Source organism: Mesoplodon densirostris, chromosome 13 (assembly GCF_025265405.1).
Source record: "Mesoplodon densirostris isolate mMesDen1 chromosome 13, mMesDen1 primary haplotype, whole genome shotgun sequence".
NCBI lineage: Eukaryota > Metazoa > Chordata > Mammalia > Artiodactyla > Ziphiidae > Mesoplodon > Mesoplodon densirostris.
This window is the reverse complement of record NC_082673.1, coordinates 60351746-60423414: the sequence shown is the minus strand read 5'-3', so window position 1 is coordinate 60423414 and position 71669 is coordinate 60351746. Positions and strand designations below refer to the sequence as shown.

Here is a 71669-nt window from a genome sequence, read left to right as displayed (position 1 = left end):
CCTTGGACATAAGTGGTTTTAATTTATCTGTTTTCTTTTTCTGTGAGTGCTGGGAGCCACAAAAAACAAAACAAAGCCAGGAGGTTTGTTGTTATTACTATGGAGAATTTTTTTTTTTTTTTTTTTACAGTTAAACAAAGGCGGAGAAGAACCTCTCTAAACTTTTTGCTCAGAGGACTAAACTTGAACTTCCATCCTTGAAGGATTCTTGGAATACTGTTCAGGTAAGCGCAGAATCCCCACTCACCCCACAGGGTTTTTAAACTTTGCTGCCCAGCCCCTCCACGCATGCCAAATAGATACTGTGTCCCAATCCAAGAAGCTGAAAGGCTCATGAAGTTTAATCAAAAAATTATCTGAGGGCTTCCCTGGTGGCACAGTGGTTGAGAGTCCACCTGCTGATGCAGGGGACACGGGTTCGTACCCTGGTCCGGGAAGATCCCACATGCCGCAGAGCGGCTAGGCCCGTGAGTCATGGCTGCTGAGCCTGCACGTCCGGAGCCTGTGCTCCGCAACAGGAGAGGCCACAACAGTAAGAGGCCCGCGTACCGCAAAAAAAAAAAAATTATCTGAGAAGAAATAGAAAGAGTAGCAAGGCCTCAGAGGGCTATGATAAATCACACCAACAGCAGCTCACACTGTTTTGCATGCAGGCACTGTGCCCATGCTGCTACCCGGGTTATCCCACTTGACTATCATCACACACTAGGAAGGAAGCATTCTGTTTAGCCCATTTTACAATTCTGGAGAATCAGAGGCAGGGTAAGAAAGCGGCCCAACGCTCTGTTCCTAGAGTCACACAGCCAGGTTCAAATCCTGACTCCATTAGTACCTGGCAGTATGACCTTGGGCAAACTACCTAAATATCCCTTGCCTCAGTCTCCTCATCTGCAGAAGGGGGATAATAATAGTACCCAGAGTTGTTTCGAAGAGTAAGTGAGGGGGGCTTCCCTGGTGGCACAGTGGTTAAGAATCTGCCTGCCAATGCAAGGGACACAGGTTCAAGCCCTGGTCTGGGAAGATTCCCACATGCTGCAGAGCAACTAAGCCTGTGCACCACAACTAGTGAGCCTGCACACCACAACTACTGAGCCCGTGTGCCACAACTACTGAGCCTGCACTCTAGAGCCTGCGAGCCACAACTACTGAAGCCTGAGTACCTAGAGCCCGTGCTCCACAACAAGAGAAGCCCCTGCAATGAGAAGTCCACACACCACAACAAAGAGTAGCCCCCGCTCACCGCAACTAGAGAAAACCCGCGTGCAGCAACAAAGAACCAAAGCAGCCAAAACTAAATAAATAAATTTTATTTAAAAAAAAAAAAGAAGAGTAAGTGAGGTAAGAGACACAAAGTGCTTAGGGCAGTGTTTGCACACAGTAAATAATGTTTTACCATTGCGACCTTGTTCGTTCAGCTGGCAGGCCAGAATTAGACCCAAGTTATGGCCACCAAGGCCTCTCGCTCCTGATTGTGCAGGTAGATTCTAGGAAGCAAGAAGCCAGGGCCCGCTGACAAAGCCCCAGGCCATAGCCTGACTTGTCCAGCTTCAGGCACCTCCTGCTCAGGCAGGTCCAGGTGTCCCCTTTCATGCGAAGGCGGAGCCGCAGCTCAGACACATCTGATGTCAGCAGTGAACCTCAACACACAGGCAAAACCTGCGAGTGCCCATCTTTCCCCTCAGTGGCCAGCTTGTGACGCAAAACCCTGCTCCACGAACTGATTTTGGGAGGCCTTCGCTGTACCTTTCACCCTGGTGTCCTGCCAAGCCCTGTGCTTGAGGCGGCCTCATTCTCCAGCTCTGGCCTCTCAGGCACCACTCTTTTCCATGAACAATTCAATGAGTTCTTTCTTCAGCCCAGCCATGCGTCAGCGAGGCCCGACATGGGCTTGGCTCACCACCTCCAATCAGTGGGATTGCTGGACTCCAATCACCAGTAAGGGTGGCCCCCTCCCTGCTGGGGCTGCTCTTTCCCGGGTGTTCCCTTGGCTGGTACCCTCACCCTGGTAACTATTCTTGAGGGATTTCTGTGATTGTTATTAAAGCAATCGTTCCTCCCCCTCCTCCATCCCCACACCCCACTGTCAGGTTGGGCTTCCCTGATCTCAGGGAAATAGACCTAGAATTCAAGCTCATGTTGCTGCTTTATGGAGAGGCTCAAGGGACACCAAGGAAAACCCAGCCTTTCATGGTGGTTGTGAGGCCTGGAGGTATTTATGCCAACTGTTTAGCACATGCCCAGCAAATTATAGACTTTCATTAAATAACCTAGATGCTATTGTTATTATTTGCTGTGCAATCAACCTAAAAGCAGTCCCACTAAAACGGAACAGGAAGACTGCAACTGCACCTCCCAGAGTGTTGCCCTCTTACTGTGATGGACTTCTCCTTCTCTAGGCTGCCTCTGACGTTCAATGCCAGTTGGGTTCCCCTACAGGAACTTCTTGTCATGGGAGGGGAAACACACAGGTGATTTGTTCCACAACTTGCTTAGGGTCATCCTTTCTTAGAAAATAAGGCAAATAAATTGAATGGGTGAGAGGAAGCACTACGTGTTTGGGAAGCGTCTATAGCATTGTTGGCTGCAGAAAGTAGGGGTGAGGTAGGGAGGGAGCAAAGCAAATATGAAAAATGGGAAGGGTGTTCCAAGGGCACCTTCATCTGCTTTGCAGCACTGTGTAGGACCAAGATGACAGCTCCATTCCCTCTTTCATCCTCGGAAAGTCCTGTGAGGTGGGATATTATTACCCCATTTTCACTTGAGAACACTGAGGGGAGTGGTCAGATAACTTACCTGAGGTTCAACAGCTGTTGAGAAGCAGCATTGAGCACTGAGATTCACCCCAGGTCAGCCTGAGCCAGAGCTTACGTGCATCCTTCCCAGATTGCTGTCTTCTGCATAGTGGTCCTGGGGTAGGGAAAGCAAGAAAGATCTGGAGTGAAGTAGCCTGATTTCCATTTCCTGACCCAAGCTACAAGAGGTGGGACAGCATTGCACTCACCCCCAGCACAGGGCCTGGCTACAGTAGGCTCCCAGCAAACACTGAGCGGGGCAAACAGTGAGAACCGAGTTCAGGTGAACTCTTGCCAGGCCATGGAAGAAGGGCAGACAAACACCCACACTAGGAGTGCCATGTGCATCTTCTCTAAATGCTCTTTATTTGCTTCTCCCACAAGGATCTTGAATCAGGAGCCCGGAGAAAAATGCAATTATATAGTTTGTTTGGGAACCATTACTTTTCACTTATTTATTTTAAATAGACAAAATAACAGTGCCCATGAGATGCCTATAAAAACAGCATTGACCTAAATAATGTAGATGTAATTTACAATGATTTCTCTTTCATTCTAAGGTTCTTAGAATTAATACTTAAATTTGGGGGCTGGAAAGGATCTTGGCATTTTTCTGATCAAAAAACCCCATTTCTCAGATGGGAAAGTTGACACAATATCATGCAGCTTGTCTAAGGCCAGGCTCCATGGAGCAACAGAGCTGGTTAGAAGGCCAGGGCGCTTCCTACAGGTCACAAGTTTTTAAATTGTGGAAAAGAATCCGCCAGCAGGTAGTAAAATTAATTTTATAAATTACAACCAACTTTTATTTTTATTTTTTAAGATACTTTTTAATAGCTTTCATTTTTTAGAGCAGTTTTAGGTTAACACAAAAATTGCACAGAAGGGACATTTTTAATTGATCAACTGATATTGATACACGATTATTAACTAAAGTCCATTGTCTATGTTAGGGTTCACTGTTCGTGATATTCTATGGGTTTTGACAGATGCATAATGTCATGTGTCCATCATTACCATATCATACAGAACAGTCTTGCTGCCCTAGAAATGTCCTGTGCTCCGCCTATTCATCTCTCCCCCACTCCTCCTGGACCTGTAATTCAACTTTTTATACACAAGATAGAATAGAATAAAAAGATCATAGTGCATACCTCATGGTATGGATATTAGTTCATGAAACTTTTAGATATTTGTAAATACATGTGTATTTGGGTTAAAATGTAAAATATATTTCTTACTATGGATTGAAGAGAAAAAATGTTTGAGAAACACTGCTCTAAGCTATCTTTTACTTAAAATTCTAGGGAATAAATCCAGAAAATGAATACACAGATGGAACATTTCTTATATGAAACCAAAGCAAGAAAAACACATAACCAAGAGACATTACCAAAATAAACAAGCATAAAAAATGCTCTGAAGAGTGAGTACAAAGAGGTCAGAAAATTACTGTTTTTCCCCAAATCAGTTTTGATTTTAGTTTTCACTGGGACTGCAAATCTTTCAGATGTGAAGACTTTAACGTTCTCAGGATATAAGCTACAGTTAAGTGTGTAGGGGGGATGGGGTAGGAGCAAGGGTTGCCTCCTTGCAAACGGATTCTGTTCAAGGTTTCCAAAACCGTGAGGTCCGGATGGTCATCGACAAAGAAACATCTCTTTCCCGGAGGGTTTTTGAGGTTTGTTTGCCTCTACAGCTTCACATGTCTTCCTTTTCCATCAGAAACATCACAGAACAAGGATGCCGTGGTATGTAACTTCATGTCATATCAGATGTCTGAAGATTTCTAAAAAATTTGAATTTATGCTTGAGTTAGATTCCTCTATTTTTAAAAATCTCCTTTCCATGTATATCGATGCTTCATCTGTCCAGGAGACATGTGGAATCTAGATATACCAAGGTGTCTAAGAGAAAATCCTGATTTCAAACTCAGAATCGCATTGGCTCACTATGTGGCCGGCAGGTAGACTAGGGTTTGAGTCCCAGGTTCTACTAGTGATCCCTGCGGGAGCTTGAAAAGGACTTCTCTCTTAGGGTTCTTTTTTTTTTAATTTTTATTTATTTATTTATTTATTTATTTGGCTGCGCCGGGTCTTAGTTGTGGCATGCAGGATTTTTTTAGTTGTGGCATGAGGGATCTAGTTCCCTGACCAGGGATTGAACCCAGGCCCCCTGCCTTGGGAGCACAGAGTCTTAACCACTGGACCACCAGGGAAATCCCAGGATTCTTTTTTAAGAGTGACATATAAAAATTCCATGTTAAATGATGCTAAGATTATATTAAGAGTTTCTCCTTGTATGAGTAATGTGCTGGGCTAAGTCCTTTGCATGTGCTTCTAATCCGATCAAGAATCCTATGACACAGAAATTATTGTACTCATTTAACAGTTGAATAAATTTTTTTTTTTAATTTTTTTATTGCGGTATGCGGGCCTCTCACTGTTGCGGCCTCTCCTATTGCGGAGCACAGGCTCCGGACGTGCAGGCTCAGCGGCCATGGCTCACGGGCCCAGCCGCTCCGCGGCAGGTGGGATCTTCCCGGACCGGGGCACGAACCCGTGTCCCCTGCATCGGCAGGCGGACTCTCAACCACTGTGCCACCAGGGAAGCCCAACAGTTGAATAAGTTTAATCTCAGAAAGCTTAAGGACATGCCCAACACCACCCAGAAAGATAGTGGTTAAGGTAGATTGGAACCCATGCCTGAAAGAGCCCAGGCCTACTCTTCTGTGTGCCCCCAGGGCCTAACACAGTGCTCTGTCCGTAGAACATGCTCAGTAGATGTTTCTTGAAGGGAAGGCCGATGGATAAGCAAAAGCTCAGCAAAGACTTGGGGGTGGGATAAATAAGACACTACTACTAGTACTGCAATAATAATATATTATGCAATATAATAACATAATATACTACCACTACTTGTATATCTGTCATTCATTGAACACTTATTTGTGACAGGCACTATGTTAAAGGCTTTACATGCATTCTATTGTGTACAGAGTGTACATACAGGAATTAACATAGCATATGATGTCAATGTTACATTATTACATATGACTATAATGGGAGCTATCAGCATTATAGCAAAAGAGCTGAAAGTTAGGATCTCTTCCAACACACACACTTGGTGCTTCTCTTGGAGCTGTATTGAACAGGTCCAACTGAGGGTCAGCTCTTTCAGCAGTGAACCAACCCCAAACCTGGTTTCTCCTTCCGTCTCTTTTTCAGGTGGGTGCAATTATAACACGCTGTGTTGGTTAATCCCTACATCATATAAGGACGTGCTTTTTGGTGTGAGGGAGGAAGGGGGTTGCGTTTTTGTGCTCGCGCCTAGTTTGCATAAGGTACTCTTTCGGGCTGAAATGAGAAAGAAGCCATGTGGTCTGATGGCGGCAGCTGGGAGGAGAAGGTGGTGACTCAGCAGGACTCTGTGTGAAACAGTGCAGGGCAGCTCGGGGGAGCAGCACGATCAGCCTCCCCCTAAGCCATGTGTGGGCTGCGAGCTCTGAGCAGAATCAGCCTGTCAGGCAGCCCTGGCAGGTAGGAAGGAGAGGAAGAAAGTTGCCTGTGGTGGGATCTGGTCAGGTTGTGTCAGTGGCCTTGGGGACACCATGAGCAAGTTCTGGGGAACAGGACTGTGTGGCATCATGCTAGTACTGAAAGTTCTTTGTGACCCAAGATAGCATATTTTTAAAGTGGGAAAGTACCAGGTATTGCTCACAGGTCTAGGTAAGGTCTTGAGCCTGTAGCCTTGAAATTAAACTTCCAGGTGGTAATTGGAATCCTTCATGAAGCACATGCCACAGGCAGGAATATTATGCATATTTTTAGAAATATAGCACTTTATCATAACCAGAGGTCTTCAATCTAGTGGTCCTACTATTGAACTCAGTATCAATATATTTTGAAACAGGACTTATATAAATAGAATATGAAGTCACTGTTACCTCTAACGACTTGAAAGTTTTTCAACAAAAATTCTCATGCAAGAGATCTTAGAGTGTATTCATTCATTCATTCATTCAAGCTACAATTTATTATCCTTTTTAAAAAATATTTATATTCTCTGAGGTAGGCTGATGGTGACCTGAGTATATATAGATCTTGGGAAGTCTGTAAAATATGAATTAAAATTCTTTGCCGTATTCTAAGAACTTTTTTCTTTTTTCTTTTTTTTCCTGGTACACGGGCCTCTCACTGCTGTGGCCTCTCCCGTTGCGGAGCACAGGCTCCGGACGCGCAGGCTCAGCGGCCATGGCTCACGGGCCCAGCCGCTCTGCGGCATGTGGGATCCTCCCGGACTGGGGCACGAACCCGCGTCCCCTGCATCGGCAGGCGGACCCCCAACCACTGCGCCACCAGGGAAGCCCTCTAAGAACTTTAAAAAAAATTAATGTGACATAATGTATGGAAAGTAATTGGTAAGCGGTAAAACATGATATGAAATTATTGCGTTTTACCTATTAAAGAAATGAGACATGGAGTGAGCAAAAATTTTGCCGAAAGTCATCCTTAGCTAGTAAAGGAGGGACAAAGATGAGATATTAATTCAGGTGACTGGACACATTACATGCTGGAGTTGATTGAGCAAAATAGTTTCCTTTTTGTAGCCCGGATGTGCGTGACTGTAAGAAACATCAGTCCAACTGAGGTAAAACGGGGTACTTACTGAGAGTACACAGAGATCTCACAGGATCCAAGGACAGAAAACGAAGTGTTGCTGGGCTCCATTCAAATTGGCCAGAGAACTGGGGAGCCCTCAGGAGCAGGGTGACTCTTCCCTGTGTCTGTCACTGCTTCTGTGCCAGCTTCCGCCTTTCCTCCATTTTGCCTTCCTTTCTCTGCTCCTTCACTCTGCCAGAGGCACAGCCTGGCTGTTCCTCCTGGACTTACACCATGGCCGGTAAGCTCCAGGGCCCACCAACTGACAACACACACTGAAGTCCTTCAGAGAGGAAGGAACTAGCGCTTCTGAGAAAACCTGGGCCACACAAGTCGTTTCTGAGCAAATGATTGGTTCTTGCTGGGTCAGGTGTGTGCTCACCCCTGGTCCAATCAGCTGTGCGTTTCCCCACCCCCATCACCTCCACCGCCCATCCCTAGAAGTCACATTATCTTACACTGTCTTGTGTAGCTATATCTTCCAGAGAGCTGTGGGTGGCAAGGGTGCTAAATTGCCAGGCTGGATGTTATCACATAAAGAGAGAAGCTATTTATAGGGAGACTGTACTTGGAAAGCCTTTATGATGTATTTCATTTATGAAATCTAAGCCCCAAATTTCCTGGTCAAAAAAATTCAATTCAAGGGAACTCCCTGGCAGTCCAGTGGTTAGGACTCCATGCTTTCACTGCTGAGGGCCCAGGGTTCAATCCTTGGTCAGGGAACTAAGATCCCACAAGCCTTGAAGCACGGCAAAAAAAAACAATTCAATTTAATAAATATTGTGTTGGGTTCTGAAGATAAGACATATATGCCCATAAGATATGCCCACAAATAATTATAATACAAGACAATTCTATGAAAGTTTCTTAGAAAACTTTTAAGAAACTGGGGCTTCCCTGGTGGCGCAGTGGTTAAGAATCTGCCTGCCAATGCAGGGGACACGGCTTCGAGCCCTGGTCCAGGAAGATCCCACATGCCGCGGAGCAACTAAGCCCATGCACCACAGCTACTGAGCCTGAGCTCTAGAGCCCACGAGCCACAACTACTGAGACCACGCTCCACAACTACTGAAGCCTGCATGCCTAGAGCCCGTGCTCGGCAACAAGAAAAGCCACTGCAACGAGAAGCCTGTGCACCGCAACAAAGAGTAGCCCTTGCTCGCTGCAACTAGAGAAAGCCTGCGCTCAGCAACGCAGACCCAATGCAGCCAAAAATAAATAAATAAATAAATAAATAAATGAATAAATTTTAAAAAAAGAAAACTTTTAAGAAACATAAAATTACATGAAAGCTTTAAAAAGGATTGTAAGGGTTAAGAACAGGCCTCCATAAGGTGTGTAATTTGGCATGTGGATTATTTTGTGCTAAAGGCAATGGAGACCCTGTAGGCTCAAGAGAAACTACTGCCCCTCCCTTAACTACCTGGAAGAATTAAAATTGGGGATTTTTCCCAGAAAATGTTATTACCAGAAATAAATTTTATCTAAGCAGCGCCATCTATATGGCAGAGTAAACATCTAATTCCCAGCCATCTGCTCTTCTTCTTATCATCCTGAAATTGCCTTCCTGTCCTTGGAAATTCCAGGCCCTGATCCCATTCCTTAGCTCAGGACGGCATATATGCCTCATTTTATCTTTCTGTCTCTGAACCTCTCATGTATGTAGGGTTTCCATATGCACAGATTAAAATTTGATTTTCTCCTGTTCATCAGTCTTACATCAATTTCATTCTTAGACCAGCCAGAAGAACCTAGACGGGTAGAGGTAAGCTTTTCTTCCTCCCAGACAGCTTTTTTTTTAATACATGTATTTATTTTATTTATTTATTTATTGGCTGCGTTGGGTCTTCGTTGATGTGCACGGGCTTTCTCTATTTGCGGCGAGCAGGGGCCACTCTTCATTGAGGTGCGCCGGCTTCTCATTGCCGTGGCTTCTCTTGTTGCAGAGCATGGGCTCTAGGCACGCGGGCTTCAGTAGTTGTGGCACACAGGCTCAGTAGTTGGGGCGCACAGGCTTAGTTGCTCCGCGGCATGTGAGATCCTCCCGGACCAGGGCTCGAACCATATCCCCTGCATTGGCAGGCAGACTCTTAACCACTGTGCCACCAGGGAAGCCCCCAGACAATTTTAAATCTCCTGGGGGGAGTCAGAAAACTTTCACTGAGTAAATACACTTTGAGACATGTCTTGAAGTGTTCATTAAATTTTTATAGAGTGACCAGGAGGACATATGTGAAGCAGTGGGAAAAGGATAAGCAAAAACTTGGAGGAGTGAAACTATGTGTGTGCTCTGAGACAGCAAAAACTGCAATGTGGCTGAAGAGCAGGGTGCAGGAGGGAGAAAAAGAAACCAGCACGAATTGACTGGTCTCAAATATATGCTGTACATTTTCAGATGTCACCTCATTTAATCATTTCAGCAATCCTTGAGGTGGTGTCTATTGCCCCTATTTTACCAAGTGCACAAAGGCCAAAGCCATTCCCTCCATTGTACCATAGTGAGGATGAGGTGGAGAGGATGGCAGAGGGCAGAGGGAGGGAGGTTGCCTGCCAGGTAACGAGCCCACACTCAACTCCGGAGGCACTGGGAGGGAAGTCATGCAAGAATTCTGAGCCAAAAATGGCCTGATTGCCTCTGAATTTTAGAAAAATAATGCTGGTGGTAATGGAAGAATTAAACAGAGTATTCTTTCTCTCTCCTTCATTCATTTAATTAAAAATATATATTGAAAACTTCCTGTGGGACAAGACTATGGTGTACTAGACCTGTGGGAAAAAATGTCTGGGATGAGATACAGCTCCAAATCTCAAGAAGTTTATAGTTTCTGTGTGTGTGCATATAATACATAGCTCATATATACTATTTTATTTTATTTGGCTGTGCCGCGTGGCTTGCAGGATCTTAGTTCCCTGACCAGGGGTTGAACCCAGGACCCCACAGTGAGAGCGCTGTGTCCTAACCACTGGACCTCTGGGGAATTCCCATTTGAGCTAATTTTTGTTTGTTTGGGTTTATTTTTGGCCCAAGAATTTTTATTACTTTTATGTACAGAAAACTCAATAGTGTACACTCATCTGGCCAGTTTGGTAGGCAGCTCTTTGGCCTTTGCCTTTTCCACCTTGGCAATGTGAGCCCCTGATTTTGGACCAAGGGTGTTGCTTCCCCAGTGACGGCAGATGTTGTCATATCATCATCGTAATCAGTCCTGATGGCTTCCACTAGCTTAGCCAGAGCCCCTTTGTCTTCCGAGTTGACTTGTGTGAAGGCAATGGTGGTGCAGGTCTTCCTGTGGACCACATGTCCCAGCCTGGCCATCCCCTTGATGATGCAGTAGGGATCCCCCATCTCACAGTACAGGGCAGGCAGGAAGACCACCAGCTCAATGGGATCCACGTCATGTACAATTACCACCAGCTGAGCCTTCTTTTTCTCCACCAAGGTGGGGACAGTATTAACCCCTGCTTGAAGGACAGGTGGTCTCTTGGTGGGGACATCCCCTTTGCCCTCAGCTATCTTCTCAGCTCAGGCCAGCAACCTCTGCTTCTTCTCTTGCTTCATCTCTGGTCTGTACTTGTGGGCCAGCTTAAGCAGGTGAGTAGCTGTTTGGCAGTCCAAGGCCTGGGTGAATTGGTTAAAAGCAGGAGGCACTTTCAGCTGCTTATAGAGGATTTGCCACTGCAGCCGGATATAGCGGGGCCGTTTGATGAAGTGGGTGAGGTCCCTTTTGGGCTGGATGTCCTGTCCAATGCCAAAATTCTTGGGCCTTTTTTCAAACAGGGGATTGACCACCTTCTTGGTCTGCTGCTTCGTCACGGCAGCAGGGGCCGGGGCCACCTTCTTCCCCTGGGCCTTCTTTCCCTTTGGCATCTTGAACAGCTGGCAGAGAGAGCTTGAGCTGATTTTTGTATATGATGTAAAGTAAGGTCCAACTTCATTCTTTTGCATGTGGATATACAGTTTTCCCAGCACTGTTTGTTAAAAAGACTGTCTTTTCCTCATTGAACGGTCTTAGCACCTTTGTTAAAAAGCGTTTGACCGTATATTCAGGGTTTATTTCTAGGCTCTCTATTAGCTTCCATTGGTCTATATGTCTGTCCTATGACAGTACCATATTGTTTTGATTACTACACCTTTGTAGTAAGTTTTGAAATTAAGAAGTGTGAGTCTTCCAATTTTGTTCTTTTTCAAGGTTGCTTTGGCTATTCTCTTGAGATTCCATTTGAATTTTAGGATGGGTTTTTCTATTTCTGCAAAAAAAGCCATGGAGATTTTGATAGCAATCATGTTTGAATCTACAGATTGGGTAGTATTTACACAGCATTTTGAATGCACTAAATGTCACAGAATTTATACTGTAAAATGGTTAATTATACATTTTGTGAATTTCAGCTTGATTTAAAAAAAAAATTGGGCAATTATACCTGAAGAGCAGGTATGGGGATGGCATGAGGCTGCTGGAAGGTAAAGGAGGTTGCGATCAGAGGGAGGAATGTTGGGATTAAAGACCCCAATACTGAATAGTTTAGGGCAGGTGAGGGCCCCTGGAGTTGAGCAGTAAAAATGGCTAAGGTGACCCAAAGCTTATCTCTAAAGACACTGACTTCACAAGGAGATTCAAGACTGCAACTTCAGAAGGATACATGTCCAGTTAGGGATGGTGGCCATCACTGGAGTGGGGTGGGGATAGCTGAGATTATAGGCGAATTTTATTACTATAGTATCTTTTTAAGGAGAAAGAATAATGAAAGTTGTTTTAAAGCTATAATACAGGAACTTTAACTTAGGAAAGGAGGACAATGACCTAAGTGCCTTTTTTTTAATCGTCGTGGGAGTGGCAGCAAGGTGTCAGATGATACAGGCATGGATAGGGCGTGGGCAGGCCAGCTGACTTAATCTCCTATTTATTTTCAGAGTAATGGTCTGGCAGTAATATTGTGGAGCTGGGAAATGGCCAATCCTGCCTTCCAACCCTGAAGCATGTGAGGCTTGTTAGAGTAAACACCCCTCAATTAAAGACGATAGCCAGGTTTCAGTTACGGCAAGGAATGGGAGACAGACTGGGGATGTGGAAGGATTTGTTCACCACGGAATGGGGGTTCCAGAGAAAACAGAAAAGTGTGAGAAGGAAAGGAGCAGCTGGGGAATGCGTGTGGGAAGGCACAAGGCAGTTTGGGGACCAGTGTACAGGATAAGATGGATGACCAGAGGCACTCACATTTTGGCACTTATATGGAATGGGAATAGGGTAGTTCAGTGAGTCATAGTGGCCTTAAAGGCCCAGAAAGACCTGTGATGTCAAGTTTAGTAACAGTGGGACAGGCCTCCTGGGATTCAAACAGGATATTGGACTTCAGCTGGGACTTCGGACAGTAGAATTTGGGTGGACAATAAAACAATAGTACAAAGTCCCTGAGGCAGACACGATCACCAGATAACTCGAGGGCCCACGAGCAAACCAGACAAACCGAAGCTGAAGGTTTGTATGGGGGTTTAGAAGGCTGGCTCCCAAGGGTGGGGCTGGGGTCTGAAGAGCCTTATAAGCCAGCAGAGGAGTCAAGACATGATTTGTGGACGGACTCTGGGAGGCTTCACGCCAAGGAGTACTTCCCAGAACTTCTGCTGCCAGTGTCCTTGTCCCCACGGTGAGCCAGAGCCACCTCCCGCCTCTGCAGGAGACCCTCCAACACCAGCAGCCGTGTGGCTGACAGGGTCTTGGTGCTCTGACCGGGTGTCACGCCTGAGCCTCTGAGGTGGGAGAGCCGAGTGCAGGACATTGTCCACCAGAGAGCTCCCAGCTCCACATAATATCAAATGGCGAAAACTCTCCCATAGATCTCCATCTCAGCGCTAAGACCCAGCTCCACTCAATGACCAGCAAGCTACAGTGCTGGACACACTATGTCAAACAACTAGCAAGACAGGAACACAACCCCACCCATTAGCAGAGAGGCTGCCTAAAATCATAATAAGGCCTCAGACACCCCAAAACACACCACCGGACGCAGTACTGCCCACCAGAAAGACAAGATCCAGCCTCATCCACCAGAACACAGGCACCAGTCCCCTCCACCAGGAAGCCTACACAACCCACTGAATCAGCTTTAGCTACTGGGGGCAGACACCAAAAACAACGGGAACTACGAACCTGCAGCCTGCGAAAAGGAGACCCCAAACACAGTAAGTTAAGGAAAATGAGAAGACAGAGAAACACACAGCAGATGAAGGAGGAAGGTAAAAACCCACCAGACCAAACAAATGAAGAGAAAATAGGCAGTCTACTTTTGACCACCTAGAGGGGTGGGGTAGGGAGGGTGGGAGGGAGACACAAGAGGGAGGGGATATGGGGATATATATATACACGTATAGCTGATTCACTTTGTTATAAAGCAGAAACTAACACACCATTGTAAAGCAATTATACTCCAATAAAGATGTTAAAAAAGATATGATTTGTAAGAAACAAAGCTTCATTATAGGTTTTTACCAGTGGAAGGATATGAAAACAGCATTTAAGGAAGATTAGTATGAGAAATATCCATGCTAAGTGGATCGGGGCAGGAAAAACTGGGCTTGCCACAGATTTTGCAACTATCCAAACATGATGTGGTATAGGATTGGACTAGGGAGGAGAAAAAATGATAATTGCAAAATAAAAACAAATGGAACTTGGTTTATATGTGGGAGATATAAAGAAAAGAAGGGGTTAAAATTTTTCAAAAATTTGAACCTGGCTGAGAGTTATATCAAGCATGGGCAGGGGAGACCTGAAAGAGGAGGATCAGTTTAGGGGGAAGGAGTGGACAGTGATGAATTTAGTTTGGGACCTAGATTCATTTGAATCTGATAGCTAAGTGAGACTTTGCATCTAACCGTGGAACAACTAAGTATCATGTTATATAGATAAAGAAATCTTGAATTTGAGATAACACATGACATCCTAGAAGAGATGTCCTAGAGGCAGTTGGCCATTCAGAGCTCTACTTTAACGACAGATCAAAACTAGTGATATCCATTTTGGAGTCATAGGAATCGTCTTGTCAAATAACTGTAGGAATGGATGAATTATCCAAGGGAGAGGAAACAGTGAGAAGAGGAAAAAGCCATAGGAGGAGACAGCAGAGAATTGAATCAAGAGGCAGAAAAGAGACAGGAATTTTGGCTTTGCTATTTGTTAGCTATAGGAACTTGACAACTTATTGACCTTCTCTGGGTCTCAGACTGCAGCCATATCAAGGCGTGCCAGGGTCGGGGTGGGGTGTGGTTGGGGAATCTGCTTCCAAGCTTTGAGTGAGCTTGGAAGCAGCCTCCGCTCCCTGGCTGTTGGCTGGAGACATTGGTATCTTACCATGTAAGCTTCTCCATAAGGGCACTTAGAACATGGCAGCTGTCTTCTCTCTGAAAGTGAGTGAATGAGAGAGGGCCCCGGTCTCATACAACTGAATCTCAGAGGTAACATCTCATCACTTTTGCCAAATTCTATTCATTAGAAGCAAGTCAAGGGGAAAGGGTTACATAAGGGTGTGAATACTAGGGGGCAGGATTATTGGAGGCCATTTTAGCAACTGCCTGCCATAATATCTAACAGTTATATTCTTAGACACTCATACTCATTACTTTTGTAGCTAGTTCACTTAAATTGGCAACTTAATAAATATTGAATCCACTGAGGTGGGCGCAGGCACAGGTGGGGCACAAAGAAGGCAATTTTACCTAGAGGGAAAAGTCGTAGAAATTTCAAGAGAGGAAATTATGCTTGCACTGTGTTGGTCTTAGTTGCCTTACATGGGATCTTTCCTTTCGGTGCATGGGCTCCAGAGCGGGTGGGCTCTGTAGTTGCGGTGCGTGGGCTCAGTAGCCCTGTGGCACATGGGATCTTAGTTCCCTGACCAGGGATGGAACCCGAGTCCCCTGGAAGGCAGATTCTTAACCACTGGACCACCAGGGAAGTCCGGCTTGCACTGATTCTTAACGGATAAACAGGAGTTTATCAGGAGACAAGATGGCCAAGTTAAAAGTTTATCCAACGATTATAATTTGGACTGTGGAGTTCTTAGGTACTGATTTTAAAGTTGAGTGGAAATATGGAAGGCATGAAGAAAATATTTCCTAATTTGAAAAGTCTCCAATCTTATCAAAATGTGAAACATTGAGCGATTCACAGGATTTTATCATTTGATTTCAAATATATCTTTAGAAATCCTAATAGTTTAACACAGTCTACAAGATCTTGAAACCCATTTTACTAAATTAGCACTCCTAAGTTTCATCTGTTTTCTAAAAATATTTTATGAGCACACTGATCAACTAAAAACTTGCATGAAGTAATTCAGAAATTTAAGATTACAATTTAGAATGTACTTAGGAAAAACACAAAGGCTATTCTCTCATTTTCAGTGCTATTACTCTAGTACGATAAAGCTGAAATTCTAGTTTTATTTTTCATTGTTGATTTTACTAATTCTGTGAGTTTTGTAGGCCCCCATAGCTGACACACATTCTAGTACCTTCTTGTTTTCCTCACCCATACATTCAGTATTCTGGATGCGTAGGATTATGAGTATGGCTGAACTTCAAGTAAGCTGGTTTGGCAGTTTCCCAAAGTGTCAAAAATGACAGAATATTAAGGAGCTTCTCTAAGGGCTTCTCTCCTCATGACTAGGGCTCTCACTGTAGAATGGGTCGTCCCATTTCTTCCCTGTAAGTCTGAGTTACTCTTTGGGGCTGTCTGATCACTCAGGCTTTGGCCCAGTCTAATCGAACTCCCCCAGATCTAAGCAACCACAAGGCAGAACAAGAAGTGACAGGAGGCCCTGAGTAATGCCAGCTCATCATATTTGGAAGAATATTGATTTTGATTTTCTGACCATTGTTCTCTAACAACTAAAAGGTTTGGTTCTTCATTTTACTGTGGTATTAGCAACCAAAAGTTGGATCCCAGGGCTTGATAGTCATGTAACTGCTGCCAGTGGGTACGGTGCCTGGGAAGTAAGAGGCATGCCACAACACAGACCCTCTGTGTTAAATCATCTCCCACTCAAGGGCTGCTGCTGGCAGCTGGAACTTTGACTCAGGAATCAAATATGTTGTTAAGCACCATTGTTTTTGTGTACAAAGAACAATGACTGAGACTTCTTTCTTTTAAAGCATTCTTAATGTTATTCTATTATAGCGTCCCTCATTTTCTATTTCTTCACTTTCTTTGAAAAGCACACACTCTTTTCTTGGTAATTAGGCACACAAGTAAACATAAAACACCCCAGTTTTTCTTGGATAGCTTATCTCCATTTTTATGACTACCATTTAAAATTAAAACAAACAAACAAACAAGCACTATTCAGTTCTCTCAAATTAGAGGCATTTTCTTTTCTTTCTTTTTCATTTTTTTTTTTTTCCTACTGTAGGCTATTGATTTCCTTGGGGAGGAGGAGGAAGCAATAATGGCTAATCACAGATAAAATGCATCCTAATTTTAGTATGAGTAAATAATGCATTATAAAGAAATAGAACTTCACATGTTAATATGTAATCATCACATTTAAAGTTAAAATAATGCTAAATTTTCCTGGTTTAAAAAAAAATATTTAATGAATAGTCATGAATATGTTTCACCTTCACTTTGTGATTAAGTAAGGAAAGTGTCTAAGAGGTCCCTCTTCTCCAACATCCTCCCAGGGCAGAAATCCCCTCTGTATCTCTGAGTGAGTCCAGTGACAAGATATTGATAGCTTTCTGCTCCACAAGACATCCTAGGGCACTGTCAGTTACTATGCTGTTAGGAAGTAATCAGAGGTCTATGTGCAAGGCACTGTGCTGAGTGTTCCATCAGATTAAAAAAATAAGAATAAAATCCTTGCCATAAAGAAGCTTTGTGAACTTTTCACAAAGTTCAGACAATAATTACGATAACATAAGACAAGAAATTAAAGGGGCTATAGAAAGGCACAAACCAAACCTTGTGGAAACTCAAGGGGAGGAATGAGATAGCACATCTAGCCAAGGAAACCCACTGGTCCCAGCTCTGCTGTCTGGACTGACACTGTAGTTTCTCTTGTCCAATTGTAGAGCTTGACATAGTCTATAGGTGAGTCCAAAGAGGCAATATAGTTGAGGGGCTTGAAGCTGGGTCTTGGGCATTAGACATCTTTGGACATGAATCTGGACCTTTTCTTTTTTTTTTTTTTTTTTTTTTTTTTTTTTTTTTTGCTGTACGCGGGCCTCTCACTGCTGTGGCCTCTCCCGTTGCGGAGCACAGGCTCCGGACACACAGGCTCCGCGGCCATGGCTCGCGGGCCCAGCCGCTCCGCGGCATGTGGGATCCTCCGGGATAGGGGCACGAACCCGTGTCCCCTGCATCGGCAGGCGGACTCTCAACCACTGCGCCACCAGGGAAGCCCTGGACCTTTTCTTTTTTAGCTGGGTGACCTTGAGCAAGTTACATAACCTCACTGTACTTCTGTTTTTTCATTTGTAAAATGGACATAGTAAGACTTACCTGACAAGCTTACTGAAGAATTAAATAATAATATAAGGGGCTTTAGCATTAGTGCCTGGCACTTGGTATATAAAAAATCGTAGCTTTTGCTTTTACCTTTTTTTCATTTTCCCTGTGTTTTTTTCTCCCCAATTTATCTCTAATATTTTTATCACTCCTAATAATATGTTGTTTCTAGACCTCCTCACCTTTATGGCTATCGTCCTCCAAACTATCTCGTTTTCATTCTCCTGTACAATGTACTACCTAGAACTTTACAACAATAAAAATTTCCCCCCAAAAAATTACTTTTTCTGTTGGTTGGTTTCTGACCAAAACAGTAAACCAAACCACTACTTCCCTTCTAACCTGTACTTCTGTTAATGCATTAATTTATTGAATGTTCAAAATCATTGCATTCAAGTTTTTTTTTTTGTTTTGGTTTTGGTTTTTAGCAATTCCACACATGCTTTATCAGTTCATGGCAAGCCTGTGGCCAACTACCTTCTCTAGGTACTATTCAGACAATTAATGAACAATAGGTCTCTCCTGACTTGTACTTGTGCTATTGATTTTTTTTTTTTTGGCTGGTCAGACGGTTTGTGGGATCTTAGTTCCCCTACCAGGGATTGAACCAGGGCCACGGCAGTGAAAGCAGTAACCACTAGACCACCCGGGAATTCCCGTGCAATTGATTTTTTTAACCTAAATGAAGGTCTTTTCCTTTCACTCTCTTGTGTAGGCTTTGATTCTTAGTAGCAAGTAACAGAAAGCTAGTTGGAACTAAAAACTTAAGTAAGAAAAATGAATTTTTCTGTTGGCATAACTGAAGAGCAAGAAAAATGGGACAACTAGAATGCTGACTATCCCTTCTTCATGATGAGCAGTGGCTTCATTTTCTCACACAGCTTTCTACTGGGACTCTTATGGCAGCAGCTCCTGGCTCATACTGTCATGACTTGAGCCATAGAAAAAATGATTCCCTCGTCCATTCCTCCTCCCTCCAACCAAGGTCTGAATCAAATATGTGCCAATCCTTATTGAGCTGCCTCTGCCCCCAAGAGAGGGTGAGAAGTTGTCAACCTTTAAACTGGTTACTTTGTCCCAGCGAGGCAGAAGGTTGAGAAAGTAGCAGTTCCCAGCAGAACTCAGGGTATGGGAGGGGAGATGTTCTCCCAAAGGAATGAGGAATACATTTTCTAAAAGCAATGGAGGGGAATTCCCTGGCTATCTACTGGTTAGGACTCTGAGCTTCCACTGCGGGGGTCACGGGTTCGATCCCTGGTCAGGGAACTAGTATCCTGCATACTGCACGGCCAAAAAAATTAAACAAACAAACAAACAAACAAATAAAAGCAATGGAGGTGGCTTAGAAATAAGTGATTTAGACAAGTAGGACCTAGATGAAATGAAGATTCTCAAACTACTGTTGTTACAGACGGTTGAATGATACAAAAATATTACTTTTGTGAAATCAAGTCATTTATGTTTCTTCTCCCTATTTAAGTAAAGAAGGAACTAGGGCTTCCCTGGTGGCGCAGTGGTTGGGAATCTGCCTGCCAATGCAGGGGACACAGGTTCGATCCCTGGCCCGGGAGGATCCCACATGCCGCGGAGCAGGTGGGCCCGTGCGCCACGACCACTGAGCCTGAGCTCTAGAGCCCGCAAGCCACAACTACTGAGCCCACATGCCACAACTGCTGAAGCCTGCATGCTTAGAGCCCATGCTCTGCAACAGGAGAAGCCACGACAATGAGAAGCCTCCACTCGCCACAACTAGAGAAGGCCCACACCCAGCAATGAAGACCCAACACAGCCATAAATAAATAAATAAATAAATAAATTTATTTTTTAAAAAAAGAAGGAACTAATCTTTTATTGTCTTTACTGCATGGCCTTTTCTCCTTTTAGTTAGTATTAGGTAAAGCAAATTTAGATTGATATAAATGTTTATCCGAGAACTTGCAAAACTTCAAGTTAAATGACAAAGTAACAAAAAATTCTCAGTAAATAAAATGTAGCCCGCAGTTACTTATTAATAATCATTTAGGTGCTCAGGTGACAGCACCTAGGCTAGGTTATTTATTTTAAAAAATATAGTAAATCATAATTCGAACTGGACAAGAATAGATTTCAGAGCTCCTTTTTTTTTTTTTTTTTTTTTTTTTGCTGTACACGGGCCTCTCACTGCTGTGGCCTCTCCAATTGCGGAGCACAGGCTCCGGACGTGCAGGCTCAGCGGCCATGGCTCACGGGCCCAGACGCTCCGCGGCATGTGGGATCTTCCCAGACCGGGGCACAAACCCTTGTCCCCTGCATCGGCAGGGGGACACTCAACCACTGCGCCACCAGGGAAACCCAAGAGCTCCTGTCTTCTATATGCCCTTAACCAAAAAGTTTAGGATGTCTGCCAGGAAGTTGTTTTGAGACAGAGAGATACAAGCTTATCTTGCTATGTATTACCCAACAAACAAAACACTTATCAGATAATGCCTGACAGCAAAGTGAAAATGAGATTAATTTTCCAAGGATTTCCTAACTTCCAAGGATTAGAGAAAGATATGAGGGAGTAAACTCATGGGTCACGTCCATTGATTATTCTAGTCATGTATGTTACATTTCTTTTTTAAATTTTTATTTATTTATTTATTTATTGGCCAAGCTGTGTGGCATGTGGGATCTTAGTTCCCTGACCAGGGATCGAACTCGTGACCCCTGCAGTGGAAGCTTGAAGTCCTAATCACTGGAGCAACCAGGGAATACTTGCATGTTACATTTAATTTGTAAAACTGGATTATTGCTTTGCCCTTTTACATAGGTTTCAAAAACAGTCCTCTTAAATTAACAGTGAGTAATTTGTTATTTCTTGAAGTAATAAAAGACGTCAGTGTATTGCTTATGACGTGCTTATCTTAGAAACCATCCAAATCACTTGAGAGATATGCTGACCCATATCTAATGACATACACAACCACTGCAATGAAAATAGAAAAAATTATTTTCCCTCAAACTGGGTTTGTATCTGGGCTCTCTCACCCTTTGCTTGCCAGGCATACCATTCTATAGTTCAAATTGTCCTGTGGACAAAGATATGGGTGATGGACATGAGTGATTTCAAATCAGTGCTGGGATGCAGGGCACCTGGACTGGAATGCCACATAACCCCTGCTGACCTGATCCCTACATTTCGTGAGAAAATAAAAATTAAATATGACAATAAAAAGTCTCCTTCCAAATTAAGTGATTCCTCATCTGAGGTGAAAATCAACCTAGGTAAAGGAATTACGACTCTAAAAGATTATAACAACAGATTCTTAGCAAATAAAGGATAGCACCTTATATCAATTCTGTTCAAAGAGAGAATGGTGTATAATCTGAACTCTGTGCTCAGCAAAGTAATTTACAGAGCAAGTGAGTAATTACTCATTTTTACCCGTCCGTAAAAGACATAGCACCAGATTCTTGATAAGCAAGTTAGCTTTTTCGAATATTATCAGTGCACAAAAAGATGTAGACAACTGAAATATCATAACATATTAAAGTGTGAATGTTTTAACTATTCGAAATCTATATATTTTGCTTTTCTACATAATAAGGCGTACTCTAAGAATGTACCTTAGCAATAGAAACTCTTATTAAGCTCTCTTTAAACATTCCCATTAAATTAGGATTTTCACTCTCAGTTACTACTGGACTCTTTATTCTGTCACATTTATATATGTGACTACAAGATATTTCTATTACAGGCTAGTAATTTTAGGGTTACCTATTGTTTTTTGAGTGACTTGTCTTTATCAACAATCTAATTCATTCAGTCTTTTACATCTACTGGCACAAAGGCACACAACTTTGCATCAACAGACCAGTATGATCTAAGTGTGAATGGTGTTATATCATTTTATCTTAAGGCTCTCTATTTAATGATAATAATTTCTCTGGCGCTACCTGTGTTTTTGTGTATGTGTAACCTGACTTGGCAAAAAAACCCCAAACCTCAAACCCGAAACACAATTAAATATGCTGTTCTCATTAGGCAGCTATCATTCTGTTAAAGTTACATACTATGTTGTCTAGTTCATTGAAATAGTTTTTAAGGCTCTATTGTACTCATTAAAAGCTAGCATTATTTAGATTTGAATACACAAATACTAATTATGAGGGCACATAGTTTGAATGATAAATTGTTGGGTTGCTTCATTGTATAAATGATGTTGGATTAGGGTCCAATCCAGTTGAAAGAGTGGACATTCACTGACTTCACTTCAGCTGCTCCCCACTGGAACCTCTGCCATGTGTCTGTGCCTCCCACTCCACTGAAGTTCAGTTAAAGGTCACACATAGCTTGTTTTCAGGCCCTTATCATTCTCCTTACTGGATCCTTATAATAGCTTTCCAAGTGTTCTCCCTGCCACACATGTATAGTCCGTTTTCTTCCCACCCCTACACTCTCCCCTTTTCTAAAATTCAAATCACTCCCATGATTGAAACATTTTTGTGTTAAAAATCCAGACTTCTTAACCTGAGTTTGGAGTTTACCGATGACTTGCCATTTACCTAAATCAGAACCCCCTTTCAGCCGTTTCAGGGATGTGACATCCTGATCATTCATTCCATCTTGAAACACCTTCCTTGAATGGCTTGACATCGTACTACTGTGATTCTCCTCCAACTCCTCTGGCTGGTCCTCTTTACTGGCCTGTCTTCTCTCTGGCATTTCTCTAGGTCGTGTGCTTATATCCCTTTTCCTGTAGACCTTAACATTTCCTTAATTATCATGTTTGTAGGAGAGGCTCCTCAATTCACAGCCAAAAGGGCTCCAGATCTCCCTATTTCCAGGGGCTTTTGGACCTTTTTTTTTTTTTTTTTTTTTTTTGCGGTACGCAGGCCTCTCACTGTTGTGGCCTCTCCCGTTGCGGAACACAGGCTCCGGACGTGCAGGCTCAGCCGCCATGGCTCACGGGCCCAGCCGCTCCGCGGCATGTGGGATCTTCCCGGACCGGGGCACGAACCCGCATCCCCTGCATCGGCAGGCGGACTCTCAACCACTGCGCCACCAGGGAAACCCTGGACCATTTTTACATGGATATCTCATCAACAGCTCAAACTATGCTCAAGGAAGGCTCATAGTCTTCCCTCCAAACTAGGTCATTCTATTTCTATCTCTGTTCATGATTCCAGAATTCTCCCTGTTGATTAGTTTCATATCTCCAAATCATTTGACAACTTCTCCTTTCCCTTGACGTTCAAGATTACCTCTACTCTTTCTTTGACTTTTCCCTCCCATCTATTCTGAACCTCCTGGTACTCTTCTTAACTGCTATAAGAGTATAATTCACTGTTTCCCTCTTCCACATTTTGTTTTCAATTCCACTGATGCCAGAGTAATCTTTTAAAAATCTTTGAGTATATCATGTCCGTGATTAGATGGTTCCAGAATGAAGTCCAAGCTCTGATCCCTTCTTGATCTCACCCTAACCCACCTTTTCCATCTCATTTGCAACACGATGCCCTAAGGTGGAATCACAAAGGTCACTCACAGTTCTCTGAACTGGCCCATTTCTGTGCCTTCTCTCACATAGTTCCCTTGCCTGGAATACCTGCTCTCAAAATCACTTATTTCCCATGTCTGGAATGTCTGCTCTCAAAATCTATCTCTACCTTTCCCCACCAGCCTTTCTCTCACTTAGCTGCGATCATTTCCCACTTCCACTAGGTTCCATGCAACATTTTATCTATCTGGCAACAATTTAGTTATTTTGTGTAGTTGTTTTATTTCCGCTGCTAGATTGTAAGCAAGATTTCAAGTGGGGTATTCATTTCTAGCCCTCCTCCCTCCACCCGGGAGGGGGTCTAGTAAAGTGCTGTGCTTATAAATGTTCTGAAGCGAAAAGAATTTTTATGGAATGAAAGAGAAAATCAAGAGACAGCACAGTGAAATATGGAGATATGAAATCAGGAAAAGAGTCCACAGCTCCTGATTTCTACCTAATACTTTCATCCCAGAGCCTACATTTCAGCGTTGCTACCGTTCTACTCAGGAATGTTCTCTTACTTTCTTATCTCATGATTTAGTAATCAACCACAGTGCAGCTCACAAAGTAAACAGACCGTCGGGAAGTACCAGAGGAAAAAAGTCTGGGTCTTTATCTCAAAGATTTTGGAGGGGTGTGTCAGTACATATTTCATTGAGTCTGAGTTGCAAGGCAATAGCACGGGAGGACTCAGGGTTTCTGATGAGTAGCGCGAAGACATTTTTAAAAGATGAGAATTAAAAGCCATGCAGGTCGTCCTAGGTTCGCCAGTAAAAATAAGTTTGTTATGGAGTAGTAAAATTCAAATGACCGCGCAACGAGACGTAGGGGGTTAAAGTAATGCGCCCTTGTAACGTCGGTAATGCCCTCTCCGACACTGGTCCTTCGTTAATAAGGACTGGGTCTGACTGCACCAACTCTTTTAAAAAGGAAGACATAAATGCCACTAATTAAAAAAAAAAATCCTACTGCACCACACTGCAACGTGCGAGCACGGGGACATTTCCACGCGGTCACGAGCCTCTGCAACCACCCGAACACTGGGCCGAGCCGTCCTGGCCATTAGGAACTCGCTTCCTAAAAGGAGCGCTGCATCCCGCGGGGACTGGAGCTTCACCCTGGGAGGGCAGTCCCCAGGCGCAGCCTACAGAGCCCTCCAAAGCGGAGGCTCTCGAGGGGGGGAGTCTCCGGGGTGGCTGGCACGGACCTCCCTTTCACCCTCTCCAGGCAGTGCTCGCGTCGCGCAGCCCATGGCCCCGGACTGCGCTCGGCGCAGTTCCTAAAGCGCCCGGGCCCGCCTCGGGCGTGAGCGCAGGCGCCCAGGCGGCGGGGGCGCGGGCGATGCAGCGTTCTGCCGGAGCCACCTCCCTTATCCCCCGCCCGCCCACGTCCGCGCGGCGGTCTTCCACGGGCGCGGAAGCTGCCGAGGGCGGGAAGATACCGGACGACCGGCACCTGCATCGCGGGGTTGCCCGGCCCCACCCCCTTTCTCTCCCTCCGCGCCGTACCCATTTCTCTTCCGCCCCCTCCCTTCTCTCCGGGCCGCAGCCCCGCTCCGCCCGGCTCCCGCGGCGACCCGGCCGCCGTGACATCACTAGACCCCGCCCCCTTTCTATAAATAATGGCGTCTCTGGCGCCGCCTTCTCACACTCTCTGGCTCTTCGCTCGGTTGCAGTGTTTCGTTTTTTCGCCTTCTCTGCCTCTTCTCATCCTTTCTCGCTCTCTGCTCTGCGGTGTGACGAGGCTGAATCCTCTCCGCACCCAGCCCTCGCCTTTCTTCTTCTGCCCGCGCTGTTGTTCTATTTCTCTCCTTCGGCCGCCGCCGCCACTGCTGCACAGCTGGTGTCGGTGCCGCGCTTTTCCCCCCACGTCGTCCCCGCAGCCTATGGCCCAGGCCGCCTTGGGTATTTCTGCTCAAGGTAACCACATCCCTCTTTAAAAATTCCGCCTAAAAAGAGAAGACGCTTTACCCGACTCTTTGGGCCGTTATCTCACGTGAGTACCGACCCGAGGGGCGCGGCCGGGGCCGGGGCGCGGGGCCGGCCTCGGGGTGCTGCCGGGTGCCTGGGGCTGGGCCCTGCCGCCCGGCCGGCGTCCCCGCAGCGCCCCGCGGCCGGCCGCCTCGAACATGGCGGATGGCGGCGTGTGTGGTGGCTGCCGGTGCTTCCGCGGTGGCGGCGGCGCGGCGGGCTGGGGCGGCGGGAGGCCGCTGGCCGCCGGGCCGAGCCCGAGCAGCTGCTTTTGGGGCGAGGGGGCGTGTGTGTGGGGGGCGCGCGCGGGGGTCTCGCCGCCGGGGGTCGGCGGCGCCTCCGGGCGGCGTGCGGCCCCCACCCCGCTCCCGTGGTGCATTGCTGTTTCCGGGGAGGGGGACTGGCTGCAACCCTGAGGGGCCTTGGTCCCGCCGCCAGACCCTGAGCGGCGCCGCGCCTTCGCCTCCGGGAGCCTGGCGGGAGCGCGACCGGTTGCAACCGCCGCGGCCTTAGGTTATGAATGGAGCGGGGCGGGCCCGGCGCCGGCCTCCTGTGACAGCTGCCGGAGGAGGACGGGTGCTCGAGGGTGCGGGGAGTGCGGCCCCCCTCTGCTGGAGGAAAGTTGACGCCGCAAGGGGCCAGGCGGCGGGGAAGCCCCGGTGTCAGGTAGCGAGCGAGAGGCCTTTGGCCCCTTCTGGAAGCCTCGGGGCTGCTGCTCCGCCCCCTGCGGCGCTCCTGATTGGGCCGAGTCGCCTTCACTCACCCCAGCCACCTCCTGGAGCCCGAGGATTAGTCACCATGGCTTCGTTTTCCCGGCCGCGCCACGATTCCAGGGCAGAGAGAGCGGTAGGCTTGGGTGGCTTATCAAGCACTGTTTTGGCAGTTAATGGTGCTGTTTTAACCCTTCCCCAGTGTATATCCTGAACGTGTGTTTCTTAGGCTAAGCTGCTGGTTCGGCGACCTGAAACGGTCGGGAACACAGTTTACGGCCCCATGATGTTTCAGCAGATTTAACTGGCTTTTGTGGTTGCCTCGTGGATACTTTAAGATGTTTTGTGTCCCGTCGCGTTTCCACCGTTGAACCCCCTGCTTGGGTGGGAACCGGAGGACACTTAAGGGAGAGAATTGATGTGTGATCAAGGAAAGGTTGATGTGGACGAGCCTGGCAGAAATACAGCTAATGATTATAGGGCAAGGCTCTAACAATCCTTTGATTTATTTTGCAACCATAGGAGAGTACAGATGCTGGTTTTGAAGGCAAATAAGCCCAGAAGAGTTAGAAGCAAAGATAGGCTCTTGATGATTATAGGTGATATGGTAGGTCCCGGAATCAAGTAATAATCAGTGCCGTCCCTCCTGCCACCCAGGTTTAACTTATAAATTGTCAAACATACAGAGGGAGTGAAAGAATTGTACCCTCACCTACGTTCAGTAAACACTTAAACGTTTTCCTTTATTTGCCATTCCACTGTGCATTCATCAGTTTTATTTTTCTATGTATTTCAAAGTAAGTTGGAGACATCAGAACACTTCACCCCTCCAACTTCAGTATGCACATATCATTAAGTAGAGTTAATAGGGTAAAATTCACAAAACAGCAGAATGCACAAATCTTAAGTATACCGTTTGATGAGTTTTGACAGAAATACAGCTGTGTAATCCAAACCTTTAACAAAGATGAGAACATCGCCATCAAACCCAGAAAATTCTCTTTTGCCCCTTCAAACTCCATCCCTCACTACCCACAGAGGCAACCACTGTTCTGACTTTTTACTAACCATATAGATTAGTTATTATGGAAGCCTATTCTAGAACTTTCATAGGCATATATACTGTATGCATTGTATTTTGTAAAAGGCTTCTTTAACTCAGAATGTTTTTGATATTCATCCATTCATCAGTAAATTGTTACTTTTAACTGCCGAGTAGTAGTCCATTATATGAATACCTTGCTTGATTTTTTTTTTAAACAACTTTATTTTGGAATAATTTTGGATCTATGGAAAAGTTACAAAGATAACATGGAGTTGCTTTGTACTTCTCACCTAGTTTACCTTATTAGTAAGAGGTGTCCATAGTACATTTGTCAAAATTAAGAAACTGACTTTGATACATTACTACCACCTAAACTCCACACTTTCTTTGGATTTCACCAGTTTTTAATGTGCTTTCTGTCCAGGGGCCAATCCAAGATACCACACTACATTTAGTTGTCATGTCTTCCCCAGTCATCTCTGATTTGTGACAGTTTCTCATGTCTTTGACAGTCTAGAGAAGTACTGGCCAGATATCCAGTGAAGTGTCCCCAATTTGGGTTTGTTTGATATTTTTCTCATGATTGGACCAGGGTTTGGGGTTTTTGGAAAGAATACCCAGAACAACTTGAAAAGTCATTGGTAAAAGCAAGGTAAGTTGTTCAGAGAAATACTGATAGTTTGGGGGATACTAAGTTTCTGGGTAGTTACTGTCAAAGTGATGGGAGGTTTTTGGTGATTTATTGGCCAGCTGCTGACTCGGTTAACTCTAGTTTTCCCTGTGCTGTCTGCCAAGATAGTGTAGCAAGGGACATTCTCTTCAAACAGTTAAGGAATTTGATTGCAGTGTTGTACATGATCCAACTGATAGAAACACAATTCTAAATGAGAAAAATTTATCTTTCCCTATACCTTCTATTTTTCCATATTTTTATTTTCTTATTTATTTATTTATTTATTTACTTATTTATTTATGGCTGTGTTGAGTCATCGTCGCTGTGCGCGGGCTTCTCATTGCGGTGGCTTCTCTTCTTGTGGAGCACGGGCTCTAGGCGTGCAGGCTTCAGTAGTTGTGGCAGGCGGGCTCAGTAGTTGTGGCTCGCGGGCTCTAGAGCACAGGCTCAGTAGTTACGGCGCACGGGCCTAGTTCTTCGGCAGGTGGGATCTTCCCGGACCGAACTGACGTCCCCTGTGCTGGCAGGCGGACTCCCAACCACTGAGCCACCAGGGAAATGCTCCATATTTTTATTTAACCTCCTCTTATGGTTTATCTTGACTGTACAGATGAACATTCAGTTCATCCTGTATGTAAATGACGCTGTACCCCTTTTATTTATATTAAAGGGTGCCTTTCAAAGTTTAGAGTCTCCATTTCCTACTAGTATCTTTTTCATTAGGTGGAAATATTTTAGAGATCCTTCTGAAGAACATTCTTGAATGTCTGAAGTGTAATCTTCTCAACATTTCACAGTACTGCTCCTGGGTTGCATTAAGCAGCAAAATAGCTATTGATCTATAGCGGGTCGGGGTGGGGGGCGGTGGATGAAAATGTTTCAGCCAGGATAATTATCCTATTCCTTAGAACAGTTAAGAATAAACTCTGTCTCTAGTGTGAGTCGGCTTTTAATTTACTTTTAAAATTACCTTGGTTTGGGAAGAATTGGAACCTTTGTTTTGGAGTACTTAGATGGAATCTAACATGATGATATAGTCACTGCTGCATATTAGTATAGGTTTTTGCCTCATTGTCCATAAGTGTCATTGAGCATGTGAGCAGGATACCCCTAGTAGATTGAAAGAACATTTTACCTCCCCTAAGGGTGCCTCTATCCTGGTTGAGATGAGATATGCTTAAGATGTGTCTAGAGTGCTTCTGAAATCTCAGATTCTTCTAATTCCTAAATTTCATTATTTTTCTGGTTCCCTTCTTACCACCCATCTTCTAGCAGATACTGTCAGGTTGTATTACTTTAAGGTAGCAATCACTGAATTACAAATAGAAGTATAGATGTAGCTGTTTAGGTTAGGGGTGATAAGTCTGTCCTGTCAAATCATAATAGGTAAAAACCATTTCTAAAACTTATTTAGCATTTTGTAGCATGCCAGGCACATTCACATTCATATGTTGTTCCTAGTGATAGTAGAGTGACTTAGGTTGGGAATGAGGAGGAGGTAAACCGTAAGAGGTTACTTGTCGGATATGTAAGGCAGGTCTCAAAAGTTATTTCATGTGCGTACTTAGTGTATTAGCTAAGTCACAAAATGTTTTTCTTTTTGATATGTAGTAGGATTTTACACTTAAGCAAAGAAGAACTTAGAATTTGGAGAGTAGAAGAAGGCTTGTGGGTAGTTTCAGACTATTAGATATACATATAAAATCTTGCACACACACCGGGTTAGTGAGGGCACTTGGACATCTTAAAATTATAGGCCACTTAGAAGTTTGAGTTTTGGAGGACAAATAAAAGCAAAAATGAAATTCGGTGAAGGCTGGAAACTGAGTAGGTAGAGTAACTTGGTAAGATGACCATGACCTCAAATTCTGTCAGTTCTGTACTCAAGCAGCTTGGAAATGCTCACTACATAAAAAAGTACTTGGTACTGTGATAAACCCTTTGAAAACATCGTTTTGTGTAATGTGCTTTAATGAAACACTTCAAACTAAAACTTCTTCCCGCACTTAATCTTTACATCAATTTAACCTTCTTGAAGCGCCACCTAACATTGTTTACCACTGGACTTATATACTTTTATTTTCTTCTTTAGGGCGAACTTTCTGACCAAGTATACAACTACCCAGAGGGCCTAGGAGAAGTGCTGTATAGAGAGCAGTTCGACTTCAACGCTGAGCCACCTTGGGAACCTAGCTGATGATAGGGGGGTTCCATCTCCTAACTTGTCCATGTAAGTATTTTCACATCTGCAGAGGGTGAGGGAGGGTCTTGCAAAATAGAAGTAAAGGAGAGTTCTTGTTGCTCAGTCTTTTTCAAAACTTGAAATTGTATTTACCACTTACGCCCCACCCAGCCCCCCACCTTTTATTTTGGCCGAACTGCGTGGCTTGAGGAATCTTAGCTCCCCCACCAGGGCTTGAACCCAGGCCATGGCAGTGAGAGAGCCTGAAATCATAACCATTAGGCCACCAGGGAACTCTCCCACTTACCCTTAAAGTTGATTCAGTTGTATGCATTGTTTACTAGTGGCTGGATCCTTATTTGTTACTGTATCTTAAGTACATACTGCAGGGTAAGTTTTAGGAAATCTTACTATTCCAGATTTTAATATAAGTTGGAGAGGTGGTTTTTTGTTTGTGTTTTAATGAGGTATGGGTAGTAGTTTAGCACGCCGTTCAACCATTTAACTTGTTAGATTCAAGTATTTGGAGTATTCAAGTAAAAAATTCAAGTATTCAATACTTGAATTCAAGTATTCAGGCAAAATATTCTGCTCTCCATTCCACTCAAACCTCTGCCACAGAGCATGGGATATAAGAGGTGAATCTTAGTTCTTGTTTTTCTAGTTACGAGCATCTTGCCAAATACAATGTAATTTCTAAGAGTTTATGTTCTTTTTCACAAAATGACTTTGTATAACACTCACCTGGTAGAAAAACTGCTTGTTTTTAGAGGTATTACTGAGAGATGATACACGTTTATCTCTCAACCAGCTGCCTTCCCAAGAGATTTTCAGGGATAGTTTTTGACTATACTTGATTTTCTGTGTATGAATTTAACTTTGAATTTAAACCTGTGTGCAATATGCAGTTCCACAGTAAACTGTTGTTCGAACTTGTGCTGCTAGATTTGTGTGGTTCATTTAAATTTTTTTATTATTTGTAGATTTCTTGCAATTGAAATTTGGGTTTTGGTGTTGAGGTTTGAATGTCTTTAAGTGGGCTAGAGACCTGGAGTAACATTAGAAAATTTCAGGAAAGAGGTCTAATTGGATAGCGGATGTTAAAGCAGACCTTTTCAACACATTTTACCGTTAACCTCAAATTACAATTTTAGACTTCTTTTTTTAAGTCTAAAGAGAAAGGGGGGAAACAGTTTAAATAATACAAATTCTTGAAAGTTCTACTGACTTGGAACCCAGACTGGAGGGTTTCCCGTACTGGCTTTCTCCTAGCTGTGTGAATTTGAGCAAATTGCTTATTTTTTAAATCACAGCTGTAAAATGAAGTTGAACTAGAACAGTTCCTTTAATTGTGAATTGATACAATGATTTCTCTTTTTTTGAGGGTTTTAATCACCCTTTGTTAATGCAATGTGTGTGGTCTTTGGAACAGTAGCATTAGCATAACCTAGAATAGAACTGCAAGACTCTCAGCTCCACCCAAACCTGAATCAGAAATCTGCATTTTAACCAAGTGGCTTGTATGCATATTAAAGAGAAGTACAGTTGCCACCAGTTCAGTGCCAAGCCAGTTACCTCTTTAATTTTTGTTAGTCATCTATTCTCCTTCCAGCATATCTGATGTTTTCTCCCAAGTTGGCTTAGAGATAGAAAACTTTTCTGGGTGGGGTGTAGTTGACTCCATAGTTGAGAGGGGAATAGATTCAAAGTTGGAAGTTTCATAACAAGCTTCATGTTTTAAGCAAGACCATATTAAAGGGTAAGATTTTTATTTCAAGTCTCTTTTTTTTTTTTTTCCGGCACGCGGGCCTCTCACTGTTGTGGCCTCTCCTGTTGCGGAGCACAGGCTCCGGACGCGCAGGCTCAGCGGCCATGGCTCACGGGCCCAGCCGCTCCACGGCATTTGGGATCTTCCCGGACCACCGGGGCACGAACCCGTGTCCCCTGCATTGGCAGGCGGACTCTCAACCACTGCGCCACCAGGGAAGCCCCAAGTCCGTTTAATGGAAACCTGACTTTGCATTATATTTTATATTTCTACTGGTGTTTCCTCTTAGACTTGAGAAACATATTAGTGAGCTCATACATTTATAAATGATTCTGCCAACTCAGAGAAAAGTCTTTAAGATGATTAATATTGTAGAACTCAGAAAGTCTATAATTTCCCCCTCTTTTTTTGTTTGTGGAGGTGTAGTGTATATAGGCACAGATAGAAAATGCTAACACTTCATTCTGAAGGTTCCGGCAGCCAAAGTGACTGACTTATTTATTATGCCCAGGTACAGTGTATATTATGTTAAGTGAAACTTTAGTTCTTGGTGCTTTGCTATAAAGCTACAGCCACAATCCCTTATTCATGTAATTCCAAAATCCTAAAGTTAAAAAAAATTATATAGCTTCCTTGATGTGACCTAACCTGATTTGGGAACAAAAAGTTGACCTGAATCTGAGCTAATTTGAGGCTATTTTTATTTTGACTTATCCCATTTAGTGCTAATATTCCTAATTCTGCTGCCTCCTGGAGAGCGTTAAATAATATATTAAACGTATATGTACTAAATTGCCATTCTAAAATCTGAGAAATTTTGAATCCAGAAAGATATCTTGCCCCAAAGGTTTCTTGACTAGAATTAGTAAAGGTGGCAAGAGAAATTGTACATTCCAGAAATTTCCTTAGGTATCAATAGCTGTTTGCAATACTAGACATTGAAATCCTGATATTTCCTGTGGAGGAACAATACTGTTTGGAAAATTAGAAGTCAAAGGATCTAACACACTGGCCTTCATGGAAAACACTTAGCACATAGCACTGCCAAACGTATAATTCCATGACCCATGTTATGCTTCCAGCACTCCAGTAGGATTTCTGTTTAGGTGGTCTAAGCTCTAGGATTTGGCTTCTGAGTTAGGTTTTCAAATCAGGTAACCATCTGAATTTTTAGATAGTTCATTTCATTAAGTATATGGAAACTTTATAAGCTGCTTGCATAGTAAAATTTTTTCTTTTGTATATGTGTGTGGTGTAATGTGTGAGCACTGTAAAGATATCATAACAAATGCTTAAGCTTAATAATATCTCAGATTACTGAAGGGCTCTAATTGTGGAAAAGTTTTTGTGTATGTTTTAAATTTCTTAGCCTCTATGCTGCAGTAGTTTTTTCAGTGGGCTATATTATCAAGTTATTTTAGCTACAGCTCCAATTATAATTAATAGATCAGCCTAATGGAAAAATTTTAAAGGCTGTTTCAGAAAACTAAATTCTCTTCTAACCAGCTTCTTTTATTAGCAGATCTAGTGATGATTGAGTTAATCTAGTCAGATTGAGTTAATTATTAACATATACCTTTTAATGTTTTGTTTCTAAGAATAGAAAAGAGATTCAATTAATTGATTTGTCTAAATGGACAAGTTTTGCCTAAAATTTTAAATATTTAAATTACCAATATTTGGTGATTTAAAGATTCTGTGATGTAAGCAAATTCACAGAACTTTTATTAATGGTTGTTGGTGCTCTTTGACCACGAAGACGAATAAAACTATCATTGAAAACACACTGATTTAGGGACCAGTTTTTAAAGTATGTGTATCCCCTTGGCATGCAAAAAGTAGTATTCAGTGGTGCCTCATTGCTTGTGTAAAGTAGCAAGAAAGCATTCTATATAATCCCAATGGGAATAATAGGATGTTAATGGATAAAACGGTTTGGGGGACATGGTATTCTTTCTTCAGGCAAATTTAGACTTTTCTGGGGGGGCCAAATAGATTAGAAAGCAGTGTAGACCATTTTTAAAGGGAATAAAATTGTTCTTGCATTTATTACAGAAGATAGCTGAGAAAGTTAATAGTCACTACCAATCTGTGTATTCCATTACACTCCCTTTGGTCTTAATTTTAGAGTTTTTGAGTTTGGGGTTTTTCTCCTCTGCCCTCAAAAAAGCATTTAGAGACACTTAATTCTTCTGATTAGGAGTAAATAAGATATTGTGCAAACTGTACGTCATAAACTATAAAATCTAGGTAAATGGTAGGCTGCAGTTTTAGGCTGGCCATTGTTCAGACCACCCTAAGGAGGCCATTGCAAGTGCAATGCTGTCGTGCTGGTAAGGCCTAGAAGACACAGATGCTTTTGTCCTTCACCTCCATTCCAGGGCCATCCATGCACACTGAAGCAGTTTGTCACAACCTAACCGAAACAAAGATTTGGCCATCTTTTTTCTAATCCAGGGAATAATGTGAAGAACATTATGGCATAAGTAGAAAATATTTGTGCAGTGTACTGAGTTGCAAGGATTAGGCTGATGAAGTTCAGCCTGCCCAAACCATACCCAGCCACCATGAGGTCTTAAATGCCTATAACTGAGTGAGTTGCAGCAGGAGCCAAGATGATAAAACCCTTTTGGAACGCTCTGCTCTAAACTTTTCCACCTTTCTTCATTATCTTATGTAAGCACACATTTCATTTCTCTAGGATTTACTTGGTGTGGAGTTTTGACCTTTCTTTCCTTTACTGTCTAGTTTTGTAAACTTGTGAATTGATCTTTGTTACCTTGAGCAAAATTATTTGGGGGTACCATGGTTTTTGTTCTTGTTTTTTTTTTATCTGTGATGTGTGTGGACTTGATCCTTAGAAGTTTAAAATTTTTTTATGAAAACAGCATTCTCTAGAACTGCTCTGTTCAGTACAGTAGCCACTAGCCAGGTAGCTATATAAATTTAAAGAATTCCAATCAAATAAAATTAAAAATTCAGGGCTTCCCTGGTGGCGCAGTGGTTGAGAGTCCGCCTGCCGATGCAGGGGACACGGGTTCGTGCCCCGGTCTGGGAAGATCCCACATGCCGCGGAGCGGCTGGGCCCGCGAGCCATGGCCGCGGAGCCTGTGTGTCCAGAGCCTGTGCTCCGCGACGGGAGAGGCCACAGCAGTGAGAGGCCCGCGTACAGCAAAAAAAAAAAAAAAGAAAGAAAGAAAAAAAAAATTCAGCTGTTCAATTGCTTGGGCACATTTTGAGTGCTTGGGAATTATATGTGGCTAATGGCTATTGTTTTGGACAGTGACAAAGAACGTTTCAATCATCATAGAAAGTTCTGTTGGACAGCATCACTCTAGTGGTATTAGCCATATTAATCTTAAAATATCTATTAATAAGAATCATAAGAATTACACATTCTCTTCTTTCTCCTTAGGTTTGTCTGATAAACTGTTCTTGACTGTAGGGGCTTTTCAGTTTTATATTCTAGTTGAATTCTTTAGTTGCCCAGCATGTTCTTAAGATCCAGCTCCCTGCTATACTTCATGTGCTCATACAGACTGAACTTAATATTAGGTTTATGTTGAATATATGACTTCAGATTATTTCTGATCTGTTTCTTTCTTTTGGCGGGGGGTGGCTTGTGGGATATTTGTTCCCCAACCAGGAATTGAACCCTGGCCCCCTGCAGTGGAGGCATGGAGTCCTGACCACTGGACCGCCAGGGAATTCCCTATTTTTTGTTTTTTACTGCAAAGATACTGTGGTGCCCAGTTTATAAAGTGCTCCTAAATAAGTATAGTCTCTCCTTAGTTCATCATCTAGGTTCAGCATGGTTGACATGTTATATTTGGCATGACCAAGAGTAGGGTGGGATATCCTAGTATGTTGAACATGTATACTATAGCAAAATAAATAAAACTCAAAATGAGAGAGATTTGCTATCCCAAATTCATGAAGAGCTCTTATAGGTCAATAAGAAAAAGCAAAAAACATGTAGGAAAATGAGCAAAAGGCTTAAAAACAATTTTTCACAAATAACATAGCAGTTTCACTCCCAGGTATGTGGCCCTAGACTGTGGCACACTGCTTGGTTCTTCATTTGTGGATCAGCAGCTAGTTTGCAGACCACAACTTGAGCAGTGTTCCCCTTGGGTACATAAATAACAGCAAGAAATTATATTATGGTGTTTATAAACAATATAGCAAAAAAATGGGACAACCTATAGGTCCTCTTTGGATAAATAAATGTACATCTACAAAGAATAGTACACAGCAATGAAAATTAATAGATGGGACTCCAGTCCCATCTATCTGTGTGAAGGAATTGAAATTATAAAGTTGAGCAAAAGACGTCATAGTAGGAAAACAACAGTGACTCCGTTCATGCTTCAAAACCAGTAAAGCCGATGTTTTAGAGGGCAGATAGAGCAATAAAAAGATTAAATAACAAGGGAATGATTGGAAAAGTCCGAACATGCTTATTCTAGAGGAGATGCAACCACTGCTACCTGGTAAAGATGTTTAGGGGCTTCTGAGGTATTCAGTCTTCCTTAACCTGGTGTTTACTGCAGTCATTGTAATGGACACATGCTTTATATAATAAAAATAAATTTTCCTCTTGGTGAGGTGGCAATGAGATCTGCCCTAGGGTAATCAAAATAGTAGTTTAGTGCATTTGTTTAAAAGGTTATTTCCTGTGCTGCACCAGGAAAACTAGAGAGCTTGAAATAATATGGTTATGTATTTGCTGCTGTTCATGTTGCATTATAATAGTTATCTGTAATGTTACTACATTTTAATTACCATAGGAATTTACATATTTCACTTCTGTACAGGTACATACTTGCTCCAGAAGAAATTTAGTCTTCACATCAGATAGTCAAGACACATTTTTTAAGAGAGCCTAATCTTGTCAATTTCACTTGCAAAAGTATATTGCTATGAAAATCCTGTATTTCCATTTCCTCATTTAGATGTATTTTTAGAGTTTAATGTGAGGCATTTCATTGGGCAGCCTTTACCCAAGCATTTCAAACTTAGCCTGTTGGGCTCATTTCCTTTAGGATTCCCCCCACCTTTATGTATTTCCTATTCATTCTTGTTCTTGTCTGTTTTTTAAAAAATAATTCTTCAGCAGTCACCTTTAGTGTTCTTCCTCTAGAGTTAGTTTTTTTCAACCTTATCAGCTGAAAAATAAACGTAAGGGTGTTTATTGCCGTTATTGGCTTTCCTCTTGTTGTCAATTAAAGCAACCCCTGTCCTGATGATCCTCAGTACTCAGTGTAGGCTGTTGTTATTATCCATCACTTTTGGTCCAACATGGAAAAAGTTCATACAGTCTTATGATCACACAATTTATTGGAACTTCTACCTACCAGTTCTGATACGTAGCTTCCTGAAACTACCTTCCTGGAGGCCTGCTCCAGACCTCATGTTTGTAGTACCGGTGTCATCCCTTGTGGCCGATTATTTCTAAAGGTATTCTCTGTGGTAAGTAACATTTTTCTGTGGGATGTAGAATGCAGAGGTGACTTTGACAGCATTGTGTCTTTTTTTTTCCCCATTGTGTCTATTTTTAAAGCTGTGAGCTGAGTGCTAAGTCATCAAATGCCTGTGTAAAAGTAATAATAAAGGTAGAAATACCCTTAGGCTTCTTCAGAATAATAGTAGTAGTATAAATTTCAAAATATCTTAAGTTCTCATTTTTAATGAGTAAAAGTCCTTTTAGAAAACTGGTCATGTGTTAAGGTTGGGTTTCCTGCTTAGATGTCTCTGAAACAGTACTCTCAAACTTTCAGCTCTCCCTGTTCTACTTCCAGGGAGGTCTTCACTTCAGAAATCCAAGACTCATATTCATCCAGCTTGGTGTCAAGTGGGCTGTTGCTGCCAGAATTATCTTGTGATTATTTGAGAGATGTATCAGTTTCTTCTGAAGTGCAATCAACTGTAGAAGCCTTTGTAGCAGGTGTGTAACAAGGCAAGTGCCCAGCTGCTGCAACCACTCCTCTTGGAGCTACCCTCTCGATGACATGAGGACTCACGACCTCATGAAAGACTCCAGGGAGCAGTGTGTGGTTCTTGGGAGCCTTTTCTTTCCTTGGCAGCTCTTCCTGAAAAATGTATTATCAAAAAACACCAATATGAAGGTGTAAATAAGGAATGTTAAACATGTTCTTTTCTTCCCAGCTATGATGTCCAAGAGGAAATTGTTTCATTTATAAACATAATATTGTGATTGCAGCAGTTGTATTAGTGTAAAATAAGCTGAGCTTTCTTTCACCATATATTAAGGTGTTTGGTTGTGAAAATAGCTCAAAGGCTCTTGTGAGTAGAGAGCACATTTTAGTGTCTATTGATAAAAATAAACTTGGGAGCTTTTTTTAAAAATGGATTTGCTCTTTTAAGTTTAATTTAAATAAGTCAGTGTCCAGCAACAGTAGACTGTAGTATGTAGTGGTCTATAACATGTTGGAACCAATAAATCAGTCCTGTTTCTGATTTATACACCATTAAAAAAAATGGTGCAGTGTCTGTTGGGAATTATAACCAGGATTAGATTGGAACATGGGGAAAGTTTGGCATCATCTGGGTTTGAGTCTGCTGCATTCTTTTTTTTGGCTGGAGCGCTTTGCAGGATCTTAGTTCCCCAGCCAGGGATTGAACATGGGCCCCTACAGTGGAAGTGCAGAGTCCTAACCACTGGACCACCAGGGGAATTCCCTGAGTGTGCATTCTTAATGGAGAGATCCTTGGAAATTCCCTGTGATGTGGATTAACTCGGTGGATCTGGCATACAGTACAAACTCTGCTCACCCCCAGCACATGCACACTTATTTTCATTCTGACTCCCTAGGGCATGCTGTGCGTCAGATTTTTGGTTTAACATTACCACCAAGTAACTTTAAATGCCTCTTGAAAACATTTTACTCAAACATTTCTTTACTTTAGTGCCTTGTAAAGCAGAAATGTAGAACATGAACCTTTTTGCAGCAGTGAAACTTTAAAGTATTTTTGCTCACGTGTTAAGAAAATTGCAAGCATAGGCTTCTGAGGGTATGGTTATGAACTGCTTTCAGGACTCTTTCAGTGAGATCGGGCGTAGGAAAGACTCAAGAACAGTCTATGCTTAGCCACCAACTTAACTTAAGCCTTTTCAATTGTTGGAAATACTGGGCTTCCAAGTGAACATTTCATTTGAGCACAGGGATTGTGGCTCAAAATGTGTTAGAAACCCTCTTTCCTGAAGGTCTTTGTGTTTTGTGGATTCTCTTGAGGAATTAGTTTTTCCTGGGCATAGCATTTAGTTTTTAACTGACAGTTGAGCTTTGCATTTACATGTGGGTCACTTGTGTATCAAGGTTTTGGGCTCCTTTTAAGGAAGTGAAAGATGGACCTCTTTTTCAACACACTTCAGGGAGTTCTTTCCTGTCATCACCACAACCCTTAAGTTTCAGAGCTCCCCATTCTTAGAATCGTCCTTTTTTCATCTTTTCTCAGCACCTACTCTGGGCTAGGAAATAACGGAAATCTTAAGACCTTCCTAGGGAGCATCTGAGAAGATAAACCAAGATAGAGCTCACTTATCTCAACATTTACCATCTTTTATGTATAGACGTTATTAGTATTGGTTTTAATCAACTATTATTGCAGTGCTTGGTATAATTACGGAAGTAAAAAAATACTACGTTTACTTCTGCCTTAGTTGTTTTAGGTGTGTTGGTCCCAAAATCCTTTTTGTCAGGTCCTGCCGATATAGCAAATCTTATTTTATTTTTCTGTCACAGTCCTTTTGTGAGTAAGCTAAGGATTGGTAAACTAACCCTATGGTTACTTCAGAAGTCAGAGTTCCATTTCAGTGATGATACTATAGCCACTCTAATGTACTCTCAATCTCTCCTTTAGAGCAGGGCATGCTTTAACATATCTTTATTCATGTTCGTAGTACATTTATTTGTCAGCTGTTTTAGTTTGGCCTTTACTGTTTAAAATTATTCCACTTCACAAAAGTCTGTAGTGACAGAAAGCAGATAAATGGTTGTCTGAGGTGGACAAAAGGGACATGAAGAAATTTATCTTTATGGTAGTGCTGGTTACAATGGTGTATACGTTAGTCAAAGCGGGGGTGTACGTTATTGCATGTAAACTGTTGATAAGATGGATGGAAAAGAAAGAAAAATTCAAATTTAGAGGTTACCTGAGAGTTTTAGACAAAAGATATAGAAGGAGCAAGGTTGAAATGTAGAAACCAGTCATAAAGAAAGGTTAGAAAGGCTATGAGAAGGCATGATAGGATGTTTTGGTACCACATGTGAATAAACTTTATTTTAGTTTAAGAACTATGGGAATTTATATGTCTGAGAAATGGTTAATTGATTATGGGGGTGTCATTTAGTCTGTCAGAGAGACTGAGAGTTGTGTTTGATTTCCAAAAGAGGAATCCTGTGTTTTCTAGGAACGGGACTGCTGGGGAGACAGTTTCCCTTTTAACAGACAGGCATACCTCGTTTTATTGCGCTTGGCAAATACTGCATTTTTCACAGACTAAAGGTTTGTGGTGACCTTGCTTTGAGCAAGTCTATTGGTGCCATTTTTCCAACAGCATTATTTTTTAGTTAAGGTATATACATTGTTCGTGATTTTTTGGTGTGTGTGGGATTTTGGTTTTTTTTTTCCCACACTTAATAGACTAGAGAATAGTGTAAGCATAACTTTTATAGGAACTGGGAAACCGAAAAGTTTGTGTGACTCGCTTTACTGCAATACTCACTTTATTACAGTGGTTTGGAACTGAACCTCCAAGGTATGCCTGTTAATTTGATCATCAGCATTTCTAGAGCTAGCCTAATTAGTTGTTCTGTGCTTCAGTGTCTTCATCTGTAAAACAGAATAATACTGTCATAGTGGGGTTTTTTTAATATTTATTTATTCATTTATTTATTTTTGGCTGCATTGGGTCTTCGTTGTGCGCAGGCTTTCTCTCGAGTTGCAGGCTTTCTCGAGTTGCGGCGAGCGGGGACTACTCTTCATTGTGTTGCGCGGGCTTCTCAGTGGGGGGTGGCTTCTCTCGCTGCTGGGCACGAGCTCTAGGTGCGCGGGCTTAGTTGCTCCGCGGCATGTGGGATCTTCCCGGACCACGCATCGAATCCGTGTCCCCTGATGGGCAGGCGGATTCTTAACCACTGCGCCACCAGGGAAGTCCCTGTCATAGTGGTTTTAAAGGTTAAGAGAATATTGTATAAAGTACTTGGCACACTGCTATAAAAAAATGTTTGCTTTTAGATTTAAGCTAGTTTAGCAGGCAGTGAGAGTTGAACCTGTAGATTATATAGTTTGAAAATAGTTGGAAAAAATTCCCTATCCCTATGACCATAACCTTACTTAATCTAGAAAAATTTCTGAAGAATGTGGGCATTCAGCAGGTAAGACTAAATTGAATGGGCCTGATGTTTTTGCAGCTGTTTAGGACCCTGATGTTAGAGGAAAATTAGCCTTCTTGTAAACACTAGCTGTAGGAAATTGAGGTTCATCTTGTCCTGGCTTTAAAAGCTAGACTTTACATTTGGTAGCAGTTGCCTGTGATGGTCAGTAATTGATAACTCAAGGTTCCCAGGTAAATACTGCATAGAGAGTAGAGTCTCCTTAGGAGTCTCATGAGTGGAAATACTAGGCTAAAAACCTTGATTAAGTATGTTTCATCATTAATAGAATAATTGATCTTTTTGAATGAGTAGGTTTTATCTGTTCTGTTGCTTTAGTGCATAGTTGAATACCCCTCTAAAATTGATGTGCCAGCTGGTCTTATATTGCTTAAAATAAACATGTATCCTCAAGCCTAAAATGTGTACTTTCTGGGCACAGATTTAAATCATTTCTGGTATCATAATCTAAGAGATTTGCTCAGCTAAACTGAATGTAGTTGAGTTATTGGAAATAAAATTGTCATTTTTAAAATACTGCTTGTATTTTATGGAATTTGACTAATGCTCTGGCTTATTGATGAGTTTGTTTTGGTACAACCACTTTTTTTAAATTTATTTATTTTATTTATTTAATTTGGGCTGCATTGGGTCTTCGTTGCTGCATGTGGGCTTTTCTCTAGTTGCGGCAAGCGGGAGCTACTCTGTTGTGGTACACGGGCTTCTCATTGCGGTGGCTTCTCTTGTGGAGCACGGGCTCTAGGCGCATGGGCTTCGGTAGCTGTAGTTCGTGAGCGCAGGCTCAGTAGTTATGGCGCACGGGCTTAGTTGCTCCGTGAAAGCCGACACTTTTGAGAACCATTGAAATGGAGTATATTTTTAGGACAAGGGCCGTCACCCATGGTGAACTCTTGCATAGAGCAGGGAGAGGGGAAAGGAAAGGGGGCAATCAAGGATGTAGGAAAAGCTGTGCAGGTTTTAAAATAGGTTGCCAAGAGCTGGTCTATGTCCGTTATAATTAATGTGGCAACCAGAAATCAGTCCCAGGCAATGAGTAGCATCCTGTCTAGAGGACTTGTTTTGCTTATGGACTTTATATTAAAATAAATCTTTGCCTAAAGTAATGTAGGGACCAGTGAATTCAGCAAAGAACATAAACTTATTGTGTGTGCCGCTCCAGAGGACAGTGGGTGATTTGGAGAAAGAGGGAAAACTTTATTTGATTGGGGAGGGGTTGGATTTAGTCTGATGCCCTTTTAAAAATCAGAGTTCTTAGTAAATAAATGGTTTAGGATGTATAGGTCCCTAGCTTATTCCTAGTTTCAAATTATGATGGCATTTTTGTATTTCTGGCAGTTGGCGACTTAATTTTAGCTCTTCCAAGTCAACACTTAAACAAGTGATTTTAATTTTGTTTTTTACAACAGTCTTTTGAGGAAGTAGTTAAGGTGGTTAACTGAAGTTGACCTCAGATTGCGCAGCTATTAAATGACACAGCCAGGACTAGGTCTTCTGACTTCCTAGTCCAGTAACATTTTCACCAATCAGCTCACCTCATAAGAGACTTAACATTGTTAACTTGATTTAACTAGTCCATTTTAGCTTGTGGTGGGATCTAGATAGTGTGTATCAAAGCTACGGATTGTCCCCTAAAGTTGGCCTCCACTTTCACTCATTCCTATTGTTGATATTTACACATCACCTACTCTAGAATTTTACTTAGAAGACGTTTATCTGCAGTTACCTGGTAGCACACTGTTATGTGGCTGGCAGTGTATTGAAGTTTAGACTATTTTGATTTCTTAGCTGCAGACATTTATTCTGCTAGCTTTCTTTACTTAAAATGAGTAAAATTGTGTGTGTGATGGAGGAGTCATGAAACAAGATGAATAAAACAGACTGGCTCTGCAACTCTGTATGTAAGGTGACCATGTTTACTTGTAATCTTTTGTGCATATGTGTCAATTACCTTCTCAAGAAATTGTCATATTAAGCTTATTTTTTTTAATGTATAAATTCACATTTATTTGCTTTAAAATGGGCACTAAAGAAAAGGTTATTAGTGATCTAGTGTTTCTGAAAGTGTTAAGTGATCACAGATTCTTCACTAAATTGGGTACTTCTTATTATTAACACACTCTCATTGACAACTTATACATTAGGTTTGACTAAAGAAATAATACAGACTTGGAAATAACTTCTATTTTGACAGTTTGTTGCATATTCTAAGGACCCAGACGTAAGGCTTGGTGGCCCGTCTCTTGTTTTTCCTGGTTTATGACTTTCGGCTTTGTGGAATACGGCTGAGATGAAAGGATTTATTGACGATGCAAACTACTCCGTTGGCCTGTTGGATGAAGGAACAAACCTTGGAAATGTTATTGATAACTATGTTTATGAACATACCCTGGTAAGTGTGTCATCTCACATTTCTGAAAACAGTGTTACAAATTTCTGAAATCTGAAGCATCAGTGCTTTGTTTCCAAGGTCTTAATCTGATAAAAGTACTTCGTTCCAGGTTGTCTTGACATGACAACCCCAGTTCCCCTTGAGAAGTGATGAGATTCTCTTTCTAGACAGCCCTTTCTCTTCTGTGCTTTATAGCACCTGTTTTTGTATGTTTTTGGGGTTTTTTTTTTTTTTTTTTTTGCGGTACGCGGGCCTCTCACTGTTGTGGCCTCTCCCGTTGCGGAGCACAGGCTCCGGACGCGCAGGCTCAGCGGCCATGGCTCACGGGCCCAGCCGGCATGTGGGATCTTCCCAGACCGGGGCACGAACCCGTGTCCCCTGCATCGGCAGGCGAACTCTCAACCACTGCGCCACCAGGGAAGCCCTGTATGTTCTTTCATTTTCTTGATATGTTGCCAGCTATCCACTTAATCAGTACATGGCTTCTTACCCATTTTTCTGAACTGTGTACTTCCATAGATTTTAATTTATATTTCAGATAATCTTGGTTGTGTATGTTGAATGAGAATTTATACTGAATGCTTACTCTCCACTGCCCAAGTGTCAATTTCTATAGAATCATATTTATTGCTACTTAAGATCATTTTTGTTTCATCCTTACTGATAGAAAAATTTTGTTTATTGCCTTACTGATAGAATTTTTGTTGAAGCTAATTTCCCATATTCCCCAAATTCGAAGAATTGTTTTTGTGTTACTGGTGTTCAGTAATAGGATATCCAAAAAACTTTCTTCTTCTCTTGACCTTTACAAATGTGCTTAAGTCTTTTCACACACCAGCAAAATCCTGTTATTTCTCTCTTCTGCCGTCAGAATTCTTTTTGGGGGGTGAGGAAGAGTGACACTTGTCTTACCGTTCAGTCTGTTCTATAGCTGAGTCATTCTACAGTTAATTCTCTGATGTCACTAGTCTTAGTCACTTTTACAACACACTTCCTGGGGATGGAAGCATGTTTTTTAAGGATGGGGTAACTTCAGTACAACTGTCCTATATGTGCCACCCGTAACCCATAATTTCTAGTCGTGTCTGTTTCTTGGTTAGTATGTTCCAGTAATGTATATCTTCAAATAATGTGGGTTATAGAAAATAGTAATATCTTCAAGGCTTTTCAAACAATATTTGGATGTTGTATGTTTTTAAAAAGATTATTTTGTCTGCCATCTAACATTGGGTAATTTATGCTCTGGATGACATGCATAGTCATGTCTCTACTTCTAGAGTAGCCCCAACTTCGAAATCATTACACATCTCTGTTTGTTTGAGTCACGCTATGAGGCTTGTGGGATCTTAGTTCTCCAACCAGGGATTGAACCCAGGCCACAACAGTGAAAGCACAAGTCCTAACCACTGGACCTCCAGGGAAATCCCCCAGTTTTCTTCCTTTTGAGGGAAGAATATCCTTACTCAGACTTATCTGACATTTAGTGTACTTCTGTATTTTTAAATTCAAGTTTGCCACCTATATGCACACAAACTACCAACTTTATCTCCTTAAAAATGGGTTTCTTTTGTTTCCTTGTTTTACTGTCTTTAAGTGAAGTTCATAATGGAGATACAGCTTTTTGTTCAGGATTCCTCATTCTACTCACCGTATTAGGAAATTAGATCCTATACTGCTAAAGTAGGTTTATTTTAAACAGTTAAGGAAAGCATGGAAGGAAATAGGTAGTCTCCTTCCCCCTCCACTCCCCAAAAGTAAAATTGAGGCAATTCTGAAGTAGAAAGTCACTATAATTGATATATTTTTTTAATCGAAGAGAATATTTTCTATACCAGCATAGCATAGCACAGCACAGAGTCAAATTTAAAAAGAAACAAGCCTTAAGTGTGGTACTTTGTAAATGTTTATTCTTGGCTCATTTGTGGAGGAAAAGGGAGTTCTTTCCTACTTATGATACTCTGTTTTCTATAGTTTTTTTATGTTTCTCTTTTTCATAACCATAATAGACAGGGAAAAATGCATTTTTTGTGGGAGATCTTGGAAAGATTGTGAAGAAACACAGTCAGTGGCAGAACATAGTGGCTCAGATAAAGCCATTCTACACGGTAAAGTGCAACTCCACTCCAGCTGTACTTGAGATTTTGGCAGCTCTTGGAACTGGATTTGCTTGTTCCAGTAAAGTAAGTCATTTTCATTACTTTATTACTAAACTGCAGCATTTTAAAATTGACTAATTTTTGGTGACCCACAGCAGTAGGAGAACAATTGCAAGGAAGTTTTGACTTTTGAATGTGTTTCCTAACTCTGGTTTAAATTTGCAGTTTAATATTGGAAATTTACAAACTTTCAAGTGTACCTTTCAAGGAACGTTTTAGTGAGATGAGATTTTATAAGCTTTATTTTTCTTTAATCAAAAACTGTTATTCCTCACTTTTAGCCTAGAGCTAGCTTGACCAAATTACTTCTTAGGACAGCAAGATAATATCCTAAACTATGAGATTTCTCTGATGGTAATTACAGGCGTACCTCAGAGGTACTGCAGATTGTGTTCTAGACCACTGCAATAAAGCGAGTCACGTATGAATTTTTTGGTTTCTCAGTCCATATAAAAGTTACGTTTATACTGTATTGTGGTCTATTAAGTGTGCAATAGCATTATGTCTAAAATATAATGTACATACTTCAAATAAAATAATGCTGTTGAAAAAATGGTGCTCAACACAGGGTTGCCACAGATCTTCAATTGTAAAAATGCAGTATCTGCAAAGTGCAATAAAATGAGATATACCTGTAGACCTTTTTTTAAAAAAATAGGATCAGTATTTTTAATTTTAATTTTATTTTTTGGTTGCTTTGGGTCTTTGTTGCTGTGTGTGGGCTTTCTCTAGTGCAAGCAGGGGCTGCTCTTCGTTGTGGTGTGCAGGCTTCTCATTGTGGTGGCTTCTCTTCATTGCAGAGCATGGGCCTAGGCGCACAGGCTTCAGTAGTTGTAGTTGTGGCTCGTGGGCTCTAGAGTGCAGGCTCAGTAGTTGTGGCGCACAGGCTTCGTTGCTCCGCAGCTTGTGGGATCTTCCCGGACCAGGGTTCAAACCTGTGTCCCCTGCATTGGCAGGTGGATTCTTAACTGCTGCACCACCAGGGAAGTCCCTGTATACCTTTTTAACAGGTTTTTAACAGAGTACAGTATAGTAAGCATTACCGGAATCTGAATTATGACATACATCATCCTACTTTAACCTTATATAATTTGAATTTAACCAAAAAATAAAGGTATGTGTTAGTGATTGAAAAGTAATAGAAAGCTTGCCTTTTAGATGACACTGTTTAAAATCTGTTTTTAGACTGAAATGGCTTTAGTGCAAGAATTGGGTGTATCTCCAGAAAACATCATTTACATAAGTCCTTGCAAGCAAGTGTCTCAAATAAAGTATGCAGCAAAAGTTGGAGTGAATATCATGACATGTGACAATGAAGTCGAATTGAAGAAAATTGCACGTAATCACCCAAATGCCAAGTAAGTGTAAAACTAGGTGCATGGGAATATTATTACCTAGGGTTTGGGGTTGTCTTTAAGCCTGGGAAAAGGGGGCATTTATGTAGAGCAGTGGTATATGTTGTGATTACTGTGACTTATTTCAAGTTCCTTTATGGAAAATGCTACTAGCATTTTATTGGCTACTTCTGATCCTTCTGTGGAGCTGGGATGAGATAAGGGCATTTTGGGATATGAATTTATAATCTTTAATTCAAGGAAGAGAATCTGGTTGGTAGGATAATCAAATTAGAGCCACAGCTATATTTTCACAGTTACATGAACCATGCTAGTTATTTGTCATATTGGGAACAGGATGTGTTTGGTCGGCTTTTTGTCCTGGTTAGCTGAGGGTCTAATCCGCCCTTAGATGTGGTTTCTTGAATGGTTGTCCTTTGTGTCAGTGTCTTAGGAACCTAGTCCGTAGATTCCTGGGATTTCTTTAAGGCCCTTCTCCTCAAACAGGAAGTGTAATGTTTTTACTTGGACCTACATGCATCCCAAGAGTTATTTTTTTTTAACTAAAAACTTTTTAAAAGCAAAAAAATTTAAGGCAAAATTAATATTGCCATGAATTGGTATATCAAGAGGATTTTACAGTATACTGAATGTATATTAGTACAAAATTGTTTCCTTTTTAATAAGTTATTGTGTATGTTATATGTTGCTGAAAATGTGTATCGTATCCATATTTTCCTTGTATTCATAATTTTCTTATTGACTTTAATGGTATTCTTAGAAAGGTATCCTGACAGGATTTATTACTCTGAAAACCTTTGTTTTGATAAAGGCCAGTTTTTTGATAAAGTGGTTCTAGGGAACCTCTTGTCTCTCTTAAAAGTCTTCTGGGGGCGGTGGCGGGGGGAGTCTTCCTTTTCTGTGACCTGATTTGGGGTGTTTACTGTATTAGATTATAAATGGAATGGTATATTCTTTTTTTTTTTTTTGCGGTGCGTGGGCCTCTCACTGTTGAGACCTCTCCCGTTGCGGAGCGCAGGCTCAGTACGTGCAGGCTCAGCGGCCATGGCTCACGGGCCCAGCCGCTCCGCGGCACGTGGGATCTTCCCGGACCGGGACATGAACCCGCGTCCCCTGCATCGGCAGGCGGACTCTCAATCACTGTGCCACCAGGGAAGCCCTGGAATGGTATATTCTTGATAGAGCTGGTTCTGCTTGTAGGTAGAATAATTTTGCTTTTACAAACAGCATTTTTGTATAATTGCATTTTTTAGTGGTTTGTAATTACTTGGAGATTGCCTGACAGTCGTGATCATTTTGTCTTGGTTGTCGTGGTTTGGAAGGAAATACCAAATAGATTTGAATCAGCAGTCTAAGAGGCTGCTGTTGAGATACGTAAAATAACTTAGGACTTCCTAATTTTTTTGTTAGATGTACAAAATTAATGGGAGGAATATTCAGAATAAGTGGTAGAAGGTTAGCTAACTAGAACAATTTAGGAAATTTGGAACATTTAAAGCCCTGATCGTTTTTACTGAAAGACAATGATGGCATTGCTATTCAATTTAGTCTTTCTAGGTGGTTTTATGGACTGATGGACTTGATTTGAAAGTAATGTCTTTCATTACAGAGCCCAACCGACTCTTGATGCTACAACAGAGTCTTAACTTCCTTCATTTTCCAAATTCCCATCCTTGTAAGCTTCATGCTTTAGGCCCTAATTGCTAGTTTTTTCTCTATACAGGATTGTTTTTCATTAGGTTCACTTGATTCATCCGACGCTGGATTTTGGAGTGCTGACAACATAATCAACATACTTCCTACAATCTTCAGGCTTCACATGTGCTGATGATGATGTAAACCAACTCTGCCCCAATCATCTTCCCCTTCTCTTAGGGTCTTACTACATATTGCAACAGAAGATAATATTGGAGGTGAAGAGAGTAACATGAAGTTTGGCACTACCCTGAAGAACTGTAGGCATCTTTTGGAATGTGCTAAGGAACTTGATGTCCAAATTATTGGGGTTAAGTGAGTATTTGTTCTAAACTTCATTTTTTGGTGATAATATTTGTCTTTCTGTTACTGATTTAGAATTTCATTTGCATGAACTCTAATAGATTCAACTTTGGGTTTAATATACACTTCCCTTAGTTCAGGAAAGCAACTAAATATGCTTATCCTTCATACTATTTTGTACCTGTACCTTCCCCTCACCCAGTAAAGAGAGAAAATAGTAAATAACAATTCAGTTAGTAATGTAAATCACCTCTTTTTAAATTGAATGGAGGGATTTACTAGCATTCTAATGAATACCAAAATGGCATTCAGCTTCTAAGTTGTTGGAGATGTCATTTCATTTTTTCTTTTTCCTATCCTAAGACTTTTTCTCTTCTTTTTAATTCCTCAGGAGCACTTCAAAAAATCAGTAACTTTTTTTTACCCTCTCATTTTTTTTTTTAATATTGACATATGTCATGAGTTTTGGTTTTTATTTATTTATTTATTTATGGCTGTGTTGGGTCTTCGTTTCTGTGCGAGGTCTTTCTCTAGGTGTGGCAAGCGGGGGCCACTCTTCATCGCGGTGCGCGGGCCTCTCACTATCGCGGCCTCTCGTTGCGGAGCACGGTCTTCATGGCAGGCGTGCTCAGTAGTTGTGGCTCGCGGGCTCCAGACGCGCAGGCTCAGTAATTGTAGCTCACGGGCCCAGTTGCTCCACGGCATGTGGGATCCTCCCAGACCAGGGCTCGAACCTGTGTCCCCTGCATTGGCAGGCAGATTCTCAACCACTGCGCCACCAAGGAAGCCCTACCCTCTCAATTTTATGTGAGGAAACTAAGACCCAGAGAGTTAATGGTTTTGATCATAGTTTCAGAACCATGATCTGAATCAAATTTGGAGCAGCTTAATGCTCCAAATTTTAAAATTGCTCATAAAGATGGGTAAAGAATCACCACTGTTAAGCTTAAATCTGCCTTACTTGATAATATTAACAGTATTGGAGAGTTTTAATAGTTCAGCTAAATTTTATTGTTAACACACAGGAAAATTGATTTGGGGTATATTCTTCTATGAATTTTAGCATGTTTTTGTAACCACTGCCACAGTCAGGGTATAGAAAGAACCATATTTCAATTCATTTTATTTTATTTTATTATTTGGTTGCACCATGCAGTTTGTGGGATCTTAGTTCCTCAACCAGGGATTGAACCCGGGCCGCCTGCAGTGGAAGCATGGAGTCCTAACCACTGGACCGCTAGGGAATTCCCTATTTAAATTTAAATAGTCTGAATCATTGATAAGTATCACTGTTAATGAATACTAACAAGTATCAGTACTACTCAGCTGAATTAATGTTCACTTGTATTTATTTCACAATAGATACATTTTTATATTTTTAGATAAAATTGTGCATTCAAATTAAAGGTTTTGTAGGGTGATGCTTGTTACTTTACCATATATGCATAAAAAGCATGTCCCTATCTGATAGTCATGAAGCATAACTGCTAACTTATTAAAAAATGTTTATAAAATTATAGTATTATCCTAATATTGGATAATACTTTTCTAAAAGGCTGGTATTGTAACTTGGATGATTAGAGGCTCGTGCTTCTAATGCTTTAAATATTTGGTAAGGTTAATTTGAATATTTTTTGTGTCAGTATGGTGAATGAGAAAGGACTTACAGGAAAGGCCTCTAAAACTTGCATCAGCTTCAAATTTATTACTCTTATTTCTTTCAGATTTCATGTGTCAAGTGCTTGCAAAGAATCTCAAGTATATGTACATGCTTTATCTGATGCTCGATGTGTATTTGACATGGCTGTAAGTTTTTCCCTTAAATTATTTCGATATTTCAAGCCAGGATGTTATCTAAGATCCAGTGGTTTTCTACCTCTGAAGTACTCTCATTCATTCTTTCTTATGACATGCACATTTTTAAAAATGGGTGTGAAGGGATGACATAGTAATTTACTTGCATGTCTAAAGATAATACAGAAACACCAGGAAGACAATATATATAACATTGAATGAATCTGTTTCTGTTAGTAGAAAGCAAGAAATTTACTGTACTAAATTAAAGGTCAGAACAGAGATTATTTACCTCCTTTTTTTTTTGAAATGTCCCTATATGCATTACAATTTGGAAAAGCATTTAAAGATTTTCCCCCCTCCACATCTCTAGGGAGAATTTGGCTTCACAATGAGCATGTTAGACATTGGTGGAGGCTTCACAGGAACCGAATTTCAATTGGAAGAGGTAAACCTTGTTCAGTGGGTGGACATACTGGAATAATCTCTCATTCTTTACTACTTAACCTGGTAGATTTGTAGACGAGAGTGTTTTTTTTTTTTTTTTTTTTTAAAGAAGACGTTGGGGGTAGGAGTATTTATTTATTTATTTATTTTTGCTGTGTTGCATCTTCGTTTCTGTGCGAGGGCTTTCTCTAGTTGTGGCAAGCGGGGGCCACTCTTCATCGCGGTGCGCGGGCCTCTCACTATCGCGGCCCCTTGTTGCGGAGCACAGGCTCCAGACGCGCAGGCTCAGTAGTCGTGGCTCACGGGCCTAGTTGCTCCGCGGCATGTGGGATCCTCCCAGACCAGGGCTCGAACCCGTGTCCCCTGCATTAGCAGGCAGATTCTCAACCATTGCGCCACCAGGGAAGCCCCTAGACGAGAGTTTTTACAGCAGCACCTAAAGGTGTAACATTGTTTAAAATTTTATTTTAAGAAAATGAATAGACAATGAGAAGATAGCTTAACTTTGAAAAGTTTAAACTCTGTAGCATAATTTTATCACAGAAAGTTTCTATTTTCAGTACTTGATGGCACAGATGAATTCATAACTTGGAGAGCTTGAGCTGTTTTATCCAGATACACACCACTCCTCACCTTCCTAATATATAGAAACTTATTTGAAATTTTCCTCCTTCATTGATAGTGATTGAATATAGAGACATGACTTTAAACAATCACCAGTAGCCATTTGCCATTGGAGTTACGATATATCTTTTTTTTATGCCATTCTGATAGTTAGAAAATAAACTTTGATGACTTGAAAGCCTGCTTTATTGCAAAGCTTCATGGTCTATAATTCAACTACTTAATTTTCCTAGAAAATTTAATAGCTATCAGTCTCTTAATATTGTGAATTATCTAATCCAATATTAAAACCATAATGTGGGGTTTTAAATCCATAGGTTAATCATGTTATCAGCCCTTTGTTGGATGTCTACTTTCCTGAAGGATCCGGCATTAAGATAATTTCTGAACCCGGAAGCTATTATGTGTCTTCTGCATTTACACTTGCAGTTAATATCATTGCAAAGAAAGTTGTTGAAAACAAGTTTTCCTCTGGAGGTAAGTTACAAAGTTTATAGTTTTGTTTCTGTTAGTAGGTAATTCCAATTAGTTTGAAGATGAGTTTATCAGATACTAATCAGGTATAAATTTACTGTAGGACATTTCATGGATTATAAAGTTGTGGGTGGTCTTCATCCATCAGTAGGCAGCAGCTAGGGAGCTTTTCAAAATGCCCTAGCCAAGGCCCCATTCCATAATAAGACTTTCTGAATCCAGCTCTTCTTGATACTGATGTTGAGACAGGCTTATTTTATTTTATTTTATTTTTTTTTTTTTTTTTTTTTTTTTTTTTTTTTTCGGTATGCGGGCCTCTCACTTTTGTGGCCTCCCCCGTTGCGGAGCACAGGCTCCGGACGCGCAGGCTCCGGACGCGCAGGCTCAGCGGCCATGGCTCACGGGCCCAGCCGCTCCGCGGCATATGGGATCCTCCCAGACCGGGGCACGAACCCGTATCCCCTGCATCGGCAGGCGGACTCTCAACCACTTGCGCCACCAGGGAGGCCCAAGACAGGCTTATTTTAGATAAACTTACCCAGGTGATTGATTCCCCTTAAGAACCAGTACAGTCTTAAATGTATGATTTGACAAGTTAATGAAGGCTTACACTGTCATCTCTATCAAGCTACAAATAATTTTCATAAAGTTTTTTCTCAGCTTTGTTCCTTTGCCAGATAATCACTCTGATTATTTTTCCACCATAGATTAGTTTGGGCTGCTCTTGAACTTCATATAAATGAGGTCATATAACATATATTCTTCTTTTTAAGACAGCTCAGTATAATGTCTGAACCATTTTGTTTTACATTTATTGCCAATTAATATTCCATTTTCTGAATGAATATACATTGTATATTCATTGCATCCATTCTCTTGCTGATGATTATTTGATTGTTCCCAGTTTTTGGCTATTAAGAATAAAACTATTACTACATTCTTGTACTACTGGTATTGTGGACATTTTTCATTTCTCTTAGGTAAATGATTAAGAATAGAATTGCTGGGTCACAGAATAGGTGTCTGCAAAGATTTCAGAATGGCATTACTATTTTGCCCCTCCAATGACAATGTATATATGCAAGTTCTGGTTGCTCCCAACCTTTACTGACTTTTTGGGGTGGGGGTGTCAGTGTTCTAAATTTCATCCATTCAGTAGGCCTGTGGCGGTGGTATCTCACTGTAGTTTTTCATTTGCATTTACCTGGTGACCAGTGATGTAGAGCACTGTTTTCACGTCTTCATTGGTTATCCTCCTTTGTGAAGTGTGTTCAGTAGTTCAGGCTAACAGTTTTAAGGTATGTCAGTATATATGTGTCAGTGTTTATGTTTTGAGGAGTGTGAAACCTACGAGTCAGTTCTGTAAATACTAATTCAGACTTTAATACACCTTTCAGATGTTCTACTATAAACTCATCTTTCCTTTTCCTGTTTCATTTCAGTAGGAAAAACCGGAAGTGATGAACCAACCTTCATGTATTATATGAACGATGGTGTTTATGGTTCTTTCGCAAGTAAACTGTCTGAGGACTTAAATACCATTCCAGAGGTTCACAAGGCAAGTTTTATTACAAATAATATAAAAACTGCTTATATGGCAGTTTATGAACGAGCTGTTATTTTTAAGATACATCCCAATTTTTGGAGATATATTTTAGGATGCGGGAAGGTTGCCCCTTTTATGAGGATTTGCATATCTCTGGCTGAGTTCCTTTAGTTGCTTCCTTAGATGGAGTTAAGGAGCATCACTGCCGCTGCTTCTAGGCCTTTCTTCCAGGGGCACATTTGATCTGAGATAGTAAAAATGCTCTTATCCACCTTCAAATTCAGTGCCTGCCTGAGTAAAAACCCAGCAAAACAACAAACTTTTTTTTTCCTGCAGAAATACAAGGAAGATGAGCCTCTGTTTACAAGCAGCCTTTGGGGTCCATCCTGTGATGAGCTTGATCAAATTGTGGAAAATTGTCTTCTTCCTGAGCTGAATGTGGGAGATTGGCTTATCTTTGATAACATGGGAGCAGATTCTTTCCATGAACCATCTGCTTTTAATGATTTTCAGAGGCCAGCTATTTATTATATGATGTCATACAGTGATTGGTAAGATGGTGTTTTTGTTTTTAAGTAGATTGGGTATTTGAGGTGACAGAACGTTTGCTAATTTTAATTCTGTAATGAACGCACAACTTAAAAGTAATAGCAAAATGATCTTTTAAGAGTAATTGGGGGACTTGCTTGGTGACGCAGTGGTTAAGAATCCGCCTGCCAATGCAGGGGACACGGGTTCAAGCCCTGGTCCAGGAAGATCCCACATGCTGCGGAGCAACTAAGCCCGTGCGCCACAACTACTGAGCCTGCGCTCTAGAGCCCGCGAGCCACAACTACTGAGCCCATGTGCCACAACTACTGAAGCCCGCACGCCTAAAGCCTGAGCTCCACAACAAGAGAAACCACTGCAATGAGAAGCCCACGCACCACAACGAAGAGTAGCCCTTGCTCGATGTAATTAGAGAAAGCCCGCGTGCGGCAATGAAGACCCAACACAACCAAATAAATAAATGAAAATTTTTTTTAAAAAAAGAGTAATTGGAAGATCACTTATTTTACAGTCCTATTTCATTGTCCATTTGTTATGTGGTTGTGTGGTCTTTATCCTTAAATTCAAATTTTCTACTTTTTTCTTATGTAGGTATGAGATGCAAGATGCTGGAATTACTTCAGACACAATGATGAAGAACTTCTTCTTTGTGCCTTCTTGCATTCAGTTGAGCCAGGAAGACAACTTTTCCACTGAAGCTTAAGCAGGCATTAACGCTTTTTTAGATATGAAGTTGCAGGTTAAGCTTGTCTGGTCTACATTCCAGTGTGGAAAAAATTTGAACAATCTTATTCTGTTAATTCTCTTGGAAACAAAAACTATTAGTAATAGCTATTTGGGACCAGACAAAATTAGCTCTCATCTATAATTCACTGGGGGTAATTGGGAGATTAAGATAATGTATCCACATTTAAACTTACCAGTTTGCCCTACCCCTTAAGCGTTTAAAATAAAATATGCAACAAAATGGATGACTTAGTGGAGATGGAAGCCCATTAATTGGGTTCCCCATTAAACCGTTTACATACAAGTACACAGTTTTTATACTAAGGATTCGTGTTTAAAAAGTCTTGTAAAGTTAATGTCTTTCACCCAGATATATCAAATGTCAGTGGAAGACCAGTGTGATTTCATTAGATACGTTTAGTGTATTTAGAATGTGTAAATTTGTGCTTTGAACTGTAGTTTAATAAATGTACAATTGCATCATAGTATTTGTTGTATTTGACCTAATGTAACCCTTGTATGATTGCAATAAAATTTTGTGTAGATTTTACTGTTTTTTCAGGCTAAAACTTTGGGAAAGGGGCTAGCTAGCAAAGGTAGTTTCGAAATAGATGTGTATATGGACTGTTTAGAAGGTTATTTTCCTTTATAGCCCATTTAAGTTTAGTTTGGCTCAGTATATTTTTCAGTTATTTAATTAGTAATTTAAGTAAAATGTTTGGTAAATCATTGTGAAGTTGAGATTCATTATGGAGAGTTGATGTGCAGTAAGCATGATGTTTAACAATTTTAACACCAAAAATGTTAATCCTGCATAAACCAATTGTAATAATTAATAGGTGTTTCTGTACAGATAGAATGCATAGAGTACCTTAGTAAATCTTTGAATCACAAATCTTTTGGCTGAAATGGGAGATTCTCTTAAGTACCTTGAAAAAACTTTGGGGGAGGGAAGTAAAATTGCAGAAAACTCTGCAACGCACTAAATCTTAAAGAAGGGCTACATCTATATCCAGAAACCTGATGCTCCTTTGCACGGAATATTATTTAAATTGAAACTTGTGAGGTGGGGTGGGGAGAAGCACACCTATTTTCAGTTTCTCAATTGCAGTGATTTCAGACTTAGGGTTTGTTTTGTTTTAGCTATTCACTTAGCTTCTTGTTATTTCCCATTTGTTCAGCTTAGTGTAGTTTTAATTCTTTTCATACTAAAATTTTATGGTGATTGGGGGAAGTGAGTTAGAGTCACTAACATGACAGTTGTTGCCAGGAATTTGCGTTGTTCACTGCTAGTATATTAGTAATCCTAGATCTCAGAATCACAATAGTAATAAGCAACAGGGGTCATTTTTTCCTAACTTACTCTATGTTCAGATGTGGAATTTCTGTCTACCAAGAGGAAATGCGACTTCACTTTGGTGCCAATGGACAGAAAATTCTACCTGTGCTACATAGGAGAAGTTTGGAATGCACTTAATAGCTGGTTTTTACACCTTGATTTCAAGGTGGAAGGAAATTGATCATAAATCTCCAATAAATTTCAATCTCTTAAACCAGTAGGTGCTTAATATTTTTGATTTGATTAATTCCCATTTGAATTTTGTGGTTCTATTAATTTAAAAAAAAAAGACCCCAATCTGTTGTCATCTAACTACCCTTGGGCTTTTCCAAGATGTAATGTGGGGTTTTATGCAAAATTCCAAGCTACCATGCAACTATTTTTAACTGTAATAAGGAGGAGGAATTGTTCCTAACCTTCTTTACTTGTGCTTTTTGGTCCAGAAATGCCAAATCTTTTGAGAGGTGGTACAACTTTGAGTCATTGGCCTGACTATACAACTTTCAGCTTCGTGATGTGTCGATTTTGCCGTATTTATAGGAGAGCTATTCTGTGTATAACAGCTCAGAGTTGCAAGTAAGACATGAATGATACGGTAACTTTAAGAAATATCTGTGTTGTATTTGAAGACTGTTTGCCATAAATCAGAAGTTTGAACTTAAATGTATTTCAATTTGGTTTGCTTAAAATAATGAATTAATGTAACAATTTTTTTAAACAATATTGTAATCTCAGTTCAGAATTTAACTGAAACTATAAAACCCAAATGATTTCTATATAGTAAATTGAACTGTAAAGGTAACTTGTGTGTGATTCTGAATACACAGATAAAATGTTTTTATTCCTCCTTACATTTTAGTTTTGCTTTGCTTTGGCTTCTGTTGTGAAAGAGTTGTAATTTTACATATCAGTTTTGTGTGTTAACTTGTAAGCATTCTTTCAGACTCTTAACTTGCTTTATCACATAGTAACAAATTGAATCTGGTAAAATGATTCTGGATATTACATATGGAATACTGAAGGCTTTGATAAAGTCCTATATATATGTGAGCCCAAAGATTTTTCTTTGGGGTCACATATTCACCAGCTTCCTAACAGTTTTAAACTTAGACTTAAATAGTTCTGTATAAATTAAGCTAGATATTCCTTCCAAGTAAATGTGGACACTGATATTGAATGCAAATTTGGGTTGGAAAAGCCACACCAGTTTTTTTTTTTTTTGGTCTCTTTTTGGGGAGTTACTCTTGATTTCCTCGCAGTAGTTATTAGCAACTTGAGCAGTAATGTAGTAAAGGATGCTTGCTTAATTGGCTTGAAAGTATGAAATCAGAAAAAAAATCTTAATATTCTTGCATATTGCAGTTGTGAATAAGTCTTACAAATACTTTAATCCCTGCCTCATCCATCCTGAAGTAGGGATAGAAGTATGGTATAAAGTGTTTGCAGATGCAGGCTTTCAGGGGAATAAACCTGGCCTAGGGGTAAGAAACAAAAACTAGTTCTAGTCTAGCTTTTGCTGGAGGCTGATCTCTACCTACTTAAAGGGATAAGCTACCAGCTTTTGTGTGTTGTCTTGGAGCAGGTAAGCACCATCTTTCTTACTCCTGAATTCCATGATCTATATTTATATTGGCTTCAGTTTCAAAAGCAGTTCCATTTTAATCTTTGAAATCCTGATTCTACTATAATACTGCTTATGCCTGTCAAACCCCTTTGTAGTTGATGGCTTAGGAAGAAATTTAGCACTGGATCAATTATGGGAAAGTGGAAAGTTAATCCACAGCTGGCTAACAGATGAAGTGATCATGTATTGGCAATAGAAAAAAGGGGTTGGGGCTTCCCTGGTGGCACAGTGGTTGAGAGTCCGCCTGCCGATGCGCGGGACGCGGGTTTGTGCCCTGGTCCGGGAGGATCCCACATGCCACAGAGCGGCTGGGCCCGTGAGCCATGGCCGCTGAGCCTGCGCGTCCGGAGCCTGTGCTCCGCAACGGGAGAGGCCACAACAGTGAGAGGCCCGCGTACCGCAAAAAAAAGGGGGTTGCATGAGAGTGCAAGAGAATAAAGATCCTTTGGTAAACCAGCAGGATCTTATTCTGATTAGATTCAGCCCCAGATTCCAGTTAGAGTTTTTCCTAAATGATGGTGCCAGACTTCATCCTGTTTGCCTGTGCTTACAATTCTGTCACCACTCAATTTTTAGCAACGGTATACAGAGCAAGGGGGACACGGTTAAAATTCAGAAAATTTTAATTCTCTAGATCTCATTGATTTCCTACCATCTGTTTTTTTTTTTTTTAATTTTTGGCCGCACTGCGGAGTATGCGGGATCTTAGTTATCTGACCAGGGTTGGAACCTGCGCCCCCTGCAGTGAAAGCGCGGAGTTATTTATTTAGGCTGCATTGGGTCTTAGTTGCTGCGTGTGGACTCTTAGTTGCGGCTTGCATGTGGGATCTAGTTCCCTGACCAGGGATGGAACCCAGGCACCCTGCATTGGGAGCACGGAGTCTTACCCACTGGACCGTGAAGAAGTCCCCCAAGTCTTTTTTTTATCTCTGTAATTTTTACAAGCTAATGATCTCCGAGAAAGCTTTTTGGAAGTTCCCCCCAGCCAGCCCTCTCTCCCGCACCCCTCACCCCCAGCCCAGACCTAGATGGTCTCTTTTTTTTTTTCTCTCTATGTTTTTGGATTGGTCTGTATCTTTATTAGAGGCATTCTTTGGATGTGTGGTAGCCCTTCTGTCTGAGTGGGGGGCTAAAGAGCGAATAGGGAGCTGTGAGTGCAATTTGTCAACTGAATGTGCTCTGTCCTAGTGGGTCGGTTGGGGAAACTCGTGTCATAATTTTGAAGTCTTTGCTCATTCTCAGTGAACACTTCGTGTCTCCTTCCTGAAGGGTAATGGGCCATCTGCTAGCATTCTAGAAGACAAGTGGGGTCAGAGGGGTTGAGCTTCTGTATTCAGTGTGCAGTAAGTAGGGTACCCCTGCCCACAGCAGTGCTCCATGTCCATTATTCCAGAGGCCCGTTTACCCACTTGAGAGAAGGAATCTCCAGTCATGACGAATGAGAGTGGGCTCTTGCCCAGCTATGCAGGGTAGGAGAAAGGATTTGGGAACTGAATGCTTAGACTTCCAGACAATCCTTATTTTGCCCCACCTCCAGATGGGACTGCTGCCAATTTCTCTGCAACGTTTTAGAATTTGAGGGGTTTTTGGTACCCCCTGCCAACTTGGGATTCTGTTTCCTGCAGTTTCTAAATAATTTACTAGTCTGTCCACTTTCCAGCTTCATTTTTTCATCTGATGTCTCCATCCTTGTGAGTTTTCGCCTTAGTTCAGGAAGAAACGTGTTTCCAGTCCACCATTGTAAGCGTGCCTCTCAATATATACTACGTGCATGAACAGTCAAATTAAGAGAACTTTTAAATTTGGGGAGACCACTCAGACTATCTCCATCTGCTCGCTGAGCTTAATTTGGGGGGGATTTTTAAAGTTTTATAATTTTGAGTATACCAACAATCCCTATACCATAAGGATATATGGGAATAGAATTTTAATTTCTGCATTTATCTACAACTGTTCTTTTTTAAGCTTAGTGGGGTGCTCTTAAGTTGTAGTTTATACAACACAGTCACATACTCTGAGCTTTTGTTGCTTCAAACCAGTCTTAATGCACTTAGGCAATTTCTTTGTTTTACTGTTCAGTAATGCCCCTCAGCTTTAGTTACTTCTGTGACTTAAACCTACCCTCTTAATAGTCTCTCTTACTGTTAAATTCACAACAGAAATAAAGGAAGCGAGGGCATTTTTGAAGTTTGGTTTCCTCCTTCTCTGATTCTACGAGAGACACGTAAAGAGCTTGCTGGGAGAGGGAAGAGAACTTCAGTGTTTCCCAAAAGAAAGGCATCATCTTAAAATGTGTTTTAAATTAAAAATGGGTTTAGGGGGCTTCCCCGGTGGCGCAGTGGTTGAGAGTCCGCCTGCCGATGCAGGGGACATGGGTTCGTGCCCCAGTCCGGGAAGATCCCACATGCCGTGGAGCGGCTGGGCCCGTGAGCCATGGCCGCTGAGCCTGCGCGTCCGGAGCCTGTGCTCCGCAACGGGAGAGGCCACAACAGTGAGAGGCCCGCGTACCACAACAACAACAACAACAAAAAAAAAGGGTTTAGGGACTTCCCCGGTGGCGCAGTGGTTAAGAATCCGCCTGCCAATGCAGGGAACACAGGTTCGATCCCTGGTCCAGGAAGATCCCACATGCCGCGGAGCAACTAAGCCCGTGCGCCACAACTACTGAGCCTGTGCTCTAGACCTCGTGAGCCACAACTGCTGAGCCCACGTGCTACAACTACTGAAGCCCACGCACCTAGAGCCTGTGCTCCGTAACAAGAGAAGCCACCGCAATGAGAAGCCCGTGCACTGCACCGAAGGGTAGCCCCCGCTCACCACAACTAGGTAAAACCCGTGCGCAGCAACGAAGACCCAACGCAGCCAAAAATAAATAAATATATTTTTAAATGGGTTTAGTTAATGTTACCTTCATGTTGCCCCAGCAGGAACTGGGTTTAGAGTATTTTATTTTATTTTATTATTATTATTTTTTTTTTTTTTTGCGTTACGCGGGCCTCTCACTGTTGTGGCTTCTCCCCTCGCGGAGCGCAGGCTCCGGACGCATAGGCTCAGCGGACATGGCTTACGGGCCCAGCCGCTCCGCGGCATGTGGGATCCTCCTGGACCGGGGCACGAACCCATGTCCCCTGCATCGGCAGGCGGACTCAACCACTGCGCCACCAGGGAAGCCCTAGAGTATTTTAGATTGATGTCGGGAGGGCGTGTAAAGCTTCATATGAGAACCTAGGTGAACATACAAGAAGTTCACGTTGAGGAAAATAACTACCCAAGTGGCACAGTGCTACTGCCCTCTCCCTTTTATGTACAGTCAGTTTTGCTAGAACTTGGCATACGCTTTCCTAAAAATCATTACACTATGTGAAACCGCACCATGTGCTGATGGGGACTATGGGGTTGCGAGCACTCATGCTGTCAGTACGACATTACAATATTGATGGTAACCAATTTAAAATGGCTGTACAGTTGTACACATGTTAAACAAATACATAGATACTACAGCCACTGTAGCACTTCACCTTGAAAAAGACCCACGGTTTGTGGAAGTGTTGCAGCTTGTAAGTTGTGAAGTGGTGGAAGGTGGTTATCTGAAAGTGGAAGGTAACATCAGTTTATGGGTGGGTGTGGCTCGTTACACTCTTGATGAACTGAGGTAGCTGGTAGCTATTTGAGGAGTGTGTATTTTGCATATTCATATGTTAAGAACCACGAAGTTCAGGTTATCTTAACGTTGACCCCTAGTGAACCAACGACCCTGGAACAAACGGTTTCAAAACTGACTTACTCTTCACCCTGTTGGGAGTAGATTTGAAGAGTGTATCAGTAATAAATGATTACACTCAAGTCTTCAACCCCACCCTCAAATGACAGCAGTTTGATGGCAATTGAGAAAAGAAGAGCAAAAACAGGACACAGTGGAACTAAAAGCCTAGCCTAAGCCATTTCGTCAAGGACAAGCATCTCCACAGCCTCATGATACCTCTGTGTGACACACAAATATGGAGCTCAAAGTATCCTAGGGATATTATCTAATTTCTTTGTTTTACACTTGAAGAAATGGAGACTCAGATCGGTAAAGGAATTTGCCCCCAACTTTTACAGCTAAGATGTATCAGAGCAGGGATTTGAACCTAAGCCTTGATAAACCTGTGTCACTGTTTTAGACTGGGTTTCCTGAACACAGGTGAAGACAGCTGCACGCAGAGGGTTGAGTGCTCGTAGGAGCTGGGAGGCAGGAGGGGGCAGCGGGAGAAGCTGAGCCATAATGTATTTCCAGCCGAGTCCTTAGCTGAGCCAGTGGGGGGTTCTGGAGCTGGGCCGGCCCTGCAGAGTTGGACCAAACTGAGAAGGGGGGTCTGGGACTTTGTATCGCAGTAGTAGCCAGCCGTTGGCTACAAGCTGCACTTTGTGAAGAGACATAACCTTGGGTGAGCAGTTCCCTGTGGCAGAGGGCAATTGTCAGAGATGAACAAAGTTGTGAGCCAATTCCCAGTGAAGAATGCAGCTGTGACCGTTCAGTGGCTGCTGGCTAGTAGCTGGGGGATGCATCCATCAGCCCTACAGAGCAGCTTGTCAGAGCGCTCTCTACTCAGTCATTAAAAGAAAAAGACTATATCATGTTCAACGTCTATTTAAGAAGGTCAGAACCGCAATTTCTGCTAGGATGTGTATCAGTTTGCTACGGCTGCTGTAATAAAGTACCACAGACTGGGGGGCTTAAACAACAGAAATTTATTGTCTCATAGTTCTGGAGGCCAGAAGTCCCAGATCAAGGTGTGGTTAAGGGTTAACTAAGACGGCTGTGTGGAAAAGATCTCTTCTAAGCTCTCTCCTTGGCATGTAGACAGCTGTCTTCATGTTGACATGGCATTCTCCCTGTATATATGTCTGTCTCCAAACTTGCCCTTTTTACAGGGACACCAGTCATACTGGATTAGGTCACTCCCTAATGACTTCATATTAACTTTAATCATGTCTTCAATGACCCTATTTCCAAATAAGTTCACAGTCCTTGGTACTGGGGGGTTAGGACTTCAACATGTGAATTTAGGGGGACACAACCTATAAACACATATGTTTGTAGCTGCCCTGGTGGCCCCTGCCTGCCCACTCCCTTCCCTGAGTAGCTGCTCCTTTCTTCTGCTGCCTTCCTTTCCTCAGCACATTTTCAAGCTTCCTGCTTTTTATCTTTTCTTTATCTTCCCTTTTTCCTACAAGGTTAAAGGATCTTTGTTTTTTCCTATTATTATAAAATTCTTATAAATTAGAAAAACTCTGACCAAAAAAATCACCTGAAACTCTCCAACAGAGACAACGGCTTTTCATAGGTTGTGGCACTACCTGTTTTTATTCCAATATTCCAATCCTCTTTCTCCTTCTGGAAAAAGTCTGACCATAAAGGACACTACCCAGCGCTTTACTTCTGCCACGTCCAATCATTTTCAACCTTTTATCTTGAATAGTGCAGGAACCTGCAGGAGAGGAACGTCTCGGGAGACCATCTGAAGTCGGTTCACCCCTCGGGCGAGCCCTCAGGTACGCCTGCAGTGCCTGGGAAGGGTAAATTCAAAGGGATGTGGCAACTCTGCCACCTTCCAGATGGTTCTCTAGGGGCAGGTGAGCCTGAGTTCGGCCTCGGCCCAGCTCAGAGGGCAGCTGGAGGTGTGACAGCATGTCCAAGGACTAATTTCCTCAACCTGAGTGGCCCCTTTAACCTCTCTCTTCCCACCATTCAGCCCCCAGACCAGCGGCTCAGAAGGCCATCACCCACTTTGCTGTAGCTCACTTACTTCTCCCGGCTTCTGCCTGCTGACAGACCACCCACACCACGTGACCCCGAAGACCTGCAGCCCCAAACTACCCCAACGCCACGGCGGGGCCGGAGGCAGGCTAGAGACCTGGTTCTAGAGGCTTGCCTCCTCTCTCTGACCTGGACTATTTCCATGGTTTCTAACTAGTCTCTCTGCTACTAGGGTCTCCCCTCGAGCCACCATCCTTATGGCTGCAGAGTGAGCTCCTGAAACGGGTCTGACGAAATCACTAATCTGCTTTAAAGTCTCCCTCTGCAGTCCCGTCTGCGATCTGTGCTTTCTAGGTCCTGGTCAGCCTTCAAGCTGAAGGTGCAGGGACTTCCTTGGTGGCGCAGTGGTTAAGACTCTGTGCTCCCAATGCAGGGGGCTGGGGTTCGATCCGTGGTCAGGGAACTAGATCCCGCATGCATGCCGCAATTAAGAGCCCGCGTACCACAACTAAGGAGCCCACATGCCGCAACTAAGACCTAGCGCAACCCAAATAAATAATAAATAAGTAAATATATGTTTTTAAAACCCCCAAAGGTGCCATCTTGCTACTCATCCCGTGAGATCCCGCAGCACCTCTCAGACAGCGTGGCTCCTTCACAGCAATGCCCGAGGTGAGTTCAACCTTATCATTCATTCATTCCTTTGGTTGTTCATTTATTCTCCAACAAATATCTTTTGATATCTCCAGGCCAGGGACTATTCTAGCACTGGGACAGCAGTAGACAAAATACCCCTAAATCCCAGCCCACGTGGCACTTCCATCTCAGGAGACCCCCTAGAGGCTTGCAGCTCACTTCTGAGGGATGGACCAGCCCCCACGTTATCTTTAGGCCTGCCACAGTAAGTGGTCTGACCCTTCAGGGTCCCCCGCATCCCTCATCCAGGATGCTGGGCTGGACAAGAGTCAGCAACTGTGTAATATCCACACAACCTCAATTACACACCAACAACTGCAGGTGGTTCTGTGCCACACAGCTCAGCTTGTGAGTTCCTCTTTCAGTCTGCGACCCTGAAACAAAGCCTCTTTTCCCCATTCTGGCCTTGGCTGTTGCCTGACTCAGAGTTCATGAAGCAGCAGTAGAGCCTAGTGGTTAAGAACGTGGACTTGGGGCATCGTAACTCCATTTCTACCACTTACTAGCTGTGTGACCTTAGACAAGTTATTTAACTTCCCTGATCCTCAGTTACCTCTTCCATGTATTGATGTATAACAAATTGCCTCCAAACTTTGAGCTTCATTTCTTCATCTATAAAAAATAGGATTGTAAGAATTCAATGAGTTTTTACATTTAAGGTGCTTAGAAAACTGCTCAGCATGTAGTAAAATTTCAGTATGTGTTTGCCATTATATCTCCTGGGTTCCTGCTCATTGAATCTCCCTGGGGCTTGGAACCCTCTTGCTCCTGATGACTCCTGAATAAGATGCTTTGGTAATGGAGACTGTGTGGAATTCCTGGTGACTCCACCTTCTTCCAAAAATTCTTTGAAATATCCTTCATATAAGATAGACACTAGAGGGGACTTCCCTGGTAGTCCAGTGGTTAAGAATCTGCCTTGTAATGCAGGGGACACAGATTCGATCCCTGGTGGGGGAGCTAAGATCCCACATGCCACCGAGCAACTAAGCCCACAACTACTGAGCCTGTGTGTTCTAGAGCCCGTGCACCACAACCAGAGAGAAGCCCGTGAACCACAAGGAAAGATCCCATGTGCTGCAACTAAGACCCAGTGCAGCCCCCCACACCCCAAAAAAAGATGAAACTATCTTTTCTATCTGGGCGGCAGATGGCTTTTCTATTGGGCGGCAATGGCTGATCTGCCCACTAGATAAGAATATGGCAGTAAAGTGGAAAACAACTTTAAATATTAGATAAAACTGAGGCAAGGTTAGTCCAAAAGTGATCATCACAAGGTGCTGCTAAAGTCTGACCATGCTTTGTCTCTGAGGTTCCTAGCAGCCAGAGTTAAAAGGGAAACACTTTAAATTCAAATTTTAAAAATGTTAACAAAATTCAAAGCATCCATAGGATATGAGTGAAGCTTTCTTGCCACAGTGCAGAGCACAGTGCCAGGGGCAATTAAGCTCAAAATGCTCTTTCTAGCAAGGGCCCAGATGCAGATGGGTGGCCTTCCCTGTTGGTGGAAACAGAGAAGACATCGCTGCCACTCAAGAAGGGTTCAGGGGTTGGGCGGCAATGGCTGATCTGCCCACTAGATGGCGCTCGTGGATTACCTTTGCTCATAGTGCCTCCTCGAAGTTGCAGCAAGCAATTGTTTTTAAGTTTTCTTAGTTGATTTCACGTAGTATTAAATTCTTATGTTCTAGCATGTTTCTGAACGTCACACAAGCCTCCGCCTCTCTGTCCCAATCCACTGTTACAGTGGGTTTCGAGGTGGGGCGGAGCCAGGAGGAAGAGGGGATTCTGCCTCACCTTCCTTCCCCTCCTCCATTCACCCACCCCCGTTAGCAACAGCTTTTGCCACTGCAAATCCCAAACAGTACAGGTTTGCAGTGACCATGACAACTGCTGGAGCTGAGCCCACTGACAAGTTACCGTGACAATTCTGAGCCCAAGGGGGGACCCTTGTTCCTGGGTGTGAGACAATATAACCAAAGGCTAGAAGACCTGGACACTCAAGGAATGTGGTGGTAAAACTTTGTGGCTTTTTCCAGGTGCATTTTGAACTCCAAGTTGGGATGTCAGGTCCACCAATGACATACCTATGGCCACACAAAACCAAGTTTACATAGCTTGATGCATCCAAGGAACCCACACGCCAGGCAAGCCTTTGGACCCTCTCAGTCTTTGAAGGTCAGGTTGGGCTTTTTGTAGCATCAAGTGGTTGAGGCCAGCTCGAAAAGCAGGGAATGATTAGGGCTGGTGGGTTGGGAGAAAAGGGACTTTTGCTAATTGGTTCAGGTTCAAAGAAGGGATCTTTTTATCTGTGGGGAATGTTCTCTGTGTGACTATGGCTTTGCTAGATCCATGAATGAGTTTTTGTGATTTAGAAGTTAAGATCTTGAAGGCAGTCAGTCTGCCATCTTGAAGGCAGTCAGTCTGCCATCTTCCAGTAGCTCTTGAGATCATGGCTGTATCTTTTTCATATCCCCAAAGCCCAGCACATAACAGATGCTCTTTGTTGGGTGGGTGAATGAACTCACAAACACAGCCTCCTTTCCGGGGTTGTCCCAAGATGGGTGGGTGTGCAGACAAGGTAGCGGATTCATGGAATACATATTCAAGAAGTACTGACTTTATGCCAGGCACTGGGCCAGGTGCTGGGAACACCATGATGGGCAAACCAGACAGGACCATGTCCTGAGGGAATCAACAAATACATGCAAGACTACAAAAGAGTCTCAGCTTTGAAGGAACAGCACTGGTGCTAAAGAGCAGATGATGGGGCACTTGGCTTGGTCAGGAAGATTTCCTGGTGAAATGATAGTTGCACTGAGATGTGAATGAAGAGTGGAGTTAAGTAGGTGAAGAGATGGAGGGAGAATGTTCCAGGCAAGGAGTACGGCAAGTGCAAAGGCCAGGAGATGGAAATTCAAGGGCCTGAGGAAGAAGGTCAGTGCACCTGGAGGATGGAGACTCACAGCACAAGCATCGTGTAGGATGCGCCAGCCCAGGCAGGGCTCTACCGGCCTTTTGATGGATTTCTATTTTTATCCTAAGAAAGATGGGGGTGGCCGTTACTCTTTTTATAGCTCGAGGTGGTCTGTGTTTCAGAGCTGTCAAACGATTCTGCAGAAATCCTAGGTGAAGCCATGAACCTTGGAGCTTCTCCTGGTGGTCCTGCAGTGTATGTGAAGTAATTGAGCTTGTGTTCAAAGGGATTTGTCTGGCTTCATTGTGGAGAAAGGACCTGAGGAGGGCAAGAATTGGGCGTGGCAGCCTGGTTAGGCTCTGGCATTGGGACCAGATGGTGGTGGTGCAGTGAAGGGCTGCTTCAGAGGTAAATGGGCAAGACGTGATGAGTTGGATAAGGATGGAGGAGACGGAGGGGGAGGATGCCTCTGAGTTTCTAGCTTGTGTAACTAGATAATGGGCTCGGTCACTGACACGTTGGTCACAAGAGAAGAGGACCAGGTTTTGAGGGGAGGCTTGTGAGTGTGGTCTTGGACATGTTGCATTTGAGGTGACTTTGGGGTGGGGATGTCAGTGGGAGGCTGGGTACTCAGTCTGGAGTTCAGAGAGAGGCCCAGCCCAGAGGCTGCGTATGGTTCCGTGCATGTGGTAACAGCACAACCAAAGAATGTCAGCCGAATGACATGCCCTTTTGGAGAAGTTACTGTCGTGCCCCTTTGGTCATAGGTGGGTGTTTTGGGGGACTTCGGCTCTCTTCCAAAATCCCCAGGTGGGGTCCACTGGGACAAGCGTAGCCCTAGAAGTGAATCCAGGAAGAAACAAAGGCAACCACACAAGTGGTGACGTCCATTGGTTTGAAGGTGGCAGCCTGGAGTAGAGAAGGAGGTGTGACCACATCCAAAAGTCTAATCCAACCATATCCTACCCTTTCACATGGCACCCCACATTCACTCACATCTCATCAGCTGGCACCTCAATTACCTGCGATTACCGAGCACAGACTGAGGCAAATGGGAAAACTAGCGCGCACAGCAGAGACTCACTCAGGTCTTCAGACCCTTGTACCAGAGGTTAGTGCAGTCTCTTCAAATTCAAAATGTTCTGGAAACTCAAAAGCTTTTTGAGTTTGGCCTCAAAAAACTCATTTGGCCTCAAAACCTTACTGAAGGGACATGAAGCTGTTTATAGTGTTTATTTATCCTAGTTGGTACGAATAGTCACACATTTTGCTGCAGGAATGTTGTGTGTTTGATTACAGGGTGTTGTGCTGTTCCAGAGCCCGCAGCTGGTGGTGGTGGCGTGTGTGGGGTGGTCACCTTATACATATACTGTGAATAATTCTAAATTCCAAACACATTCCTTCAAATTCTAGAAGGGGGCTAGTGGACCATTTTACCATCAATCTTTTACTACTCAGGGGAACATACAAGAAAATTTAAGCATGCTAAAAATGATGATCTTGAACGTGTGAAAAGCATGATCCCATGTTGGTAGAAACAACAATTGGTTTTTGAGCACCCAGAACACTGCTGCACAGTGTTCTAGACACTGAGGATGGTGCAGTGAACAAAACAAGGGCTATGAGTTCACAAAGCTGACAAAATTGTACTTTTAAAATTCTATAAAAGATGCACACACAGATTTGCAGATATGAAGTACTGAAGGGCAGACAGTAAAATTCTAAAACAGGCATTATGAGTAATTTGTTTTCTTTTTTTCTTCTCCACATTTCCAAATTTTCCTCCAATGCTCAGCACTCGTTTTGGAATTATTATTATTATTATTATTATTATTATTATTTAAAGAGAATGGAGATCTTTAATTAACCAGGAATTTCTACGAACCTACAGCAGGACCGGAGCCCTCCTCCGCCCGCAGTCGGGTAGTCGCTGTAGATGCGGGGGGAGTCTCCGTGCACTTCTGAGGCTGCACCAGCAGAGGGCGCCGCGCCCACGGGGCTCGGGGCGGGGCCGCGGCCGCGCTTTTCTCCCCAGCAACACCCGCCCTCGCGCCGCTCTGGAGGCGCGGCCTCCCGGCTTTCCCCGCCGGGCCTCCCCACCCGCCCCGCCCCCCGCCCGCAGAGCACCCAGCAGGGGCGGCGGCCGCGCTGCTCCGACCTAGCCAGCGCCTCGCCCCTAGGTCCGGGCCGACCCTGGCGCGGCGGGCGGTACCCGGCTCCTCGCAGACCCGCCCGCGCCGCGCGGGAGGGAGGAGAGGGTGCAGCGCGCGGCCCCGCCCGCCCGGGCCGTCTGCCCCCCCCCCTCCGCCCCCGGCGCCGCCCTCCCCCTCCCTGCCTCCGCCCTTCCGCGGGGTTGGCCGGGCCGTGGCTGACTCGTACTTTGGAGCCGGATGGGGAGACGTGACCGCCGAGATACGGGCTGCGCCGGGAACAGGCACGGGGGGAGAGGGGGGAGGCCGAGTTTCTGGGCACCTGGCGGCCGGAGCGGATGGGGAGGGCAGAGGCTGCCCCCCCCCCCCCCCCGCTCCGGGTTCCCAGGGGAGCGGGAAGGGAAATGCGCTCCTCCCTGGCGCTCGGGGCCCCCGCCCTGCGCCTCGGCGTGTGCGCGTCGCGCCGGTTCCGTTCCTTTTGCTCCTCTGCTCCGCCGCGCCCCGGGCCGCCCTGCAGCGGGGAGAGTCTGGCCTGGGAGGGCGGCCAGGTTACCAGTCGTGTCCGCTGTAGGTGGTCAGTCCTCCCTCAGGAACGAGGGAAGGAATTTATGCAGTCAGATCCAACCAACATTGAATCCCAGCCTCGGTCCAGCTTAGTTTCCTAATCTGTGAAATGGGAAAAGGAATACCTAACCTCCCAGTAGGCCCGCAGGTTTTCACACCAGGAACCTTGTGACGCCATGAGATGTGCCGGGGAGAATTCTGAGGGAGGGAAGAATTATCCGTTACTAAATCCAAGAAAGGGCCATCTCGTGGCGTCTCTACTGCATTTCCCAAGGCCTTCGACAATCTCTTGTTCGCCCTCATTTTGCCCAGGAAAGACCTTCCAATACACACTAGTTACCCTTCATAGAGTTTCCTCCTCCATGATGGGGATTCAAAGGGAGAGTGCACAAGCGTTTCCATGACACACTTTCTCTTTGGGTTACATGCGTCAGCCCTAGGATTAAGTTTGGCTTTTCTAGGCTTGGCTTAAGTTTGGCTCTGATTGCAAACAAGGCTTGAGATGAAAAGCTCAAAATCCCAAGATCTTAGAGTCAAAAGGCGAGGTGGGGGGAGGTCTTGCCCCACTATGCTTGACTGCTGGTCTTTCACAGTTCAGTTACTGCTCTGCCACGTGCTGGCTGTGGCTGCTTCACCAAGGTACTGAATGTCGGTCAGTCTCAGTTTTCTCAGCTGTCAAATGGGAACACAACACTGCTTGGTGGTGACAGGCTCAGGTATCCAGGATGGATCTCTGACTTTCACAAACTCTCATGAGTCCTTTGGGCAGCACTGCCATTTGTCAGGAAATTCTTCCTAGTTGTAGATCCTCCCCAGGCTCAAGGCCATATTTCTGCTTCTCAGTCCTGGGAGAGGACTGTTGGTCCCCCCCACCTTGTTAATGTCATTTCCCTTGCAGCAGACAGGCCACTGCCAAGTTCCTCAGCCTGACCTTCCTTTACCCCTGGCTTCAGATATGGTTTCGGGGTCCTCCCCAAATCCTGTAGATTGGGGAGGTGCGGGTGGACCAATGCTGAGAGAGCTGAGAGGCCCAGACATAGACATTTTCCCTAAATTTGTGAGTTACTAGCAAAACAGGAAAAAAAGAATGCTTACTGAAAATTACCTCCATGCTGGGTGGTTTATCTCAGGGCCCTCACAAGAAGCTTTGAGGCAGGAAGCATCACCTCCTTTTTGCCCGTAAGAAAGCAGAGGACCTGTTGCCCAGGTCCCCAGTCTGTCCTTAGCTGGGTCCTCCTCAACCTCTGAGGACAGAGTGTTACAGGTGGTGCCACCTCTACCTAGGGCCCCTTCCAGGTATGCCTTGTCGACAGGAAATGGCTGCAGTTCCTACTGATGCCTGCTTCTCCTGCCAGTGA

At 42.9% G+C, this 71669-nt stretch overlaps 1 protein-coding gene and 1 pseudogene across 3 annotated transcripts; one reads left to right on the top strand and one right to left on the bottom strand.

The window, feature by feature from the left end:
* Positions 1-10524: 10524 nt before the first annotated feature.
* On the bottom strand, positions 10525-11327 carry LOC132500624 (large ribosomal subunit protein eL8-like; annotated as a pseudogene).
* Positions 11328-25115: 13788 nt separating this feature from the next.
* Positions 25116-57461, top strand: AZIN1 (antizyme inhibitor 1). Of its 3 annotated transcripts, XM_060115843.1 has the most exons (13): positions 25116-25451; positions 29947-30084; positions 37606-37751; positions 43415-43612; positions 45619-45792; positions 46954-47126; positions 48999-49133; positions 50846-50927; positions 51289-51363; positions 52304-52463; positions 53903-54018; positions 54343-54557; positions 55147-57461. In XM_060115843.1, exons 4-13 carry the CDS (start codon positions 43511-43513, stop codon positions 55256-55258), a joined length of 1344 nt encoding a protein of 447 aa, XP_059971826.1. In that variant the 5' UTR covers positions 25116-25451; positions 29947-30084; positions 37606-37751; positions 43415-43510; the 3' UTR covers positions 55259-57461. The 3 variants fall into 3 exon arrangements, with proteins under 3 accessions (XP_059971826.1, XP_059971828.1, XP_059971825.1); XM_060115845.1 differs by lacking the exon at positions 37606-37751 and having other exon boundaries at positions 43433-43612; XM_060115842.1 differs by lacking the exon at positions 37606-37751 and having other exon boundaries at positions 55147-57460.
* The last annotated feature ends 14208 nt before the right edge of the window (positions 57462-71669 follow it).

Coding starts and splice junctions, on each gene's coding strand:
- AZIN1 (XM_060115845.1), top strand. CDS start 43,511: ATGAAAGGATTTATTGACGATGCAAACTACTCCGTTGGCCTGTTGGAT. Junction 45,793..46,953: donor GATTTGCTTGTTCCAGTAAA/GTAAGTCATTTT, acceptor ATCTGTTTTTAG/ACTGAAATGGCTTTAGTGCA. Junction 50,928..51,288: donor GATGTGTATTTGACATGGCT/GTAAGTTTTTCC, acceptor CCACATCTCTAG/GGAGAATTTGGCTTCACAAT.